The sequence below is a fragment of the Phodopus roborovskii genome, unplaced genomic scaffold (genome assembly GCF_943737965.1).
Source record: "Phodopus roborovskii unplaced genomic scaffold, PHOROB, whole genome shotgun sequence".
Taxonomy (NCBI): Eukaryota; Metazoa; Chordata; class Mammalia; order Rodentia; family Cricetidae; genus Phodopus; species Phodopus roborovskii.
Window position 1 is genome coordinate 34,073,437 of NW_026126416.1, and position 66,442 is coordinate 34,139,878.

Here is a 66,442-nt window from a genome sequence, read left to right on the forward strand (position 1 = left end):
CCAGTATTTTATTATTTTTGCATCAATGTTCATGAGGGAGGTTGCTCTACAATTTTCTATCTTGTGTCTTTGTGTGGTTTGGATATTAGGGTAACTGTAGCCTCCTAAAAAGTTTGTCAATGTTACTTCTGTTTCTATTGTGTGGAGTAACTTGAGTAGTATTGGTATTACCTCTTCTTTGAAGTTCTGATAGAATTCTGGGCTAAAACCATCTGGCCCTGGGCTCTTTTGGGTTGGAAGACTTTTGATTACTGTTTCCATTTTCATAGGGGTTATAGGTGTCTTTAATTTATCTAGTCTTGATTTAATTTTGGTATGTGGAACTTATCCAATAAATTGTCCCTTTCCTTTAAGTTTTTCAATGTTGTGGAGTGCAGGTTTTTGAAGTATGACCTGTTGATTCATTGGATTCCTCAGTGCCTGTTGTTATGTTTCCCTTTCCAATTTTTGCTTTTGTTAATATGGATAATCTCTCTCAGCCTTTTGGCTAATTTGGATAAAGATTTGTCTATTTTGTTGACTATCTCGAAGCACCAACTCTTGGTCTTATTCTTTGTATAGTTTTGTTTCTATTTTGTTGATTTCAGCTCTCAATTTGATTATTTCCTTCTGGGTGAGTTTGCTTCTTTTTGTTCTAGAGCTTCAGTTGTTTTGTTAATTTGCTAGTGTGGGGTTTTCCCAGTTTCTTTATGTAGCCATTTAGTGCTATGAAATTTCCTCTTCCCACTGCTTTCATTGTGTCCTATAAATTTGGGTATGTTAGGCAGTCATTTTCATTGAATTTTAGGAAGTCTTTATTTCTTCCTTGACCCAGCGGTGATTCAGTGGAGCATTGTTCAATTTCTATGAGTTTATGGGCTTCCAGCAATTAGCATTGTTGTTGAATTCTAACTTTAAGCCATCATGATCTGATAAGATACAGGGAGATATTCCTTTTTTTGTTGATGTTTGCTTTGCTACTGAGTATGTGGAGAATTCTATAAAAGGATTCATGAGGTGCTGAGAAGATAAATTCTTTTAGATTTGGGTGACATGTTCTATAGATGTCTATTAAACCCACTTGAGTCATAACATGTTCCTTTGTTTCTCTATTAAGTTTCTGACAGACCTGTTCAGTGGTGAGAGTGGTGTGCTGAAATACTATTACTGTGTGGAGCTTGATGTGTGAGGTAGGCTTTAGTAACGTTTCTTTTATTTGTTCAAAATTGAGACTTCATCTTAATGAAATTTTCCTGTGACGAATATGAAATGCCCTTCATCTCTTTTGACTAATTTTAGTTTGAAGTCTATTTAGTTAGATATTTAGGATAGCTAAACCAGCTTGTTTCTTAAGTCCATTTGATTGGAAAAATCTTTTTCCAACCCTTTACTCTATAGAGTAATGGCTGTCTTTGAGGTTGATATGTGTTTCTTATATGTATCAGAAGGATGGATTCTATTTTTGTATGCAATTTGTTATCCTGTGTCTCTCATTTTTTTTTTTTTTTAAACAGGTTCATCTTTTGGACATTTTAACAAGAGGCTTAGTCAAAAAGACCAAAGCCTACCTATGTCATCATCAGATTCCTCAGATTCTTCTTTTTGCTCCCACTTTTTTCTCCTCAGCTGGGGCAGCAGCAGTAGAGGGGGCAGGACCACTGGCTGGCGCAGCTCCAGCTGCTGGAGTAGGTCCACCAGCCCCTACCCTTTGCAGACCAGTAAACCATTGTTGACATTGGCCAAGGCCTTTGCAAACAGGCCAGAAAGACTCAACATTGACACCAGGTGAAGAATGAGGGCAGAGTAGATATAGGCGAGCTCAGAGACCGAGGCCATGTTATGGACTGCTGGCACAGTGCTAACGGCCAGATGAAGTGAGGGCCTTACTCCAACTTGGCCTTAGCTTCCTTGGAAGGACTGAGCACTTTGGCAGCAGTTGAGGAAAGGCCCTATGCCTTTTAATAAGCAAATTGAGTCCATTGATCTTAATGGGTAATAATGACCAGTGATTGCTAGTCAGTTACTGTTTTTTTATTGTTGTTTTGTTTTTGACTTTTTGATGGTATTGTGTGTGTTTCCCTTCTTTTGGATTTTCAGGTTGGTATTATCTATTGTTTGTGTTCTAACTTCCTTGTATGGCTAACTTCCTAGGGTTGGAGTTTTCCCATCTAGTACTTTCAGTAGGGCTGGATTTGTGGATAAGTATTTTTTAAATCTGATTTTGTCATCGAATATCTTGTTCTGTCCATTTAAAGTGAAAGCTTTGCTCAGTATAATTGTCTGGGCTGGCCAGCATCTGTGGTCTCTAAGTGCTGTATAACACCTGACCAGGACCTTCTGGCTTTCATTGTTTCCATGGAGAAGTCAGGCAGAAGCATGCTTGCCTTTATGTGTTACATGGCTGAGGTTCCAATGGTCAGATAGTTTCTGCAGGCCTGGTGTAATGCGCCTGGTGTAACTCGCTGGCCCTCTCCTGGCACCGGTGGCTGTGCTCATGCTCTTCTGGTCCTAGCTGCCTGGCCTTCCTTGCTCAAGCTCTGCCAGTCCTGGTGGCCTGGCTAGCTGTGTTCACAATCTTCTGGTCCCATTGTCCTGACCTGTCTTGCTCATGCTCTTCTGGTCCTGGATGTCTGGTCCTCTGCACTCCCATTGTCCCATTCCCAGGGGTCTCACTGTTTTTGTTTTCAGAGACAGTCTCATGTAGCCCAAACTTGCTATCTAGCCAAGGATGACCTTGAACTATGTGTGTGTGTGTGTGTGTGTGTGTGTGTGTGTGTGTGTGTGTGTGTGTGTGCCTTAAGCATGCCCATTGCTCATGGAAGCCAGAAGAGGGCCAAGGATATCCTAGATCCTATAGACAGTTGTGAGCCACCATGTGGGTGCTGGGAACTAACTCTGCAAAAGCAGCAAGGACTTGCAGCCGAGCCATTTCTCTAGTCCCACAACAAAACACTTCTCTTTTTGTCTTTTTTTTTTTTTTTTTTTTTTTTTTTTTGAGACAGGGTTTCTCTGTGTAGCTTTGGAGCCCGGAACTAGCTCTGTAGACCAAGCTGGTCTCTAACTCATAGAGATACCCCTGCCTCTGCCTCCCAAGTGCTGGCATTAAAGGTGTATACCACCGACGCCCAGTGACAAAATACTCTTAATACAGATAGTAATTATAAAGGATTTAAAGTAATCAATGCACTTTAATAATGAAAAAATCCTTGAAGAAGAAATAAAAGAGAAACAGAGGAAATATAAAAATTGCCAAAATTCTAAACAGAGGAAAACACAAAAACCTACATAAATACAATTATATACTCCAAAGGCAGATACCATCATTAAAATCTAAAGCATTCTTGGAGCAGGTTTTCAAGTTTAGAAAACATATAAATAAAATAAAACCTCTTAGACATATAGGGAAAAAATAATTCCAGTCAGAAGGATAAATTAAATTGTATGGGAAACAGATAATACTGGTAACTTTACAAGCTTTTTTTAATGGATCTCTAACACTTAGTTAAGTCAAAAGAGTTCTGCATTGACTTTTGAAACATAAAAGACCATGATCTTTTGATGCATAGCTCAGAAGTAAAAACTATCAAAAAAGTAAGATAACATTTGAGGAACCAAAAGTAATTTACCCTAATATAAAAAGTAAAAATTTACAACAAATAGACTTGAACATAGTTTAGAATTAAATATAAAAGAAAGAAAAGTTAGCATGATTGTGATTTGACTAGTATCTGGGGAAAACTCTTTTCACATTTGTCTACATCAGAGACAATACTATCCATTTACTAAATAATTTATATATTGCTTTTACATATGAAAAAAGTGGTTTTATGGGTGCTGGAGAAATGGCTCAGTGGTTAAGAGCACTGGCTGCTCTTCTAGAGGCCCTGAGTTCAATTCCCAGCACCCACATGGTGGGTCATAAATGTCTATAAGGGATCCAATGCCATCTTCTGGTGTGCAGACAATAGATCCATATACATAAATTATTATAAGTCAATAAATCTTAAAAAAAAATAAAAAGTGGTTTTAGGAAGCAATAGTTTTTTTATGATTGTGAGAAACTAGTGTTGCAATGTGATGCTGTTTTAAATGTCACTATTTAATAAAAAAAGATTAAAATTCTAGCTGTAAAGGCGTATTATCTCTTTACTACATATATCATATTTCACAAATACAAAAACATTCAAATATTTACATAATATGTCAAAATGAATGAATTTTTCTTGGGAGAAGAAGAAAACATTAATAGGCACTGTAGAAAAAAATATCAAGACTCTCAAGAAAAGATGGTAATCATTGCAATAGTTGAGTGCTTCTGCTTTTTCTTAATAGCATTTCTGAAATGAAGAAAGAGGATGAGTAGTTTGTAGATGGAGACATTCTATTGTTTTTATTGAGATAAATCTCACTGTGTTAATCATACTGGTTTTGAAGTCATGAGATCAAGTCATCCTCCTGTTACAGTATTCCGTTCCACTCTGTATGTTCTACTCTAGACATAGATGCTAGGCAAAAGTCATAAAAATGCAGAAGCTCTAAATAGGAGAAAATGGCTAATCTCTGTGTCAGTAGTCCTACCTCCTCGGAAAAGTTACTCCTTAAAGCTTATAGTAAGGGAAATATCACACTTTTAAGAATTGTTTTTGTGGCATTAACCCTAGGGCTTCATGCACACAAGTTAAGTGCTCCATCAGTGAGTTACATTATAGCAAATTTTCCAGATGTCTAATCACTTAACCTTTAGTATAAAGATAAGCAAGTTGATACCTGGTATTTGAGATCTCACCATTTTTGGCTAAGTATTTTAAAACTAATGATACAAATTAACTGTGATGTTATCAGGAGGCATTCTGCTAGTTTTATATGATGTTAAGACATAGGATAAACAGCAATGGTTACCCTAATGTATCATTTAAGTACTTCATCTGTTTTTCCAACCAGGTCTCATAGGCAGCCCAGGCTGGCCTTGACCTTGTGATCTTATCTCACCCAAGTCCTTTGATTACAAGAGTGCACCTCTATGCCTGGGTAAACGCATTTCTTCCTCAGTTGTTACAGCTGTAATCTCTGGGTCTTATGGTAAAAGTTTCAGTCCTTAAGTACATCTTGGTAAATTTGCTTGACTACATTCTTCAGGTAGTTGTCCTCTAAAGGTACTTTAGATATAATTGCAGCAATTTCATCATGGCTAGAAAGGACAAAAAGGTATTAATTACTTTTCCTGAAAAGCTTACACCTGTCTCAGATTCAGGGGTATTCATATCCTTGGTTACTACCTCTTAAGCTCCTAAGAAGCACAAATTAATATTTCTTGAAACTGTATTCTAAAATAAGACAGAAAAACAAATTCTGAATATAATTATAAAGTATCTTGACCTGGTTGCTTTTTTTGTTGTTGTTTGCCAACAATGCTAGAGATTAAACATAGGCTCTTGTATATGCTAGGCAAGCATTCTACTGTGGGGTTTAAAAAAAAATTTTTTTTAATTTAGATTCATTTATATGTATTTTATGTATATGGGTGTTTTATATGCACATTTGCACACCAGAAGAGGAAATTATATCCCATCAGACTACAGTCAAAGACAGTTGTGTCCACCATGTGGATGCTGAAAATTGAACCCAGGACCTCTGGAAGAACAGCCAGTGCTCTTAGCCCCTACCACTGGGTTTTATCTCCAAACTCCCTAATTGCTTTTAAAATAAGATTTATTTTATTTTTAATCATGTGTATAGGAATGGCACATGCAAAGATTGGTGCTAGAGCAGTGCATTAGGTCCCCTGGAGCTAGAATTACAAGTGGTTGTAGGCTGTCCTATGTCATTGTTAGGAAATAAACCTAGGACTTCTGGAAGAACAGTAAGCATTCTTAACTACTGAGCCATCTCTCCAGGTCCTGTTTTTCCTACCCCACAATGTTTTTGTGTTTGTGCATGTATGCACATGTGTATATGTGTGTGTGTAGACCAAATTTAGACAAAATGTGTCTTCCTTAGTTGTTCTCCAACTTATTTTTTGAGATGGGACTTTCACTGATTGGCTAGACTGCATTGCTAGTGACTCTCAGGTTCCTGCTGCGAATACCCTGAGAACAGGGGTTATGTATGTGTACCACTGTACCCTGCTTTTACATGTGTGCTAGGTTGGAAGACAGGTCTTTATTCTAGTGTGGCAGGCTCTTTACCAACTGAGTATCTCCCTAGTCTCCAAGTTAATTTCTTTAGCTATAAAACTCTAAACTTTTGTTGTTTGCTTATGAATTTAAGGAGGACAGCTTCTAACATGCTACTTCTGATCCTGCTACCTCTTCCTCTAAGGTTGGTGGGATTACAGGTGTGCAGCACTAGTATATTCAATTTACATGGTGCTGAGAATGTAACCCAGGCCTTGGTGCATGTTACCAAACTAAGTTATACCTCCAGTTCTAAAATGTTAACTTCTTGATTCCTGTCTTACTGAGAAGTGTTGAGAAACTGAAGCCATTATAAAAAACTAGACTGGATTCCAACATCCACTGATGACAATAGTAGTATCACTCACTTTCGAAGAAAAAATACTGGATAAGGAAGTGAGAAAAAAGTGACACTTAACTCTGAATGTGTTTGCTCACACGTTAAAGGACCTTTGAAATGAAATAGGAAGTGTACCAAAGTAGCTGGAACTTCTATCGAGCTGGATATTTACTTACCCAGTGTCCCCAAGGTGATTTTGAATGGTGAATGGTAGTTGGGTCAAGGGATAATGGGCTGAGAGAGAAAAAGTTATCTCAAATTTTGCAAATGCTGCAGAACTGGAGAATAAAAGTCTCAATCTATAAAAGACAAGATACACAATTAAAAATATAAAACAAAATAGATGAAATTATGAACATATTTGTCTTTTATACTTCCATATGAAATTTAGGTGGCTGTTATTTCTTGCCCTTATCAAATAGAAAGGAAGGTAAAACATCTGGAACAAGATATTATTAAAAAAGATAATAGTTACTTCCTAATTGACAGTAATGAAATACATTAAGAGTGTGAGTGTGTGTGTAAGACTCGGGGAGGGAAAGAGAAAGGAAAGAGAGAGATTGTACAAGTATGCAAATGAACAGTATGTGTGGAGATCAACATCATGGGTACTGATCCTCAAGTATCTTCCACCTTTTGTGTGAGACAGGGTCTCTCAATATTCGAGAATGTCAACACAAAGGCTAGGCCAGTTGACTCAAGATTCTAAGGATCCATTTCTCTTTGCCTTCAATTTTTCCACTGCTAGGATTACAAGTGCAGGCTGTGACACTAGGGTTTTTTTTTTTTTTTTTTTTTTCCCTTTTTTCCTTCCTTCCTTCCTTCCTTCCTCCCTCCCTTCCTTTCTTTTCTTGTCTGAGACAGGGTCTCTTTATATAACCCTGGCAGTCCTGGAACTTGCTATGTAGACAAGGTTGGTCTTGAATTCAGAGATCCTCCCAACTCTGTCTCCATAGTTCTGGGATTATAGACATGTATCACCATGCCTGGCTCATACTGGACTTTTTAAAGCAAGCGTTCAGAGAATCTCAACTCAGGTCTTCACACTTACAAGTAATTCTTGGCACACTCTGGAGGTTAAGGCAGGAGGATGACAATACTTTTGAGGTCAGTTTGGGTTACAATGTGAGCTGTTTCAGGAAGAGAGTGATGACACCTTGATAAAGGTGTTCCCTGCTCTTTCAAAGGAATGAAGTTAAGTTCTCAGCATTACATCAGGTGATTCATAGCTGCCTGTAACTTCAGCTCCAGGGGATTCAATGCCTTCTTCTAGCCTTTTCTGGCACTTAAACACATGTGTATACATTTATAAACAGACAAATACATGCAAATGTAAAATAGAAAAAAAAAAAACCAAAGTGAGATGGTGCATACCTATAATCCCAGCATTTGAAAGGCAGAGGTAGAAGGATCACTACAACCTGGACAGAGTGGACAACATCTCAAAGCATTAATTCTTGATTACTATTATTGCTTGAAACATATCCTTTTATATTCATATGTTGAAATACTAACTTTGATTATATCAAATGTGACCATACTTAGAAATCAGGTCATTGAAAATTTAATGAGTTAAGATGAGGTTCTACTGCAGCAGAGTGGTCCTTTGTCTGGTATGACTGGCATGCTTATTAAAAGGGAAATTTAAACATAGACATAATGAAAGAATACCATGTGAGTTTAGGTTCCCAAACAGTCAGTAAACTATCACAAATTAAGAGAAAGGCATGGAAGAGTCATTCACAGCTCTTAGACCACCATCCCTACTAATACTGATCCCAGACTTGTAGTCACCAGAACATTAAAGTGATTAACTTTCTATTTAAGTCCTCAACTTATAACACTTTATCAGCTACAGAAAACTGAATATACTCACTCAGCATTATTTACGTTTATATCCATTAGGCTATAATTTGGCCCCCATCTCTTTAAAAATTCAATCTCCTCTCCAAGAAGTCTGCAATGGTTCACTACCAGTGACAGTTCTTGAAGCATCTAGGAAAAAAAAAAAAAAAAAAAGAACAAAAAATTAACTCTGTGTGTGTGTGTTTGCGTGCATGTGTGTGTGTGTATATATATGAAAACATCATTCTGAAACACATTATTCTGGGATTTAGGGATATAGCTCAGTTAGGAGGAGTTCAGGCCTAGTGGCTGGAGACATGGCTCAGAAGTTAAGATTTTCAGAGGACTTGGGTTTGAATCCTAGCACCCACAAAATGGCGAACAATCATCTGTAACTCCTGTTTGAGAAGAATTTGATGCCTTTTTCTGGCCTTGTCATACAATGCACACATGTACTCACAGATATATATGCAGGCAAAATATCTATAAACATGAAATACAAAATAAATCTAATCATCTAATCAGGTGGTGGTGATGTATCCCTTTAATTCCAGCACTGGGGATACAGAGGGAGGCAAATTTCTGGGTTTGAGGCCAGCCTGGTCTACAGTGAGAGAGAGAGAGAGAGAGAGAGAGAGAGAGAGAGAGAGAGAGAGAGAGAGAGAGAGAGAGAGAGAGAGAGAGAGAGAGATAAGAAATTCATGGTTATCCTTTGCTAAGCTACTGAGAGACTGTCTCAAAACAAAACCAAATAGCAACAACACCCACATTATTTTGAATGTGAACTAAAAATATTAATTACAAAAACTACTAGGCTGTGATGGCATATGCCTTTAATCCCAGCAGAGGCAGACAGATCTCTGAGTTTGAGGGCAGCCAGGTCTACAAATTGAGTTCCAGGACAAGAGCTACAAACAAAAACAAAACAAAATAACTTTTCAATGTTTAATAATACCAAAAATATCGAACAATTACATACATTTAAAATATCAGGGTACTATTATGTTTGTAGAATTTGAATTCTGCTGTTTGGAATACATAGTGTAAGATTCCTTTAAACACTCTATCAGACTTTACCTGGGGTACCTGATGTTGTGTTGTGCACTTCTCCTTCCAGGACTCCTGTTCCTCTATGTACTGAAAAATAAGTTTATGAACTAAAACGGAGGAAGGAGGAGCTTTATCTTCTGAAGAAGGAAAAAGAAAAGGGTATTATTTTATTCATGTATTTTAATAAGGTATATTACATAAACTAGAAATACTTTCAAACTAATAACTGCACAAGACTTTTTTCTTTTTCCTTCCTTCCGTTTTTTCTTTTTCTTTTTTTAAAATCCACACAGGGTCTCTCTCTGTGTAGCTCTGGCTGTCCTGAAACTTGCTTTATAGATCAAGCTGGCCTCAAACTCACAGAGGTCTGCCTGCCTCTGCCTCCCGAGTGCTGGGATTAAAAGGCATGTGCTGCCACCACCAGCTATTTTTCATTTTCAAATAAGTCTATAAGAGATTTAGTTACATAAGATATTCTATAAAGCTTTAAGCTTAAACATATAGAACAGTGCTTGGTAAAAGCATGAATTTAAATGGAACATATTTCTGAGTTCAAATCTAGGTTTTCTTTACTAAGTAATTGTAAGCATAACATTTAATTTTTCTGATCTGTAGTTCCCTTACTGATAAAACACAGAAAATACTATCTACTTAAAGCACTGATACAAGTAAGAAATGTGCCTGGCACAGAGTAAATACCTATAATGCTAATTTCACAAATAGAAATAACTATTATTAATCATTGTTCAATATCTAATAATAATAAAATAATTCCTTTTAAAATCTACTCAATATTTAGAATGCTATACAAGCAGTTTTGTGTCTAAAATACATTTTAAGGACAAATTATTATACCTATACGTTACCAACAAAATTGGAGGCTTAAATGTTTTGATCTTACCATCTAACAGAGATTGAAAATTGAGCTCATTAATCTTCCTGTAAGCCTTGTCCAAGAAAGGGCAACCATCTAAGGAGAATCAGAAAAAGAGATTTTTCTTTATCTCCTCTATCATTTCATTGGGATCTTACATAGCTTCAAAGTCTTATGTAGCCAATGCTAACTCTGAATTTTTGATTCTCTTTTGTCCATTTATCTATTGAATTATAGGTACTTATCATACCTACTTTATGCAGTGCTAGGGATTGAACCAAAGGCCTTGAGTATACCAGGGCAAGTGCTTAACCACTGAGCTAAATATATCCCCAGGCTAGTTCTTCATTTTTAAGCACAAAAATTAAATCAATTAAGACTAACAGCAATTCAAATAAATTCTCACACAGAGACATAGACACAAACACATACACATTCACACACATACACAGATAGAGTAGGGAGGGGAAGAACATTATTTGGATAGAGAGAATTTTGTCATCTAACTTAGCAGCAGCTATATTTTCATTCTTATTGTTTGTTTTTGTCATCTAAGACAGGATCCTGCCCCAGCCATGCTAACATGCTCAGCTTTTTCACACTAGGATAGCAGTAGAGTATATATAAAGTTGGCACGCGGAGTCCCTGGGTCAAGCCCTGGGGAAGCAAACTTCCCCAAACTATTATCACTAAAGTAACCGACCCTTCTAAGACTCTCACAGTATTACCATTTTGTCAGTAATTATTATAATTGAATACATGTATTTGTCTTTAGTGAATGCAGCCATGTATTTCTCGAAGAGGATTATTTTAGTTTTGCTACTTACCTACTAGTTCTCCAAAGGTGATGGTAAGTTCTATTGTGTCATAAACAAAGGTAAATACAGCTTGATCATCACTCCACTCAATGACATCCCACTCAGAAAAACTAGAAAAGGATAAACATGAAAAACAAGTAAATCTATCATTTCCTTCTTCCTTCCAGTGCTGGGGATCAATACAGGAAATTACTAGCCCAAATGAAAGATTTCTAACACCATTCAAATAGTATCGATAGCAGCTACTGTTTTTGTTCCTCACTGAATTGGAAAATAATATTTCAATTTAAATAATTTGAATGGCCAAGTGGGGGGTGGTTTACACATCATTTTCAATTCTAGCCCTTGGGAGGCTAAGACAAGACAGATTGCCTTGAGTTTTAGCTCAGCCTGTGTTATACAGTGAGGTATCTCAAAATACAAAACAAGCACTCACTTGGCAACATACATACTAAAATAAGAAGAATATAGGCAAGATTGGTCTGACCATTGTGCAAAGATAATACAAAAATTTGTGTAACATTCCACATATACACATGGAGACTGACCACCAATGAAGACATTTTGAGGAAAAACAACATAAAACAAAACCCAGAGAAATGATGATTGTACAATCTTGTATTTTGTTGGCTGTTTACTTTTTTTTTTAAGTTCTTGCTGTGTGTCCCTGTGGTCCCTAGTACTTGCTATATAGATGAGGCTGATCAAGAACTTACAGTAGTACTCCTGCCTCTGCCTTCCACATGCTGGGATTACAGGTATGTTTAACCATACTTGATTCAATCTGATATATCTGAAAGAAATCAGAACTCAATCTTGAGTCATATATTGGGGGGAAGGGGGCCTATTTTTTATGTGTATATGTATGTGTCTGAGTATATTATGAGTATCACATAAATGCAGGAAGCTGCTGAGGTCAGAGGACTGGGACTGGAGTTACAGGTAGTTGAGAGCTGTCGTATGGATACTGGGAAGTGAACTAGGTCTTCTGCAAGAGTAGTCAGTGTTCTTAACCACCAACTAGCTCTTCAGCCTCAAAAAATAGTTAAAGATATTTTAAACTCAATCTATGGCCCTAAATGTTTTGAAATACACTGACTTTCTTTTTAAAGGCTACAGCATACTACAGGTCAGTGGTTCTCAACCTATGGGTCTTGACCCTTTCACAGGGGTTGCCTACAACCATTGGATATTTACATTTTGAGTCTTAACAGTAGCAAAATTACAATTATGAAGTAGCAACACAATATTTTATGGTTGGGGGGTCACCAAGACATGAGGCACTGTATTAAAGGGTCATCACATTAGGAAGGTTGGGAACCCATGCTATAGGTTTTTAAAGCCCATAGCAATTGCTGGGCGTTGGAGTGTGAGTGTTCTTGAGAAGCTGAAGCACAAAGACTGCTTGGACCCAGGAATTCTAGCCAGATTTGGCAACATAGGGAAAGCCCAACTCAAAATATTAAAAACCCTCCAAAAATCTATAGCAGCATATAAGGCACAGGATAGAACAGAAACTGGGTAACACTTGCTTTTTCTTACCTTATTTGATCCAGTAATTCTTCAGTTTTATTTGTTTGTTCTTTTATAAACTCTATCTGAGCAAGGGTCTGTGTTTTCTGTGCCTCTACTTCTAAGAGCTTTCTGCAAATAAAATCAAGTATTCACAGAAAAACAAAGTATTTGTTAGTGATCTCAAAATAGTAAAAAATGTTTAGAGGATGACTCAGTTAATAATAAAAGTTTCCTTGTGAAAGCTAAGGATCCAAGTTTGGATCCCTGATACCCAATGAAAGCCAAGCAAGGTTGTGTATGTCTGTAACCTTAAGTGTTGGAGGCTCAGAGAATGACGGATGCTGATGTTAGCTAGTGAGCCAGTATAACCAATTTTGAGCTCTGGGTTCAAGGAGAGGCTTTGTTTTAAAAGCTAAGGTAGAGGCTTGATATGGTGGTTCACATCTTTTATCCCAGCATTCAGATGGCAGAAACAGGCAGATCTTTATGGGTTCAAAATCTGTCTTATCTACATAGTAATTTCCAAATCTGCCAGAGTTACATAGTGAGACCCAGTCTTTACAAAAAAAAAAAAAAAAAAAGTAAGGTGGAGAGAAACAAAGAGGTACCTGATGTTACCCTCTGGCTTCCACATACATGCAGGTACACATGTACACATATACACTACAAATATATAAACTATATATTATCTGTCTTATGATGAAGAGTTATAAGCTAGATAGCTGTCAATGAAATATTTTTTAAAAAACATTAATATAGGTCTACTTAGAAAAGGTATATATTGGAGCTGGAGAGATGGCTCAGAGGTTAAGAGCACTGGCTGCTCTTCCAGAGGTCCTGAGTTCCATTCCCAGCAACCACATGGTGGCTCACAGCCATCCTTAATGAGATCTGGTGCCACCTTCTGGCATGCAGACATACATGGAGGCAGAATGTTGTTTACATAATAAATAAAATGTTAAGAAATCCATGGAGAGATTATTTTTTTAAAAAAAGATAAGGTATATATCATTGTCTCTCAATTTCGGATCAAAGAAGATATCTTTGGGATTCCATGTTTTTAAAACATAATTATCAAACTTTTATTTTCATTATAAAAATAAATGCAATATGTAGATGTATAAAAATGTTCATCTTGAAATATATAACCTTTATGCATTTTTGATTATTAAGTTAAATGTATCTAACAATTTGGAAAGTATTTTTCTAAGATTTTTATTTATTTTTTTATGTACATTGGGTTTTTAACTGACCTTGTGAACTGTCGTGTGGGTGCTGGGAATTGAACCCAGGTCCTTTAGAAAAGCAGCCAGTGCTCATAACCGCTGAGCCATCTCTCTAATCTGAAAGTCTTTATCTTCAACATTTTAAAAAGATTTACTAGTTTTAAGTACACATGTATGTACCTGCGTGAGTTTATATGCACCATCACATGTGTGCAGGAGCCCAAGGAGACCAGAAAAACACATCAGAACCCCTGGAACTGGAGTTACAGGTAGTTCTCAGATTCCATGTGGGTGCTGAGAATTCAACCAGGGGCCTCTGGAAGAGCAATTAGTGTACTTAACTGCTAAGCCATCTCTTTAGCCCCTTAGAATGTATTTTTAATTTTCTTTTATTATGGGTGTGTGTGTGTGTGTGTGTGTGTGTGTGTGTGTGTGTGTGTGTGTGTCTGTCTGAGATAGGATCACTATGTAGCTTTGGCTAGGGCTAGCCTGAAGCCCCCCATGTAGACCAGGCAGGCCTAAAATGCACACAGATTAAATCACAAGTCACCACAGATGGGAACTTATTTTTTTTTTTTAATATTTAACTGTCAGCTGACCTTTGGAGTTCCTCCTCTTCAGCTTTCAGCTGTTCCAGTTCTATGAAAACAAAACAAGCAGAAAGTTGCCACAAAAATCATTTACTTTACTAGAAATTCTGACCTAATCTCATTTAACATGTAAACGAACACAAAATTCTTTCTTCACTGGACTTATCTTCGTTTTTTGAGGCAGTCTCTGAGTGTTGGGATACAGGTATATATCACTAAACCCACTGGATTTACCTCTCCTATCTAAGTCAGTTACCTTTCTCTGCATCTTTCATTTCAGAATCCCATTCTTCCATAGGGTCATCTTTCTCTTCATTCTCCAAATTCCTAGTTTCTACAGAAACATCAAACATGAAAGAAACTCCAATTAAAAGCAATACATTAAATATGGGGGATAAAAGAGTAGATGGCTCAAAATGAAGTATTGGGAATATTTACAAATATTCATCATCCTGTGCTAATAAAGACCTGAACTATAATTTTGTAGACTTCTGGTATCAGGTAAGTGAACTCTGAACTAATGGCATCTGATTTGTACTTAAAAAAAAAAAAAAAAAAGATTGTGTGTGTGTGTGTGTGTGTGTGTGTGTGTGTGTGATGTAAGCACTTGAATTCAGAAGAAAATTTTGGGAGTCAGATCTGTCCTCCCTTCATGGGTTTCAAAGACCAGAAACTTTTGGACTTTCTCTAGAAGGGTTTTGCAGACATTGTTCAGGTAAGCCATAATCTTGTGACCTTCCTGCCAAAGACTCCTAAGTAGCTAGGATTACAGGTGTGTCACCATGCCCAGTTCCAAGTAGCATAAAAAAATTTTTTTTTCTTTTTTGAACAGGGTCTCCTGGAGCCCAGGTAGGCCTCACTGAGTAAATTGATGATGACTCTTGATCCATCTGTAACTTCTAATTACTGGGATTAGAGGCATGTGTTACTATACCAACTCTAAGCTTAAACTTTACCAACAATTAACACCCTCCCCCCCCCTTTTTTTTTTCTTGAGATAGGGTTTAATTAGGCTTGGAACTTATTATATGGACTCTAACTCAGACTTTATAGTGCTTGCAGATGTATACCATAAGAACCAGCTTGCATGTATTTTTCATCTAATCAAACCCTTATACCACCATTAGTGCTTAATATACACATCACTGGTTCACTAGTGATGAAAATAAACAGAACTCCTTATAAGGCTATCCTATGTCTAGCCCTAATAAAAAAAAAAATCTAGCTTTGTTTTAGATCACATTCCGTTTTGTTCTCTATTCTAATCTGGCTCTACCTTCAAACCCATTTAGTTGGTATATTTTCCACATAAGAGTTTTCTGCACATATTCTGAATAGTTTATCGTGTGTTCTCTGTGTCTAGGGGAGGGGTGGCGCATGCCCACACAAGTGTGCAGGGGCATCTGTGGTTTGTTTTTTAGTCTTTTTTGGTGTAGGGTTTCTCTGTGTAGCTCTGGCTATCCTGAAACTTGAGATGTAGACCAGGTTGGCCTTGAGTTCAGAGATTCGCCTGCCTCTGCATCCTTAGTGCTGGGATTAAAGGTGTGTACTACCATGCCTGGCCTGTAGGGTGTTTTTGGGTTTTTGGAGACAGATAGTTTTGACTTCTGGTGAATTAGGTGTTTTATTAAAAATTCACTCTGTAGCTTGGGTTGACCTCACACTCACAGCAGTCCTTCTGATAGGATTAGAGGTGTGTGTGATTTATGCCTGGATTCTCTTATATTTTACTTTTTATACTCCTATTCATCTTTCAGATTTTAACTGAAAAGTCTCTTCTATACAGGGAAGGCTGCTTTGATCTCTTAATCTTAGGTCAGATTTCTATTGAAGTATCACATCACCTTTAACATTTTCTACTATAAAATTACTTTTTGGGGTGAAGGTGTTTTTGGTTTCTTGAGGAAAGGTCTTATATTACATAGGTAGCCTCAGACTCCATTTCCTATAGGCTGAAATGCTAAGTGTGTAATACCACACTCAGTTTGTCTACAGTTGCTTCTGGATTAAAAATTCCATATGAAGCTGGGCATGGTAGTACATGTACTGGGGAAGTGAAAGAGGATCAGGAGTTTAAGTCCACTCTCAACTACTTACTTAGAGGTCATTCTAAAAGAGATGATATCTTGTCTGTGTAAGAAAAAAAATTGGTCCACAAGGGCACAAATTATTTTTTTGTTTGTTTGTTTTCTAGTGTGCTTTTATTACTGAGTGAAACACACTCAGCAGATAAAGTAAAACCAAGCAAATTGGCTAGTGAGTAATGAAAGAAGAAAAGGGTAGACATTTATTGCTACCTAACAACCCCAACTGTTGGGTTTTTCTCCTGTTTTTTGTTTGTTTGTTTGGTGGTTTTTCGGGATAGGGTTTCTCTGTGTACCTGTCCTGGAACTTGCTCTGTAGACCAGGATAGCCTGGGATTAAAGGCTTCCCTGCCAGTTCTTAACTGCCGAGTCATCTCTCTCGTCCCTCTCTCTCCACTTGTTTAATGGATCTCATACTATTGGGGCAAGTCTGGAACTCAACAATGTAAATCATGCCAGCCTTGCAGTCAAGGTAATCTTCTTGCCTTTGCCTCCCAAATGCTTTGATTACAGGTGTTGAGACACCAATCTTTTCGTTTTTGTTTTTGACACAGGATCTCATGTACCTCAGCGTGGCCTTGAACTTATTGGTAGCTGAGGAAGACATTGAACTTTTGTTCTTTTAGGCTCAACTTTTGGAGTGCTGAGATCACAGGCATACATGTACATTCACACCTGACTTCATGGGTTGGTGTTGGGAATGGAAACACTTAACACCAACTAAACTACTTCCCTAGCCCTGTTTTAAGGATCACAGCTTGGTAAACAAGTTGAATGGAAATGGAGACATTAAATATATGATAGAAAGAGAAATCAGTAATGTAAGATTCCTGAGAAGACATAATAGAAATTAAGTTTATTTATTTATTTAAGAGCCAGAATCTTGCTATGTAGTGCTGGCTAGCTCAGGCTGGCCTCATTTGTAATTAATTCTTCTGCCTCAGTCTCTGGAGTACTGGCATTATAGAGTATGCAAAATCAGTTTAGATGGAAAGATGGGCCTCAGGGAAAAGAAACGAAGGATGAAAGAATGAATAAACAGATTAAAGGTCTGATTTCTTTGATATTAGAAAGTTTGGAAGTTTTAGTCTGATGACCTCTGATTTCTTTTATTGTGAAATAGAAACTAATGAGCAGAGGTAAGTAACTTTAAAACTACTATATATATTCATATATTCATTTTCAATTAAATGCAGGACACATGTATTATACACTTTCACTGTGCAATCATACTGCTAGAGACTTAAAGAACATGGAAAAAAAACATGCCTCCATGGAATTTACAAATTTTTAAAATTTTATTTTATGTGTATGTCTGTGTGTGTGTGTAGACACAGGTGTGCATGTGCTTGTACATATATGTGTGCGCCTGTGATGCCAGAAAAGGGTGGTGGATCCCTTGAACTAGACTTACAGGCAGCCATCATAACCTGACCTGGGTGCCGATGGGTTAGTTTGAGTAAGAGAAAACAACACAGGAGCTAAAAGGAAAATCTGTGAACAGAATCAGAGACAGGTGGTATAATGTCATACAGGTTAAGTCTTCTGACTTCCATATTGTCCTCTATGGCACATGCACCCCCAAAAACACACAAAAGTGAATAGGGGTTGTAGAAATGGCTCAGCAGTTAAGAGCACTGACTGATCTTCCAAAGGACGAGGTGGGTACTAGGACTTGTTGTGAGCTGTAATGTGGGTGCTAGGAATCACAAGTCCAAATCAGGGAGGGTCTGGCACCTTCTTCTGGCCTCCATGGTCACTGTATGTACACAGTGCACATGCAGGCAAAATACCCATACACTTAAAATAAAAATAAATATATCTCAAAAAATAAAGAACCTCAAAATTATACACATTCGGAAACAATGAAACAAGTGTGATTAGAAAACAAACAAAAAAACCACAGTATACTGGACAGAGGTGCCCACGTGTAACTCCAGCACTCAGGAGGCAAGGAAGGAGGATCACAAGAGTAGCTTAGGGGAATTCCAGCCCAGTCTGGGCTACACAGAAAGACTGTCCCCAGAATAAGCAAAAACCTACAAGATTATGGTATAGATTTAAGAGCTTTGAAAACTGACTTAATTTCTTGGGCAGCTCTTCCTTACCGTATTTTGGATGATTATAGTAAACAAGGTTTTATTACCTTTATTTTGTGTGAGGGATATGTACTATAGCATGGCCTATAGAGATCAGAGGAAAACTGTGAGAATAAGTTCTCTTCTTCCACCACATAGGTCCTAGAAAATCAAACTCAGGCATCTCATTAGCCCAAAAAAGGGGTTTAAATTTACCCCAATTTAAGAACTGAAAATGCTAAAATAGCCAAGTAAGACCTAATTTTATACCTTATAGAAGCATTTACAGAAAATCACCCTTTAACTTTGTGTAGTTCCAGGGGTTGAGCCTAGGGCATGATAGGCAAACATTCTATCACTGAGATCTATTCCCACCTGAGGAAAGCATCAAATACTTTACCTATTTCCACTTCAGTGAGACAATTACTGATCTTCTTAAGTATGTTGTCCATCTCATTTACTTTTAACTGAAGTTTCTTCTCCTCATTCTAAACAAAGATTATAAAGCTTAATAATAGTTCAATTATTATAATAATTTATCTTTATAATATTCAATTATTGTCACAATCATAAGTGGCAACACAGGAACTGAACATGTGGGTCACATGATCTACTACTGGTTTTTATTCCTATCTATTTTTGTCCACTTTTTATTTAACAACAAGGTCTTGCTAAATTGTCCAGGCTGGCCTTGGCCTTGAACTTGTGATATCCCTGCCTTAGACTTTCAAGTAGCTGGGATTACAGGCCTATGTCACTACACTGGCATGCACAGGCAAATCTTAAAATTAAGGTCAAGCTAGGTGTTGGTGGCGCAAGCCTTTAATCCCAGCACTCGGGAAACAGAGGCAGGCGGATCTCTGTGAGTTCAAGGCCAGCCTGGTTTACAGAGTGTGTTCCAGGACAGGTTCCAAAGCAATACAAAGAAACCCTGTCTCGAAACAAACAAAAAAACAAACAAACAAACAAAAATAATTAAGATCAAGACTTTTAGTTTGGACTTAATTTTTTTAAAATTTAATTTTAAAAAGTAAATGAGTTAATTCTTTATTTCTTTTCATTATAGCATTTCTTTTGTATATGTGTGTTTCATGACTATGGATATTACTATTTATTGCTTAAAAGGATTTTCTTTTCTGTGATCAGATAGATATAGGAAACACTGGTCAAACAGAATTACAGCCTTTTTACTGTGATTTTTGTTTGTTTTTGTTGTTGTTGTTGAAACAGGTTCTTGCTATGTGGTACAGAATTTATGGTAATATTCCTGCCTCAATTTCCTATAGGTATGTTGACCAGACACAACTATATTTTTTTTATCCCACTTATTTTTCATGAGTGCTCAGCATGCATACCTGCACGACAGAAGAGGAAGTCAGATCCTATTACAGATGGTTGTGAGCCACCATGTGATTGCTAGGAATTGAACTCAAGGGCCTCTGGAAGAGCAGTTATCTTTCCAGGCCCCCCCCCTTTTTAAAATTTTTATTTCTGTAAAAGAAGATACTATATACAACGTTTCTATACTTATTTGCTAGTAAAACATTTTATAAAGCAGAGCTACCTTGCTTGCTTGCTCTTGTACAGATCACTGGCAGGAACATCCCACTCCTGTCTTTCAAATGGGAAATTGGACAAACGCTAATAAGCAAATTCTACCACTGAACTACATTCTCAGCCCTACATAGAGCTTTTTTAAACAGAAAAGGATAAACACATATACATGCAATTGATTATAAATATAAGGAAGATAGTACTGCCATATGTATGAATGGGGAAGACAAAATCACAAATAGTTTATTTCAAAATAAGTATGGATGACAAGACATAGCCCATATTAGTAACTATATTTCATTTTACTTATAATGCCAAAGTTTGAAGCTTTTGATTAATAGAATCTCACTTTTTATAAACAAGCTTTTATAGCAACCCTCATTTATGTCACTTAAGAAGCATTCTTCATATTTTACACTATAAGTTGTTATATATTAATTATCTTGAATTACCTCAGCTGAATGCACCAATTTGTTATACAGAGCCACTTTTCCTTGATGAGTGAAGACTTTTGTCATCTTGGTATAACGTGATTTCATTTTGTTCAGGTAAATCCCATAGGTCTTTAGCTGTATGAGAGAGTTAAAGAATACATTGTACTAAAAAACAAGATAATTAAGGTCTGGGAAGGCAGGTTAGATTGCCTGTCCTAGTTTTTGACTAATCTAGATTCTGATTCCTAAAGCAAGAATTTTCCATGTGCAAATTTAAATCCCTGGCGGATCTGGAACTCATTATAACAGACCACATTGGTTTTAAACATGTGTTCTTCTAGCCTCTGTCTCTAAAGTGCTGGGATTATAGGTTGTGCAATCACACCTAACTTCTGAATATCTATTTAAGAATATAATCAAAGATCTCAGTTTTGGTTGTTGCCTTTAATTCACTTATTCATTTTACAGACTAGAAAAAGACTGGCTCTTAATTAACAAAACATTATATATTAGTGTACATGTAAAATGGACTAATAAATAGCTAATAAATGAAAGAAAATCTTCATTTAAATCTAAGAGAAATCCCTATAAAAAGGAGGGAATATCATATGTATTTTGCATGCTAAATTAATCATTATACATTGAAAAGATTGTATCTAACAGTTACTTGGTAGTAATGAGATAAGGCTACAGTGGCACACTACATCTAAAACTAAATTAAAGAACTCCATACCATAATAACAGTCTTATTTCCTTCCTTCCTTCCTTCTTTTCTTTTCTTTTTTTGAGACAGGGTTTCTCTGTGTAGCCGGGGCTATCCTGGAACTAGCTATGTAGTCCAGGTTGGTCCTGAACTCAGAGATCCACCTGCCTCTGCCTCCCGAGTGCTGGGATTAAAGGCATGTCAAGCTAAGTAACAGTTTCTCATCTTGAAATGCATCAATATTTATTTAGAAAAATGACATTAAAATACCTCTTCATCAGAGTAGTCTTTCATTTTTTCCCACAAGTTCTTGTTTACATCAGTTAATAGCTTATCTTGGTTCAATGCAGATACCTTTAATCTAAAATAAACAAAAAGGTTAATAAAGGATTTAAAATTCTGCTTGAAAAAGCCAGCTTAAACATTCAGCCAAATTTAATTATTTATATTTTTTTCCTACATAAAAGGGGAATTCGGTAAGGAAACACGTCCAGCACAGTTCTTCAACACTTAAAAAGAACAGCATTTAGTTAAGAGTATCACAATGAAGCTGGGGAGTGAAGAGAATCAGAGTGGGGCAGGGATGGACTGGAAGATGACGCAGGAGGCCCTGGTACCCTCAGGCGACAGAGGAGGCTGAGTTGCTGGAGGTACTGAATCCTTGAATGAGCAGACATGATTCTGAGTGTTAGGACAAGTCTAGGCAGTCTCTGGGACTGAGACCTGCAGCCTTTCTCCCCACCCTGTTAGATCAGGCCAGGGGTCCCAAACTCTAGACCTCCCACCCTGGAAGGTGGGAATTTTTTGGGAATGTCTGGCTCCTGGTTCTGCATAGCCTACAATGAATAAAGAAAACTCAGCTCTAATATACCTTCCTTATGAAAATCTGCCCTGACAACCTCCTGGATGACACCTTCCTACTACCATCTGCCTCCACTTCCCCTCCCAAATGCTGGGGTTACAGTCATGTACCATAACACCCAGTTTACAAACTCAAAAAGAGTAAAGCAGGGTGTGATAGTTCATGCCTTTAATCCCAGCACTAGGGAGGCAGAGGCAGGCAAATCTCTGAGTGCAAGGCCAGACTAGTCTACAGAGTGAGTCCCAGGACAGCCAGAGCTACACAGAGAAACCCTGTCTTGAAAAAATTGTTTATCTTTTTGTTCATCATGATATGAAACACTTTATATAACTTATGCAAGGCTATACAATACTGTAGACAGAACTGGGTTTCCATTCATATCATACTGCCAATTAATTCTATCTATTTTCCCATGCTATTATTCTAATTGAAATACCACACAGACCATTTGTTTATTATAACCCTCCATATACAATCACAAGGGGGAAAAAGCTTTCTTACTCTTCAATCTTTTGGCGAAGAACCTCACAATCTTCTTTGTAAATCTGTATCTTGGGTCCATAAACATACTGTCTCAACATCAGATCTTCTGGGGTAGGTGATGTATTTATAGTAAACTTAAATAACGAAAGGAAGGAAGGAAGGAAGGGAGGAAGGAAGGAAGGAAGAAAAAAAAAAAAGAAAACTGATTAATCAATCAGAACTGGTACATTTTTCTTTAAAAATTTAAAATAGAGCCTTACTAAGTTTAGGCTGGCCTGAAACTTGTGATCTTCTTGCTGAATTACATACTAATGACACCATGTCTGGAAGAATCAGATGTTGATTTTTGTTCTTTTCCTTTTTTTTTTTTTTTTTTTTTTTTTTTTTTTTTTTTTTCCTTTTTTTTAATGCACAGTGTCCTGACTGCAGGCCAGAAGAGGGCACAAATATCTCATTACAGATGGTTGTGAGCCACCTTGTAGTTGCTGGGAATTGAAGTATGGAACGCTGGAAGAGAAGTCAGTGCTCTTAACCTTCAAGGCATCTCTGCAGCTCACTCCATTTTTTAAAATTTTATCTTTTTTTTTTTTTCTGTACCAATCCCAGTTCCCCCTTCCCCTTGCTACCCCACCCCACATCTTTTTTTTTTTTTTTTTTTTTTTTTTTAAGAGAGGGTCTCATATAACCTAGGCTAGACTAGACTGGAACTCATTACACAGCTGAGGATCATAGTGAACTCCTTCCTGATCCTCCCAAGTCCTAAAATCACAAAAGTGAGTGCACCAATATCTGGCCAAAATTGGCATTTTGAGGATAAAACCACAAACACAAACAGATTCAAGTTTTAGAATGACTTTGGTTCTTTTGTTTGTTTGTTTGAGACAGGTTTCTCTGTGTAGTCTTGGCTGTCCTAGTACTTTCTCTGTAGACCAGTCAGCCTCAAGCTCAGAGATCCGCCTGCCTCTGCTTCCTGAGAGATGGGTTTAAAAGTGTATGCCACCATCTCCTGGCTATAGGCTATTTTTAAAAGTTATACAAACAGGGCTGGGTATATAGCTCAGTGTAGGTTATCTGAGGTTCTGGGTTCAACCTCCAGTACTGTCTGTGTGTGTGTGGGGGGGGGGAATCCTACAAAGAAACTTTAAGTGCTATATGAAGTTTGCATAGTAAGTTACAAGTTCAGACCTGAATTCAAATCTCTAACTTCAAAGTCCAGTTTTCCCCAGGTGTTCGGGTGAGCTACGGGTATCAACTGAAAGTGGTTTTAAAATGATTACATCCAGACAGTGGTGGCGCATGCCTTTAATCCCAGCATTTGGGAGGCAGAGGCAGGCAAATCTCTGTAACAGGCCAACCTGGTCTTCAAAGAGAGTTCCAGGACAGTCTCCAAACATATAGAGAAACCCTGTCTCAAAAAACCAATAACGAAATAAATAAATAAATAAATGAATGAATGAATGAATGAATGAATGAATGAGATGGCAAGGTGGCTGTGATAATGTCCTATGACTTCTAAGCACCACACGTATGTACACATACACATAATAAATAAATGTAATTTAAAAAAAAAAAAAAGAAAATCAACACCTAAAAATTAAGCTTAACAGACTAGAGCAAATCATGGATGTATAGGTGAGCCAGCTCTGAGGTTGTGAGCATGGGAGAGCTGTCCCCATTACTAATCTGTCATGTGGTGGCATAGGCAGGGGAGAGATGCCTTCCCTCACCTCCTCAGCCTACTCCTGCCCCTGTCCATCAACCGCTGAGGCAGGTAAGAGCGTTGTCTCTGCCCCTCATAAGCTACAGCAGGAAAGCGGCCCCTACACCACGACTGGGCACTACAATAGAGCTGGTCCTGAAGGTATAGGTGTGGGAGAACTGACCCTGGGAACATAAAAGCTAGAGAAATGGGCATGCCCCTTACTCATCTCTGCAACTAGCTGAAGAAATAAACCTAACCACCCTGGTGGTTAGGACAAGGGATAGCTGGTGGGCTGACTAATACTCCAACTATCCAGGCCCAGAACCAGGGTATGAGATGGCCCACCTCAAAACCCACCCCATCTGTGATCGGCTAGAGCACCTGAAGGGACCTGTCCTGCAAACTCAAAGCTACAGGATCTCCAAGCAACAATAGGATAACCAAGAGGAGTTCCAGTGAGGATCTAGCATCGATAGCATAGCAAAAACCAGAGGCCTCGAACCAGACCAATGAACACTTGCAAATAAATATATATGGATACAGGGTTTACTATGTGGCTCACTGTGTCACACTATAGCTTCCATAATGAGACTGACTTTTGCTTTGGTTATCTGAAATTTTATTTTATTTCATTGGAGGGTGTATTGCAAGGACAGAGGATTGAATAAAAATGCATGATGTGAAAGACACAAAGAATAAAGAAAGCTTTAAAAACTTAAGCTTACAAGGAACTACTATATTTAAAATAGAAAGGAAAAAAAAATTCAAGGTAGTGGCTCATGCCTACAATACCAGCATTTGGGAGACTGAGACAATAAGAGTCTTTTCTTTGTGAATTCAAAACCATCGTCTGCTACATAGTAAATGCTATGTAGCTCAAACTAAGTTAAGACTTTATATCAATCAATCAACCTACCCACCCACTCAGCCAAGAACAAAACCAGTTTGTTATATTTTAGAGCCCTAGTTTAAAGACAAATGAATTTAATCCTGTTTGGAAAAATCTAAATCAGCTTTTTATGTAATTACTTATGAAAACACTAAATAACACGCCATCATTTATAAGCAGCACAGGACAGAATTAGTTATTTTGCCACTCTTAAACTTTGGACTTAACTATTAATAGGTAGAAGAGAATGTTTACTATGAAAGCCTGAAGAATCTGTTTAATCCCCAGGACCTGAGTGTGTATACTTTGTTTTCATCTATGTATGTGCATCAATCATGCCCAGTGCCCTAGTTGGCCAAAGAGGGTGTCAAATCCCCTGGGAGTGGAGTTACACAGTTGTGAGTGCTGGGACTCAAACCTGGGCCCTCTGCAACAGCAGATGTTAATTTTAACCACTGCTCCATCTCCTTAGGCCTCACAGCTTTTCATTTCTGAGACAAGGTCTAATGTAGAGACCTTGGGCCTCTACATTTCCTATAGCTAGGAAGATTGAATGCAGTTCTTGGTCACCTACCTCTGACCAGGATCTGAGCTTTAGGTTTGGCCCTCAAAGATGAGAAGCAGGTGGAGCAAGTCAGCAAAGCTGAGACAAAGATCCTAGCCATACCACTTAGCAGTTTAAAGGGTCAAAAGAAGCTAAAAATTATGCAGTAAAGACAGGTCCAGACAGAAAAAAACCTCTATACAGGTTACAGTGTGTTTAAAACTGTGTAGGTGGCTGGGTGGTGCTGGTATACACCTTTCATCCCAGCAATTGGGAGGCAGAGGTAGGTAGATCTGTGTGAGCTGGGGACCAGCAGCCTTCAAAGCTACACAGAGAAACCATATCTCAAAAAACGGAAAAAAAAAAAAAAAAAAAAATGTAAGCTTAAGAAGGAAAAAGGTATAGACAATCAGACAGAAAAAAGTAAATAGCCTAAAAATAATAGTAAAATCTTTAAAGGAAGAATAATTTAAAAAAAAAGAAAAGAAGCCACATAATGATGGAAAAATACACAGGGAGTGATCCAGTATGTTGTGTTAATTTTGAATTTTTTTAATGTTATGAGCAAACAATAGCTGCTGACAGACACAAGACTATAAAAAGGACTGCTAAATTGAAACAACCTAGACATTTTAGGGAGATCTTAACTTTAAAAAAGAAGTAAAAAAATATGTTCTGCTGGGAAAGAGGTTATGCTTTTGTTTTCACAGGACACACATAAGGCTTTAATCGGTTTGATCAGGGGAGGCGTCCAGAATCTAGACAGATGATATATATCAACAAAGGTTACAGGTGGTCTTTCCAGGACTTGGCCATTATTTCAATTTTTTCAGTGACCCCCTAAAGATGCCTTCAGCCACAGAAAACAGGAAGCAGGCTAGAGAAGATGATGCCCACATTCCCAAAGGTGGGGTGGTTATTTGGTAGATTATAGATGTTATCATTTAGGGAATATAGGATAAAAAGACAACTATTAATCTCAGATATTTTGTATTGGTATGAATTTTGGTATATTGCTACAAGATTTAAGTTATGTTTGCCACACTGTATATATGCTTCTACTCAGGTTTGGGGTATTGTGCTTATGCAGCTCATTTAAAAATACAATGTACAATTAAGAAATGAGTTTAGGGAGTGGGAGAGATGGCTCAGGTGAGAAGCACTGGCTGCTCTTCAGAGGTCCTGGGTTCAATTCCCAGGAACTACATGGTGGCCCACAACCATCTACAATGTGATCTAGTGCCATCTTCTGGCATTCAGGCATACATGAAGAGCACACTATATGCATAATAAATCTTTTTTTAAAAAAAGAAATGAGGTTAGTAGTTAATCTATAATAATTAAAATTGCAGTCACATTAGGTATGTTTTCAAGGTTAAACAAGTATATTTTAGACAGATGATTTTCAAACACTCCAAAGACCTACAGAACATGGCATTTAAGATGTTTAATAACCTAAGGTTTTTCATAACAATGAGACACATCTGCTCCTGGCAGCACCAATTTACTTCAGAAAAGAATGATGGCCACCAAAGAAACTCCATATGTAGTTTGCTTTCAATGTGCCAAGGCTAGCCATTTGGGCAAGAGACTGCTCTTGTCTTCACTGATGACAGTATGCTATACAAACTGGACAAGTGAGACGTAGAAAAATGACTATTGAACAGTGAAAGAGGTAAGACAGTCCTTTGAGATTCCTGATTCAAAGAGTCTGCATGGTAATTCTGTAGAACAGAAAAAAATGAATGATAAACTTTACCAAAACAAAACCTGACAATCCTTCAAATTTCTTGCTGAAAAATCTGTCAGATAGTCTCAGCCTGTAGGCCGGAAGATGGATACCCCAATATTTCAGAAGAACTTTGGTGACTGTTCAGGCAGCCAGATGTCTCTTTTGTTAAGTAATATTACATCCTACTGAGGTCTTTGATGGAACTAAAGACTAGATAGAGTGATAGTTTTTCTTAATTATGATAGAAAGTAAATTAAGTATAAAACTTTGGAGTCACTAAGATGGGATGGATAATGGAGTATTTTCTCTGAATTTGCTAAATACAAATAGACTGAATATTGTAAATGTAATTCTTACTTACCTGTTTTTGTTGTATATAGTTTCACTATGTTAAAGTTTAAAACTTTCACTTTTATTTAAACAAAAAGGGAAATACTGGGGGCAAGAGAGGTGGCTCAGAGGTTAAGAGCACTGGCTGCTCTTCCAGAGGTTCTGAGTTCAATTCCCAGCAACCATATGGTGGCTCACAAGCATCTGTAATGAGATCTGGTACCCTCTTCTGGCATAAAGGTGTACATGCAGACATAACACTCACACATAAAATAAATTTTTTTTTTAAAAAAGGGAAATGTAAAATATTATTTTAATTGTGTAAAAGTATGTTACATTTGTTTTTGCTGCTTTTGTTAACGAGGCAAAGATGTGTTACATTTGTTTGATTAAATAAAATTAACCTGGGGTCAGAAGGCTGAGTCATCAACTAGCTGATAGGAAGTGATAGGAAGGAACTAATACGGAGGGTTCTCCAATGGGGGCTGAACAGAAGGATGTTCTCTTTTTTCCCCCAAGACAAGCAGAGAGAAGGTTAGTTATTTGCTATTCACTTTCTCTGGCCTAGTAGGATTTCATTTCAACCTTTGAATCCTGATAAAGATTTAGATAATGTTTCCTTAGTAGCCTCAAAGTGCCTGAGGGAACAGAATTTCCTCCTGGCTTTAGCTCATATGGCCAATCCAGTGCTAGTAGCTGCAGAGTTGTAATTGCTGGTTGGGATAGCCACTGTATTGAATGAAAAACAACAGGATCTGATGTTCTCTTCTGGCCTCCTTGGGCATTATACACACATGATCCATAGAACATGCAGACAAAACATCAATACATATAAAATAAAAATAAATTTAAAAAAAGTAAAGCAGTGTCAATGGATAAAAGGTTCATGGACCAAGAAACAGTGGAGAGCTATTACTGTACTCAATGGGTAGATTAATTTTTGCATCTTGAACTTGGGAATGTATGTACAAGCTACTTTTTTTGTTTTATTAATTTTGATTAAGTGTCCAAATTATATATAATTGACACTTGGATTCTTCAGGCCTAGGAGTTATTCAATCTAATCATACTTTATGAGTTAGAGTACTTTAGCTTGAACCACTCCACAAACATGCATAGGTCATGGAAGGCTATTAAAACACGCTCTGCCAATGAAGTCAACACCTCTGCTCCCACCAAATACATGTTTCCTACTTCTACTCTAAAAAGACTCACAGTCATCCAAGTCCTGGGCTAGATGCCCACAGCTACAAACCTCATTTCCCATGATTTATATATACTCTCATTTCTTTTGATCTCTCTTTACTTTAAGATTTTTCAAGTGTCTTTTCATCTTGAGCACAGCTTAGCTCTATAGATACCAAGAGTTGAAGATCTTGTTAGTTATACCACCGAAGGGAAAAAAAAAACTTCATGGATGTCAAACTGGGAGTGTTGTCAAACTGGATAATAATTTGAGATATCATGTCCAAAGGCAGCACTGGCGTATTTTACAGCAGTTGGTATTATAACAAGTACATCAATTCGAGGAAAGGGAGCATTACCAGGGAATATAGACACAGGTTGTTAAGGCTTTGCAGCCAGGTAGGCAGGCAGGCCTCTACCAACCGAGCTACATCCCCAGCTCTGGGTGTTGTCTTTTAATAAACGCTTGCTCTAGTTCAACTTAATTATTTTTTAAGTATGTTGTATTTTAACTGAGATTAATACTTTGCCAAGAAATTGCACTTACTTTGGCTGGGAGATTGCTCTGCCTGGGTTTCTGTATTAAGATGTGGACATGAAGAAGTATGAAGAACTCCTTTATTGTAATTTGTCCATCCTTGAGTTTCTAAAAGAAAAAAGAAAAAAAGGACTTTATATGAACACTCAAAGTACTCAAAGTAAATTCACTTTGACTCTAACTAAACGATTCATTTCTAAACAGCTTAACCTACTGAATTATGGAAATAGCCAAACATTAGTAAACTTTTCTTAAGTTGATTTTTATACAAGATTACTACTGCTATTGTTATTAAACAAGATATCCCTCTAGCTCAAATTTGCTATGCAGATCAGTAGTGCCTGGAATTCACAATCTTAGTCTCTCTAGTGCTAGAATTTTCATTCTCTGTGGACGATCACTCCCAGTCTAACATTTTTAACATTATTTAATATAATTTTCAAGCTGGGCAGTAGTGGTGCATGCCTTTAATTCCAGCACTTTGGAGGCAGAGGCAGGTGGATCTCAATGAGTTCAATGCCAGCCTGGTAAACAAAGCCGAGTTCCAGGACAGCCAGAGCTGTTTCACAGAGAAACCTTGTCTTGAAAAACATTTTGTTTCAAAACACAATTTGTTCCTTAATATTAACTTCTGCTTACTAAGGTCTAGGAACATGATCCCTCCAAAACTCACATTAATTACCATGGTCATATGTTAATAGTATGTGACAGTAGAGGATAGGGTCATAATGTTAGGGCCTCCAGGAATGCATAATTGGCTTTATAAGAAGAAAACTGACTCAACCCAGAAAGCCTGCTCTATTGCCATGAGACACTAAGTCACCTGGAGATTCTGCAGAATCTCTCCAGTCTGGTAGTATCACTATATACTGAGCTTGTGCCAATGCTATGCTTCACAAAGCCTAAAGAACCAAAGTTGGTCTGTATAAACTACCCAATTTGTGGTATTCAGTTATAGCAAGAGAGCACAGACTAAGATAATATTTCATATAATTACTATGTTGAATCCTTAACAAAGAAAACTAGCCTTGAGGTTGGAGAGATGACTCAAGGGTTAAGAGCACTGGCTGCTCTTCAATTCCCAGTACCCACAAGGTAGCTCATTAATGTCTGTAACTCCTATACCAGGGGATCCAATACCCTCACAGATATATATTCAAGCAAAACACCAATGCACAGAAAATACAAATAATTTGTTTCTTTTTTGAGATAGGGTCTCTCTGTGTAGCTCTAGCTGTCCTGGAACTGTCTCTGTAGATCAGGCTGGCTCTGAAATCACAGATATCCACCTACCTCTGTGTCCCAAGTACTGGGATTAAAGATGTGTGCTTCCACTGCCCAGCTAACAAATTAATTTTTTAAAAAGAAAACTAGCCTTTTCAATATTTGAAATACTTTATAATTACAAAAAAAAAAAAATTCTAGGGCTGGAGATATAACATGGGCTGGATTCCCAGTACCATATAAAATTGAGCATGTGGCCTACCTCTGTAATCCTAACACTCTGAAGGTAGAGGCAAGAGTATTAAAAATCTAAGCTCACTTTCAGATACATATCAAGTTTAAGCCCAGCTAAGATACATGGGAGCTACTTCAAAAAACAAAACAACTAAGCCAGGTGTGGTGGCACTCATGTGTATTTCTAGCACTTGGAAGGTGGAAGAGGAAGACCAGTTCAAAGGCCAGCACTAGTTACATAGAGTTTAAGGCTAGCATCAAATGTCTCCAAAAAACAATAAACAAAACAAAAATACAAACCAACAATAAAGGGGTATATTAATAGTGAGAAATAGCTGGGTGGTGGCACATGTCTTTCAGGTGGATTTCTGTGAGTTAAGAGGCCAGCCTGGTCTGTCTATATAGCTAATTCCAGGACAACTAAGGCCAAGCAGAGAAACCCTGACTTGGAAAAGAAAAAAACAACAGTGAGAAATAGCCAACTATAGTGGTACATGTTTTTAACCCCATCACTTTGCAGTCTGGTCTACATGGCAAGTTTAAAGCCAGCAAGGACTACATAGTGTCAACATAAAGAAACAAAACAAAAACCAAAGAGTGGCCTTGGGATATCTCAGTATGTGAGGACACTCAACACCAAGTCTGAGAACCTGAGTTCAATCCCTGAGACCCACATGATGGAGAGACAAATTTCTGCAAGTTGTCTTCAGGCTGCCACATGTGTACTATGGCATACATACACTCACACACATACACTTTAAATAAATGTAAAAATAATTAAAGTCAGAAATGCTTTAACATACCTCTCTCAAACTCTCTTCACAGATACTGTCACTGAGAAACTGCGATTCCATTTGGCTATTGCGTTGTGCTAGAAGCAAAGCAAACTTTATGTAATAAACAAGTCAAAGCTAAACTATAAGGCTTGGAATAGTGGTGTACACCTTCAATCCCAACACTGGATAAAGAGAAGCAGGTAGATCACTGTGTGTTTAAGACTAATTGTATGCAGTCAAAGCTACATAGTGAGACCAAAAACAAACCTAAACTAAAATGTAAATTTAATTATTGTGGCGGTTTGAATAGGTATGTGCCCCATAGACTCATGTGTTTGAATGCTTGGCCCATAGGAAGTGGCACTATTAGAAGGTGTAGCCTTGTTGAAGGAAGTCTGTCACTGTGGAGGCTGGCTGGCTTTGAGATCTCAATATATTCTTAAAACCATGCACTTCCTGTTGCCTGCAGACTCTAGACTCTTATCCCCTTTTCTAGCACCATGTCTGCCTGCATGCCACAATGTCCTGCCATGACCTTAATGGGCTAAACTTCTGAAAATGCAAGTCACCCCAATTATTTGTTTTTCTTTATAAGAGTTGCCCTGGTCATGGTGTTTTTTCAAAGCATTAAAAACCGAAACTAAGACAGTTATCTTTCAGATTTATGTGCTATTCATGATCATGATGCTTCTTCTATCTACTAGGATGTTTCTAGGGAACTATTCACTTAGTAAGACAAAATATCTGTAATACAGTTTTAAGGTTCCATTCAATGTTTCCCCACTAATTAGAAGCTTTTGGAGGAAATGAACTATTCCTCTGCAGTATAACACTTCCTATTTCATTAAAAATTTTAAAAAATCAAATGTAAGTGAAATACTACTTTACTTATCAACTATAACCCTGAAAGGATTGATATAGCATTCAAATATTTTCTAAACTGAAATATACTTATCAACCAATGATTCAAATAACTGTTATTATTTAGCCTTCATAAAGATCTTACTGCTAACCAAGTGGTGGAGGTGGTGGTGGCGGCGAACACCGTTAATCCCAGCACTCAGGAGGCAGAAGCAGGCAGATCTGAGTTCAAGGCCAGCCTGGTGTACATAGTGAGATCCGTAACTTGGGGTCGGGGTGGGGGATTGGGGGGGAGGGGCTTACTGCTGATGTCCAGAGAGATTCCATCAGCCTTGATTGAATCCTGATCACTGCTGCAACTAGATGGGGTCCTGCTCAGGCTTTTTATCAATACACTGTTGACATTTTTATTGATATCCCCTTCAGAATGATGACCAAAATTCTGAAATTAAGAAAGAAACATCAGCATTGGGGCAAGAGAAATGGCTTAGTAGTAAAGGCACTTGCTTTGTAAGTCTAGTAACCTGAGTTACATTCCCAGAACCCATGTAAAGGAAAAAGAAGGTAACTGACACCATAAATTATCCCATGATATCCACATGCAGGTTGTGGCATGTTCCTCCTTCCACATTATGTATGTGCACAAGTGTGTGTTCATATATATGTACTACATTTTACATACATACTTAAAAATATCAGCATAACTTTATGAGCTTAGAATTTAGAGACTAAGTGTTGAACAACAAAAATACTATCTCTAACAAAATGTATCTATATAATTCTTATACACTAACTTAGAATATCAGACAATTTTGGCCTTTAACGGTAATTTATATGCTATACAGTATAAATAAACTATTTCTTAGACATATCACAGTTATAGAAAGATACCATCAGCTACCAAATGTCAAAATTTCCAATTATTTAGCTGCAAGTCACCAATAGGGAAGCTTTATCAGAAGAGGAAACTAGAGCAAGCATGAGGGCTGGAGTTCAGATCTCCAGAGTCCACATAAAAAGCTGGGCCCAGGGGCATGAAACTGTTATCCCAGAACAGGAAGACAAAGAAGGGGGGAGCTAGAGATCAGCAGACCCCTGGGGATAGCTGAACTGCGGAAAGCTCCAAGTTCAGTGTGAGAATTGGTCTCAGAATAAGGTAGAGAATGATATAGGAAGATATCTAACATCAACTTCTTGCCTATACACACACACTTATACATACCATACTCACAGGTACACATGCCCGTACAAACATGTATTCCCCAATACACAAAAGAAATGCAATACACATGTTAGCCTGTGAGTATGCATTTCTGGTCCCTAACTCTTTAAGATTCATTTAGTTGAAATCAAATAAATCATATAGACCTGCTTTAATCATTTAAATTAAGCATGGTTGTTTTAATCCCAGTACTCAGAAGGTAGACAAGTCTGACTCTGAATTCAAAGTGAGTCTGTTCTATATAGCAAATTCCACACCAGCCAGTACTACATGAGACCATGTCTTATAAACAAACAGAAGACACCCCAAAATATTTTATTTAGCTTCAAATATCACTTTCACATCCTTCCCTCTTTCTTTTTAAAACAGGATCTTGCTGTGTTGCTTAGCCTATTCTCAAAATTTACCACTGTCTCCATCAATACATGTTTTCTGAAGACAAAAAATGCCTAAATGCTAGACTGAAAGTCTTACTGTGAAAGATTTTTGTTGGTACATGCTCTCACAAGTACTGCTAGCACCTCCAACAGTATCTAAGGCAGGCAGGCAGGCAGGCCTAGGAATGCAGTTCAGTTATTGAAGACTGCATTAAGTTCCAGCACCGCGTAAACTGGGTACAGTGGTGCACATATGTAATCAGCCATTACAGAGGTAGTGTCAGAAAATCAAAAGTTCAAGGGCATCTTCACTAAGTTGCATTTCAGGCCACTCTGGGTTACATAAGATTCTCTCATAAAATTGAAGTATCTAGGGGCTGGGGCAATGGCTCAGAGGTTATGAACATTCACTGCTCTCGCAGAGGAGTGGGTTCAGTTCCCAGCATCTACATGGAGTCTCATAATCACCTGTAACTCCAGCTCCAGGAGGATCTGATGCCCTCTTCAGGTTTCTGAAGACTTCAAGCATGCACTTAATATACATATATGTATAAAGATAAAACACCCATATACATAAAATAAAATAATCTTTAAAAAAAAAAAAAAGAAGCAACTGCTGGGTGGTGGTGGTGCACGCTTTTTATCCCAGCACTTGGGATGCAGAGGTAAGTGGATCTCTGAGTTACAGGACAACTAAGGCTGAGAGAAACGCTGTCTCAAAAAACCATTAAAAAGCAGAAGCAACTTAGTAGTGTATAGTAAATACCAAATTTGAACAAAGTACAAATTTTCATAAAATGTAGTCAGATTTAAGTGTTATATTACTATTATTAGTTCTCATACCTTTGGCTATTTCTCACCTCACCTCAGAGCCACTGAAATTATCTTCTGTGCCTATTTATATTGGTTTTGCTTTTGTTTTGTTTAAACCTTATGTCTTCCAAGTTACTTGAACTCAGCCCACGCTGGCTTTAAATTCATGCTCCTTCCACTTCAATCTCCTAAGTGCTGGAATGTAAGGCAGGTGCTATCATACCTAGCTACTTATGTGGTTCTTTTCCTAAAGATTTTCATTTTTAATTATGTACATGTGTTTATGTCTGTGTGGGCATATACACAAACAAATGCAGGTACCAAAAATATAACAAAAGTAGTTGCTTTTAAACACTGAGCCAACTCTCTAGTCCCCTTATGTGTTTTTTTTAAATAAAAGATTTATTCATTTTTATGTGTATTTGTGTTTTCCCTGCATGTATGTCTGGAATGGAGCTAAAGTCAGTTGCCAGTCACCATGTGGTTGCTGGGAATTTAAACCTGGTTCTCTGGAAGAGCAACCAGTACCCTTAAACCTCAAGTCATCTCTCCAGCCCTAGCCACTTAAGTGGTTCTTAATAAGAGTTTACAAATCTCAGAGCATTTCTAATGTTTATTTTCCCACCTATAAAACTGGATTTGAATGACAAGTTTTGTTCTTCCAAGTTAGTCAAATGAGGGTTTTTTGTTCTTTTAAATGGTCTTTCAATAAATTATTAACCTTGACTTAAGATATTCTTTCAGCCACTAGAGAAAACCTTGTCAAGCTTTTCCTTTTGTAGTTTGTGACAGTGCCATGTCAGAGGAGCAGTGGGTGGCAACTGAACTTCAGGTGTCAGCCCAACAGGAGGAAAACCCCTGATGTGTGAATCTCAGCTAGGCAGCCTCCAGAACATCTTTTGTTCCTGCTGTGCCTTTACATGTTTGCTGTTCCGATCTTTCTTGGGTATCTGGCATGGTGTGAATTGGAGTGGGGAGATCCCCACTGCCTATAATGTGGTGTTTATCTCATAGAAATATCCCATTCTACAGGACATTTTTATCTGTGAACTATTATAAAGAGGATTTCTTCCTAAACTGTACTGTCTAACTGATAATAATTATATTGGTTTAAAAAGAATGTTGATGATTAAAAAAATATAAATAAGGAACTGTCACATACTTAGAACACATATGAGTTTCTACTGAGGAGCCATACAGACTGTGTCTTAGGTTAATGATTAAGAAAAACAACTTGAGTCCCAGTACCCCAGCTAGTTAAAATTCTTTTAATCTTAATTTTGGAAAATGTGTTCACAGGTTTCAGAGTACATCATAGCTGAAACAAAGCTTTGAAAATATCTTAAAGTTAGACTAAGATGTTTTGTTAAATAGCTTTGAGGTAAAAAAAAATCCAACAAGATAATCTAAAGGCACACAGTTAATCAGGCAGTGGTGGTGCATGTCTTTAATCCCAGCACCTAGGAGTTTGAGGCCAGCCTGGTCTACAGAGCTAGTTCCAGGATAGCCTCCAAAGCTACAAAGAAACCCTGTCTCAAGAAAAAGAAAAGGCACATAGTTGAGTGAAGAACTCTTTAAGGTCAGGGAACAAGAAAAAAAGCAGCCCAATTATCATTAGGCATGCCTTTCTTGATCAAAAGTGATGATTAATTCCTTATACTCATTTCTGCCATCAATCTCCTGATATTAAAAAAAAAAAAAAAAAAAAAAAAAAAGGTGAGTGGGTATATATCCTAAAGATTTAAAATAGTGCTGACTGATTCTTTTCCATATATAAAAGTTTAGATTTGTGATTCCTTTAAGATTCTTTCTAAAACTACCTTTCAAGAAAAGTAATAAAGTAATTGGTCCTTTCTTTGTAACAGCAAAATGCAGCCAGCAGTAACAGAATATCTTCCTTGCTTACACAGTGTGATCTATAACAAGATGCTTAGGTATGAATGTATGTAGGTTCTCTGGATAATTTGATTTTCACCTATAACACATAAAATGCTTAATCATGTATAGAAAACATGATGCCTTTTACTTGTATTCACTGTATTCATAAACTTGGAAAACAGAATATAACCACACTGAAAGATTTTGCTGGGGTGTATTAGCTGTAAGGGAGAAAATACAGATAAGAGTTAAAATGAGTTAGAAAGAAAACATCAAGAATGAGAGAATAAGGAAGAATAAAGATAGAAGGAAAACATCAAGCATGAGAGAAATAAGAGTTAGAAGGAAAACATCAAGAGAGACAGAAGGACATTTCTGGATAGAGAGAAGAGAATACAGAATATAGGATCAGAATACAAAAGAATAAAGAAAAGGTCTGAAGGAAGCCATCAAGAGAGTATGAGTGTTTTTCCCTTAACTCCCTCAGATAAAAAAGTCATAGTGGACTCCCTTTAAGTCCTATACTGCTGGAGGCTGCCCCTCCAGGCAGCGATAAGTATGAATAGTGGAAATGCTTTGTATTCCTCAGATATTTATAAAATGGAAGATTCTTTTCAAGGAGGCATATGCCTACAATCCCAGCACTTAGAGGATAAAGCCAGTGTGAACTACATAGACATTATCTTAAAAAATTAATCTGTATGAGCCTGGCATGGTAATGCACGCCTTTAATTCCAGCACTCAGGAGGTAGAAGCAGGTAATTTCTGTGAGATCAAGACCAGCCTGGTCTACAGAGTAACTGAGTTCCAGCACTATACACAGAAAAACCCTGTCTCAAAAAACAAAAGAGAAAAAAAAAATGTGTTTGATAACTCAGTAAGAACAGCACTTACCATGCAAGTTTGATGACTTGAACTTGAACACTAGAACCCATATCAAGATAGGAGAGAAGCAACTCCACAAAGTTGTCTTACCTTCATATGTGTGCTGTGCTCCATCATACTCATGCATACATAAATAAGACACACAGAGGGGGGAGAATTTTCAAACTATATATAGCCCTCCCAAGAGATTCTTATATACAAAGCAATACTGACAAATCTACAGCAAAAGTGACTGAATAGAATGGTCGTGGCACATGCCTCCCAGCACTCGGGAGGCAGAGGCAGGTGGATCACTGTGAGTTTGAGGCCAGCCTGATCTACAGAGTTTCAGAACAGGCTCCAAAACTACAGAGAAACCCCATTTCGATAAACAAGAAACAAAATAAACAAACAAACAAAAAACAAAAAGTGACTGAATATTCAGATATATGTAAGTTTGATGTGGTATTACAGAGTACATCTGTAATTTCAGCACTTGAAAGGTAGAGGCAAGAGGAATGCAAGTTTGAGGCTATTCTGGGTAATAAAGTAAGATGCTACCTCAAAAAGTCAAGGCACAGTTCTAACCCTGGATAATATTTGTACAACTTTTTTTTTTCTTTTTGAAACAGTGTTTCTCTGTGTCTCTAAACTCACAGAGATCTGCATGCCTCTGCCTCATGACTGTGATTAAAGGTGTGTACCACAACCTCTAGGCTTATTTATATATAATTTAATTCCATTTTTTTGTGGGTATTTGCCTCCACAAATTATTTTTTTGAGATAGGTCTTGTTCTATAGCCCAGGCTGGCCTCTAAGTCACAGCAATCATCTGTCTCAACCTTCAGAGTGATGGGATTACTGAGATAGGTAACCACATCATTATCTTAAATCCTTTTACCAATTGACCCCTGAAAATTATATACAGAAATATTTCTCTAATATATAGTACGTAGAAATGGTTTCTACTTGCTTAGAAACTTCAAATTCAAAAACATTCATAAGTTTTAAAATATATACAGCTGAATATGGTATTACGTACCTATAATCCTAACGGTTAGAAAGTTACAGCAGGGGCTGGAGAGATGGCTAAGCAGATAAGAGAATGGTCTGCTCTTTCAGAGGACCTGGGTTCAATTCCCAGGATGCACTTGGTGGCTCACAACTACAACTCCAGTTACAGGCGATCTGACACACTCACACAGACATACATACAGACAAAACCCCAAAGTACATTAAGTAAATCTTGAAGGAGGGATGGAAGGATGGAAAGAAAGAAGTTACAGCAGCATAACTCTAGAGCATTACAGCAGCATGACTCTAGAGCATCTATCTCAAAAGCAAAGATACAAAATTCAACATTTTTTGGTTCCAGACAACTTACCTCCTGATCTTCTGTATTATCATATGTTCTGATTTTTTTTCCATTTGTAACATTATCATCTTCTTGAACCCACGTTCTTTTTTGGGAACTGGAAGCTTCTATCCTGTTTTCAGATGGTAAACTCTCTTTACAATATATGTCAATCTGAGCCTGTTCTTCCATGTCTAGGCTAATAGAATCGGAGGAAAGAATCTCACCAGGATATACAGGGAGATTTTCCTCACTTATATACTGAGATGGACTCAAATTCAGTCTGGCTGCAACACATCCAATGTCTGAATCTTTTCTAGATACTGGCTGAATTTCTAAATTATCTAAGTCAGTTGCATCTGCTGGAATCTGCTCTAGGTCATCAACACCAGCAATATTACAACTTCTCTTGTTTGGTAATTTGGGCAAAAAGATTCCCAATGAACATCTTCTTGTTTTGTCTTTGACAACTGCCTTTAGTGGTATAGTAGTTTCAGTTCCATTATGAAGATTTTTACTTTCTTCATCTCTACCATCATTGGAAACTAGGTTATACATTCCTGTAGCTTGAACTATACTTATGTTACTATGTGCATCATTTCCTACTTCAACGGACTGTTCTGCGGGAGGTAATATATGAATAGTCTGAAAGTCTAAAACCTCAGTTTTTCTATTCAAATTGCTCAGACTTGGATTGACACCACTAAAACATGAAACATTAGATGAAACTATAGAGTCTGGTGCTTCTTGAATACAGGTATCACCTTCAGGACTGTTCAAGCTTTTTGTTCTTGCCATTCCCGATTTAGTAGATTCCTGAAGTACTTTCTCTTTGGCTTGACAATCAATGAAAACAGTATGGGACTTGGTAACATCCAGATCACCAAAATTATCTACAAACATTACAGTTTTGTCTGTAGGTAGAGTAGTTATCTCATCTGCTGGGTCAGTTTTACATTCTGAAACAGTGGTTTGACTTCTAGAGATCTCCATGTCCTCTGGCCTGTCTGAAGACAAAACTGGTTTAGAAGTTCCTGACGATGGCACAAAACTGAAATCCTCTCCATCTTTCAGGTTAATTTCATTACTTATTTCCACCGCAGAACTCTGAGTGGTATCTCTATGATTTTTATCATTCTCTAGAAACATAATGGTGTTGTTTTTAAGCCTGAGGCTTTTTCTTCTCTGAGTTTTGCCTGACAGAAGTTCATTCAGAAATCCAGGTTTTTGTACATCATTGGCATTTTTCCAAATGACTAATTTAGAGTCATCATTAGTGTCTTCTCTAGGCTCACTATTAGACACTTCCTCCAGTACTATTACCTGGCTGCCTTCTGTTGGATGGTTGCTTTCACTATTTTTTGAAATGGAAACAATCTCTTCATTAGGAGTAGGCATCCCTTTTGGCTTTTGTAGGTGTTCCTTCTTGAATAATTCAAAGTCAAATCTGTCTGGAAGCACACCTTTCACCTCTGCTTGATAGTCAATGAAAACAGTGTGAGACTTTGTCATTTCTAATTCCTCATGACCTATGGACATCACAGTCTTATCCAGGTGGCCAGGAGTTATTTCATCTGGTGAAACAATTTTACATTCTAAAGCAGTTGTGTGACTTCTAGTGATTTCCATTTCATCCTGTCCACATGCATACATAAGGGTTTGAGAAGTTCCTGCCATAGGTACTAAATGAGAATCATGTTTATCTAATAACGATCGATTGTCTATTTTCACCGTATAACTCCTGGTGATATCCATATCATTCTCATGACCCTCTAAAAATAAAATAGTTTTATCAATGTTTAGTCCACCAGCACTTTTTCTTCCAGTTTCAATATCTTGCTTTTCCTTCAGAAATTCAGGCATCTGTATACTTCTGTCCTTTAACATGCCCAAATCATTAGTTATTACTCTAGTTTTTTCTATAGGAATGTTCACATCTATTTGTCTGTTTACTGTTGTGAGCTGACTGTTTCTGTGTTCTGAATTAGTTTTACTTTGTTCTTGTACTTCAGGACCAAACCCAATTACAATGGTGTGGCTCTTGGTTAGATCCATAATTTGTTCCTCCTCTGAAGAAATTATCGTCTTATTATTAAAACAGTCAGGTGTGGAATCATCTAAGTTTTTCCTCTGTGGCTCTAAAGGTTTATAATTCTGGTCCTGTACTGTATGTCCTAGCATGACTTGTTTATCCTGTACTGTAACAGAAGAGGTTATATTATGGTTTGTTGATATGTCCTGGTTATAATCAACTGATGGAGGAGATGTTCTATCAAGACAAGGTGAAATCTTCAAAATTGGATGTTTTTCTTTGCATTGGCTATCAGTTAAGATGTTTCTGGATATACTGCTTGTTTGCTGGAAAGGTTGGGTAAGACTTTTAGCCATTTTTCCCCACTCATCTGAAGGGCCTTTGCTGTGAGAGTAAGATTTAGTGACATTCTTTGAGGCTAAGGCAAAACTTGTAGGAATAGCTTGACTTCTTAACTTACTTGTGTGACTTTCAGTCAAATCCATATCTTCAGCTGCTAAGAGTTCAATTCTTCTGTCAGCCAGTGAAACAGACAAAGTATTTGTCAGACTATGTTGTAAACTTTCCTTAGATACTTGAGGAACTACAATATAATTTACATTCTCTTTTTCATCTTCTGACATATGATTTTGGAGCATCATTTCTTTTTCAAATACTGGTATAGTTGCAATTTCTTTTTTAATGTTTTCTTCATCTTGTTTGAATATCTCATTATCTATTATAACTGTGTGACTCTTGGTTATGTCCATGCTATCCTCTTCTAAAAAAATAGTTTTTTCTATGAGTGCACTAGCATCTGGACTGGTACATACTTTAGTATAATTACCATCAGGCTTCAGCAAATGTTTTTCTTCTTTTATACTTGATAGACACTTAGTCAGTTCCATCGCATCATTGCTATTAGAATATAAAATTGTCTTATAACTTTGAGTACCTGGACTAGAACATATAGATTCTGAGGTTTTAGCCAATGTGCTGGCGCCTTGATTCAAAGTCTGTGTGACTATATGAGTGTCTGACTCCAAATTATGACTTTTGGTAATATGAATTTTATTGTCCTGGTTTGGAAAAAAATCTTGTACAGCAGCATTTAGCTTATCCTTATGGACTGTTTTCTTCTCTGGAGCTTTAGTTTCATCAATTGTTGTAACATTTATCATGACATTTTGAGTTTCAGTTTCTCTTTCAGATAAATTAGTTTCTGAAGGCAAAACATGTATTGTTGAGTTAGCTGTCAACTCCATACACTCGTTGCCATAAATTATAGTATCTCCTTGAAATCCTAAGTTGTCCTCCCTGGATGGAGGAATCCAAGTCTGAATATAGGCTGTATGACTCTGTGTCAAATTCATCCCATCATCTCTAAAGATTTTAGTCCTATTACTACTATTTTCATCTGCATTAAGAGATACATGCATTTGATGTGTAGAAGAGGCACTGTTTGATTCTTTGGAATAAATAGGTATCTCAGAATTTTCCTTATCAAGGGAAGTACTGTATTTTCCCGTTTTCAATCTTTTTATGAAATTGTCAGAATTTATTTTTTCTGAGAAAGTATTTTGACTTATGGAAATTATGGGGCATTCTAATTCTTTTTTAATTCTTGAATTCTCAGCATGACGCTTTAAATTCTCCAGAAAGGATGTAGTATCTATCTTTGTGAAGTTTTCACTTTTGGTACAATCTGAGAGGCCTTTAGTAATCATCACAGTGTGACTTGCTGTCAGGTCCATTTGGTTTTCATCTGAAAAGATGACTGTCTGGTCACTTGCATGTTTCCTTTCATGGTTGTATTCTATAACTGAAAACTATAATGAAAGAAATATAGAAAAAATAAGACCAAATTAAGTTTTTTTGGTAATTTATTATTTTATTTTATGTGTATGGGTAGTCTGCCTGCATATTTGCCTATGCACCACTCACATACCCAGTGCTCATAGAGGCCAGAACTTGTCACATTCCCAGGAGTTGAAGCTACATATGGTTGTGAGTTCTCATATATGGGTGCTGGGAATCAAGGTTATCTGCAAGAGCAACCAGTGATCTTATCAACTGAGCCATTTCTCAAACTCCAAAAATGTCAGTTTTGAAAAGGGTACTTTAAAACATATACTATATAAACACAATTAGTAATGGTTTCTAACTATATTAGTTACTTAAATCAGTGGAGTAGTATATTATATGTAATTTGTTATTACTTTTTTTCCCCTCTAAGGCTAGGGATATAGTTCAATTGGAGGAGTGCTTGTTTACCATGCATAAAGTCTTCTGATCAATCCCCAGCACAGCATAGAACAGATATATTTATTAATCCACACTTATAATCCTAGTACTCAGAAGGCACAAGCAGGAGGATCAGAAGGTCAAGGTAGCTGGGCACAGTGGTGCATGCCTTTCATCTCAGCACTCTGGGAGGCTGAGGTAGGGGGTCTCTGTGAGTTTGAGACAGCCCAGTCTAGATAATGATCTCCAGGACAGCCAATGCTATACAATATAGTAAGACCTATTCTCAAACATCAATAACAAAAAAGTGCAAGGTCTTCTTGGTTACATAGTTAAGGGTAAGGCCAGACTGGGTTGAAAACCCTGTCTCAAACATAATTTTTTTTTTTGGGAGGGAAGGTGCTAAAGTCTCTCAGTAAATTACTTTTTGGCAGTTTAGACAAAATTAAAATTCAAAATTAATCACATGCCTTCCACACTAACTAAAAAATAAAAAGTATTGAATATATGAAATGTAACTACATCTGTAGATTTTTGGGGTGGGAAAGATGACTCAGCAGTTAGGAGCATTTTCCACTCTTTTAGGGGACCAAGATTCCAGCACCTGCAATGCAGCTAGCAACTGTCTCTAACTCTACTTCCAGTAGATCTGGTGTCCTCTTCTGGATTCTTTGGGCAGTAGGCATGCACAGGGTACACATACATACATGAAGGGAAACATTCAGACAAAATATTTAAGAAATGAGAAATATAATCTCTGAAGAGTTTACTCTTCAATTGGACATAAATTCATCTGTCTATCTACACATAATATATACACACACCTTCTGTGTGTATGATGTTGGTTATTGAATATAAACCCTTGCACATGCTAGACAAGCTACCACTGAACAGAAACCAAAAACAAAGTAAAACCTATATTTCTTTTTTTTTTTTTAAAGATTTATTTATTATGTATACAGTATTCTGTACGCATGTGTGTCTGCATTCCAGCAGAGGGCACCAGATGGCTGTGAGCCACCAGGTGGTTGCTGGGAATTGAACTCAGGACCTCTGGAAGAACAGTCAGTGCTCTTAACCTCTGAGCCATCTCTCCAGCCCGTAAAACCTGTATTTCAATGAAATTCTGAGGTATTTCATTTGCTCATTAAAATCTGAGAGGTCTTGGTATTATTCAAATTGGAGCTAATTGTCATCAATTAATTGGAAATATAAGTTTTATAGGCTATGATAATTTACTCTGGTAAATTATTTTAGAATTATACTTTATCATTAATTTTTCTGTTGTTTAACTGTGAGATTAAATTAAATACATGATCTCATACCTCCTTTTGTTGCATCTGGGTCTGAATAGGAGCACAAAGTAATGTGTTCATACCTATAGAGCAAACAGAAAAGAATTATAATAAGAAAAACATATTGCAGGAGTCTGATTTTCTTTTTTAGTTAAATGTATTTTTACTAGTGGCCTGGTTGCTTGGTTGTCAACTTGACAAAAACTACATAAACTAGAGTTATCTGTGAAGAGAAATCTCAGTTGAGAAAATGCAAGTTATAAGGCATTTCCTTAATAATGACTCCTATGGAAAGGCCCAGCTCACTGTGGAAGATGCATTCCTGACCAGGTATTTCTGCTTTGTATAAGAAAGCAGTTTGTGCAAGCCACATTGAACAAACAAGTAAGCAGCATTCCCCTATAGTCTCTGCTTTATTTCTGCCTCCCTGTTGTTCCTGTCTTGAAATCCTACCCTGACTTCCTATCATAATGGATTACAATTGTAAATAAAAATAAACCCTTTCCTCACCAAATTGTTTCTGGTCATGGTGCTTAACAAAGCAATACAACTCTTACAAAGAGAACTAGTTACTAATCTCTTCATAAGGACTTATGATTAAACATCTTTAAGATTTGAACTTATATTTTCCTCCCCCATTCTCCTTTTCCAATGCTGAAGATCAAATCCAGGACTTCATACTCAGCAAGCAAGCATTCCATTACTGGGTTATTCTGTGGCCCCTAAAAGCCTTTTTTTGATGACAGAGAATTATGTAATTTTATTTTATCTACCTTTTCCGTTTTTTGAGGCAGTGTCTATGTAGCTTTGGCTGACCTATAACTTACTCTGTGGACCAAACTGGCCTCATACTCAGAGATCCACCTACCTCCTCTGCCTTTCAAATGCTAGAATAAAAGGTGTGTTAGCAATATGACACAAGGGAGACCTTAGGGATCCTACAGTGGGCAAGGGACAAACAGCAGGTTAGAACTACAGACAGAACTTATGTGGAAAGTTTATTGGGGGAAGATAAAGGACTTAAGGATAGAGAAAAGAGAAAAAGAGAGAAAGAAAGGTAAGGAAAGACAGAGAGAGTGACAGAAAGAGCTGCCTCCTCAGAAAAAAAGGTAGAAAAGAGAATGGAAGTAGGCAGATCTTGCCTCTTAAAGGGAACCTGCGTACAGAGCCAGGGTACTGCCTGCCATTCGTGAAGGGGTAGGCACTCTTTGCCAGGTCCCCAAGGGGCAGGAGCAGGTGTGCCTGGATTACAACAGTGTGTACCATCACACTCGGCATTATTTTTTATAGTTTTGTCTCATGTATTCCAAGTTAGACTTGAACTTACTATGTAACCTTGAAGTTCTGATCCTCCTGCCTCCACCTCCAAGGTGCTAGGATTACAAGTGTACACCATATCTGTTTGTTTATTAATTTTTTAAAGATTTCTTTATTTTGTGTATAAATGCTTAACCTGCATCAAAGAATCTAGGTGAAGCAAAGGTTTATGATTAAGGAGAAGTATTTTGGTCATACTCACCAGTAATTGTACAATAATTATCCTCTGAATTCTTATTTCTTTAAAAAAAAAAAGAAGAGGAAGAATTATATCTCAAGTAATTATGAAGAATCACACAATTCAAGGAGCAAGGAAAATAGTTGGGAATAGTGTATATGCCTTTAATCACAGCACTTGGGAAGAAGAGGCAGGCAAACTCTTGTGAGTTCAAGGCCAGCCTGGTGTACATAGTGAGTTCCAGGGCAAAGCTATACACGGTCTCAAAACAAAAATTAAAAGACTAAGGAATATAAAAAAGGTTTTCATAGGGTAACTAGCAGAAAATTAGAACCCCTTAGTTGAATAGTCTTAATAGTATGAACACCATAAAACCATGCTTTAATATATGCTGTTCTCTTTCTTGTTTTGTTTTGGCTTTTGGGGGGAACAGGGTCTATAAAGTCATGGTGGTCCTGGAACTTACGATGTGGACCACACTGACCTTAAACTCACAGATATCCCACCTGCTCTGCCTCTTGAGTGCTGGGAGTAAAGGCATGCTTCCTTTTCTTGCATTCTTTTCCTTTCTTTCTTTCTTTCTTTCTTTCTTTCTTTCTTTCTCTCTCTTTCTTCCTTTGTTCCCTTTCTTTTTTTCTTTCTGTTTTATAAATATATGCTCTGCATATATACCTAGATGCCAGAAGAGGACATTAGATCCTATTATAGATGGTTGTAAGTCCCATGTGGTTGCTGGGAATTGAAGTCAGGACCTCTGGAAGAGCAGCCAGTGCTCTTAATTGCTGAGCTATCTCTCCAGTCCCCAAAGACATGTTTTCCTATTTTTGTTAAGACCTGTAAATAAATTCATTTTCTAAAATTTTACCACTAAAAAAAAAAAAGAAAAAAGAAAAAAAACCCAAAAGCTGACTATATACACTATTAAATAATCAAATTTATGTTGTTTTTCATTTAAGATAAGGATCAGCATGTAAAGATCACTTGTGCAAGAACACTCAAAATAACTGTCTCAGAGAAATGGATCATCCAAAGGAGAAAAAAATTATTATTTATTTTTTTGTTCTTTGTAACATGAATAATCAAAACCCAGAGAGAGATATTGGAGTTAAAGCTCTTCTACCAAGGCTTGAACCATATAGGGGTGATCCTGTCTGCCTTTGTCTCCAGGTGCCTGTCCTCTCTGGCTAACTAGTGACTTAGGTGTGTGTGGCTACTCTTCAAGCAAACTTTATTTGTTAGATTACAAACAAAATATCACTATATTTCTCATTTTTTTATCAAAAATAAAGAAAGCTGTAACTAATTAAGTACAATAACTACATACAATATATACAGGTAATAAGTATATCAGCAAAATCTAGTTCATTTGCATTTGACAAATTTGGAGAAAATATTCCATTATCTATCCTATCTTGGTGAGTTCAAAGTCTTGTATCTAATTTACTCTCTATAATAACTTGCATTACCATCCAAAACTATCTTTTGATATCTCTAAACCTTATACACTTTATACCTCTTTAGTGTGTTTCTTTTCTGCTTCTAGTAAACAAATAAAACTACCTAGTCTTCAACTCCCTCGGAGACCAGAGAAGGAAATAATATTAACTGAGTAAGCAGGAAGTACGAGCAAGCAACTTCCAAAAAATTTGAGAAATGACAAAAACAGCTATTGGGGTATCCATTGTCAGCCTATAGGTCTAGAATATTTGAAAGACTTTTCTATGAAGCAAGATTTCTGAAGGACTGTCCTGCCTTGTCTTGGCAAGGTTCAGCAGTCAATCTCTTTTGTGTCCTGCTTGTCCAAAATGGACAGCACACTGTCAGCAGCCAAGGCAAGATGTGGTGATATTTTGTTTATGATATAACAAATAAAGCTTGCCAGAAACTAAATACAAATATGCATCTTCTGAGAAGGATCTCTTCTTTGTTCACATTAAAACAAAGTTATTTTCAGAGATACTTCATGATGTATAGTTAGAAATATATGTATAAACATATGCATTGAATATATTCACAAGTAAATATAAACACATATGTACATATTGTTCTAGTTGAGCAATTACATGGAAATGTATAATTTAATCAGTTCCTTTATGCCATCATAAAGGATCTTTATGCCATCTTTACAGTCTTTCACATTTTTTGCTATTGTAATAAAAGCTTTGGTGAAGAATCTTACAGTCATCATTTAAAACATTTATAAGTAGATTTGTGAAATAAATTCGTATACATAAAAGTTATACTAGGTAATAATTTAAGAATGTATATGAAAATGGAGTTTATCACCACTACTAAAACTATATTGTACACTTATTTTTCAGATATAGCAGTACATATACTAAATTCTAGTTACTATTTTGAATTAATGAAAAGTATTTGACAGAAAGGATGCGAAAATAAAAATATTTAAATATTTTCATTTAATAGGAATAAATAACCATTTAAGCACTTGAGTGCATGCCCCTTACTTACTGTAGAGTCAGCACATTTTTTCTTGCTTCTGTCTCTAAAATTAAAAAAAATTAAAGTTGTACAAAGATGCTTGATCAAGTATTTAAAAAGTTATATAAGGATGTTAACAGCAAAATTTTAAAAAGAACTTACTTGTAGTTGGAAGGTTTTCTCTGTCTCGTGCAGTCCCACTGAACCAATTTTTCTCCTACCCTCCAGTCTCTGCAGCCACTTATTAAATAATCACTGAGGCTTAATATTAAATATAATTGTTTGACAAATGGCTCAGACATATTATTGACTAGCTCTCACAATTAAATTTACACATTTCTATTATTTTATATTTTGCCACAAAGCTTGTGGCTTGTTACCTTACATCTTGCTTCCCCAGTGGCTACATGGCGTCTCTGAACCCACCTTCTTTCTCTGCAGTAACTCTGTTTGGATCTCCTCCTGCCTGGCTCTATAGTGCCTAGTCATTGGCCAAAAGAGCTTTATTCATCAACCAATAAAAGCAACATATAATCACAGCATACAGAAGGACATCCCATATCACTACTATTTAGTCTTTCTGTTTCCCTGACTAAAGGTATACTTCATTTCTTTTTTTCCCTCTTTTTGTTTTTGAGGTCAACTTGCTATAGTTTAAGGTGGTGTTGAACTTAATTCTTCAGCATCAGCCCTAGGAATGCTGGGATTACAGACGGGGGTCCCCACATTTGGCTAAGAATATACTTTATGTGTTTCATATATATGTACGTGTGTGTGTGTGTGTGTGTGTGTGTGTGTGTTTGTGTGTGTGTGTATTCACATGGGGGTACACAGATATAGATGCACATATATGGGCATGTATGTGTAAGCCAGAGGTCAATGCTGTGTGATATCCTCTGTCACTTTCCACTTTACTTTTTGAAACTGTTTCTTTCACTTAACCTGAAACTTACTGATTTGATCAATACTTTGCCAATGAATTTCAGGGATCCTCCTGTCTTAGCCTCCTCAGTGCTGAAATTAAAGGCAGATTATATTTTGAATGACAGATGTTCTCCATATTCTTGGACATTTGAGTAACTGATCCCCAGTTGGTAGCAATGTTTGATAGGTTTATGAAGTACGGCTTGCTAGAGGAAATATGTCTCTATTGGCAGGCTTTCCTTGAGTAAAAAAGGCTCATCAACTGTCAGTTTTATTTCTCTCTTTCATGTTCAAAGTTCAAGATGTAAGCTCTCAGGTCACTTTTCCTACTACTATACCTGTTACTTTCCAGACACTATAGACTCTCATCACTCCTGAACCATAACCCCAAATAAACTATTTCTTCTATAAACTACCTTGGTCATGATGCTTTATTCCAACAATAGAAAAGTAACTTATATAAGGTATGTACTACCACACCTGGCTTCCTGCACCATCTATAACTACCTAACTTATAAGTGGGTACTAAAGATCCAAACTCAGGTTCCTTATGCAGCTATGGCAATCTTCTTACCAACAAAGCTACTTCCCTATCCCTAAGTATACATTATTTAAATAGTAAGATAGGGCTGGCAAAATGACTCAGCAGGTGAAGGTATTTGCTGTCAAGTAGGACCCAAATTCAATCTCAAAGGGCCATGTGGAAGAAAGTGAACAGAAACTTGACTGTCTCTTGACCTCCTCACATCTTATGATGCATGCATGCCTCACTCACACACACACTTGGGTGCATGCACAAGGATAGATGAGAAGTTACGAGTATGTGCACAGAAAAATTTTAACAAAAACAGATCACCAAAGACTGCAATTACATACATATTTACCTGCAATTTCTGAATTTTTCTCTGTTTTCATAAGAGACTCTGTCTGGAATACTCTAGAAGGAAAAAAAAAAAGAAAGAAAACAATTATTACTATAGTTTTATTATCAACTTGTGAAGTACTTTTGATTAATGTGCAAATTTGCTTTTCACTTTAAAAATGGTAAAATTCTGTAATTATATGTATAACAATGATTATAAATAATAATTAATATTATTATTTATCTATTTATTTTTGAAGTGGGCTTTCACTATGTAGCACTAACTAGCGTAGCCTGTAACTCCCTATATAGAACAGGCTAAGCCTGGGCAAGGCGGAAAACACCCTTAATCCCAACCAACACTAAGGAGACAAAGGCATGGGATCTCTGAGTTCCAGGCCAGGCTGGTCTACAGAGTTCTAAGACAGCCAGGGCTACACAGAGAAGAAACCCTGTCTCCCCAAAAAACATTAAACAAAAACAAACAAACAAAAACAAAAACTGGTTAGCCTTGGACACAAAGAGATCTACCTGCCTCTGCCTCCTACTGGCCATATGTAGCTAAGCACTTTTAATTCCAAAGTTGATGGGGGTGGTTCTGAAGCCAGTGGATCTCCATTAGTTGCCTGATCTACATTATGAGCTCCAGCAGAGTCAAGTTACATGGTGAGATCCTGTCTCAAAAAACCCAAAATTAAAAAAAGGTCTATGTCTAGTAAATCTGAAAATCAAAAGAATAAAAACATTATAATACCAACAAGATAGATCTAGAAATAAACTACAATCTAATTCTACAAGCAATAATGTACTATACTCAGGGGATCCAGCATCCTCTTCAGGCCTCTGGAGGAGCAGCTACCTCAGGTTCTAGCAACCATGACATTCTGTATTCCCTCAATCCATAAACCAAAACAAATTCTAGAATGCTGTTCAAACTCTTTATTTAAAAGATACTCCCAATAGCACTTAGCCAGCAATGTAGTGCCTCTACCAATGAACTGACACCTCCTATCTTCGAAGTTTGCATTTAAATAGCCTTTTGTAAATATTCTCACTGCCACCCAACCCTACCCCCATTTTCAAAACTTGTTGGGGTTTAGTTTTTGTCTTTTTGAAATGAGATTTTGCTGAACTGTCTATATTAATTTTACACTGTAGTCTCAAGTAAATCTATCTCTGTGCGCCAAGTAGCTAGAATTTCTCCATTTTTACTAATAAAAATTTTCTCCTTGACTCAACTTTCGTGAACACCCATTTGCTTTACTTTGGCTTGCGTTCCCATTGTAATATTCTGCTATATCCAATAAACGTTTGTTTTACTTCGTTTTTCTTGAAAACAGAGTCTTAGGCTAGCTTCCAAATCCTGATCCTCCTGTCTCCATATACCCAGTACTGGAATTATAGACCTGCACAACACACTCAACGCAAATAATCTTTTGTTTTGTTTTGGTTTTTTGTTTTGTTTTTCAAGACATGGCTTCTCTGTGTGGTTGTCCTGTAACTCACTTTGTAGACCAGGCTGGCCTTAAACTCAGAAATCAACCTGCCTCTGCCTCCTAGGTGCTGAGATAAAATGCAATATAAATAATATTTTAAAATATAAATAACCTTAATCATTTGATAATCTCCATTTGTTACCTAGGTAACTTGTATGTTACATATCCAAGAAAACAATGCATATAACTAGCATAGTAACTATCACACTAAATATTACTAGTGGCTTTTTTTTTATTTATTGTTTTTTGAAATAGGACCTTTGAACTCACTACTCAGGCAAGACTGGCCTTAAACTTGGAATGACCTTGGCTTTAGACTCCTAAGGGCTGGAATTACAGACATTTAGCACCATACCTGGTTTAGTAGTGGCAATTGATAATAAATCAAATGATATATTTAAACCCACTTCTTTCAATGTTTTTTTACATTTACTTATTTTATGTGAGTAAGTAATGTGTGCACATGCACAAATGTTGGTAAGTATATACCATAGCATCCATGGTAGGGTCATGTAGATCCCAGGTACTCAAGGTCTGCCAAGGATATAAAGTAAGCTCAAAATAAGCCAGGGCTACTTAGTGAGGCTCCATCTTTTTGCTTTGTTTTTGTTTTTCAAGACAGGTTTCTCTGTGTAGCCCTGGATGTACTGACCACAATGGCCTCAAACTCACAGATTTCTGCCTGCATCCTCCTCCCAAGTGCTGGGATTAAAGGCCTGCACCACTGCTGACTCCATCTTAAAAAAACAAAACAAACAACAACAACAAAAAAAAACACTGTTAACAAAAAAATATGGACTTTAAAAAGTTTGCAGAGCCGGGCGTTGGTGGCCCACGCCTTTGATCCCAGAACTCGGGAGGCAGAGGCAGCGAGATCTCTGTGAGTTGAAGACCAGCCTGGTCTACAAGAGCTAGTTCCAGGACAGGCTCCAAAGCCACAAAGGCAGGGGATTGGGGGGGGGGGGAGTTTGGAAAAAGATAAGGAATGAGAAAAAATGCAGGTCAAACCCCAGAACTTTAAGGTTTCTAAACATGAAACAATATGGCCTCTTCCTAAAATGTTTAGATTAATCTAGCTACTTCACAAAAGGTTAATATGAGGCAGTCTAAGGTAAACCAAAAAAAAAAAAAAAAAAAAAAGAAAAAGAAAAAATTTCAGCACTTGCAATATAACCTCTACTCCACAAGAATTTCTCACAAATAGCTAGGTTTAGAACATTTCAATCCATTCAATGTTGAGTAAAAAAAACAATCTAGAGTTATATATGGTATCTCACAGTAGAAGGGTGGAGTCATAGCTGTGTGGTGCATGCCTTTGATCCCAGCATTCAGAGTCAGAGGCAGGTAGATCTCTGTAGTCTACAGAGTGAGTTCTCAAAAAAAAAAAAAAAAAAGAAAAAAAAAAAAAGAAAAAGGTGGAGTTCAGGAGTTCAAGGACAGCCTAGTCTATAAAAACAACACCAAAAGAGTAGAAGGAAGTTTCACAAAAAGAACCACAAGAGTAAAAGAAGCATAATGCAGTAATAAAAAGATAAATATTCCCAATGGGCAGCCTCACTCTAGAGGCAGTGACAGGAGGATCTTTGTGAGTTCAAGGCCAGCCTGGACAGAGGAAGTTCCAGAGATAAGCTCCAAAGCTACACAGAGAAACCCTGTTTTGAAAAGCCAAAAGAAGGGGGGGGTGGAGAAGAAAAATAATAGCCAGAACTATGCACCAAAGCATTAATTCGTTATGCATTTCACAATATAAAGCAATTACTTCTATGAAAGAATACAAAGAAAAACATACTAGAAACAAAAGAGTTAAGACAGCAAAAATGAAACTTACGAAACAGAAGAAAAAAATAAAACCATACAATTAAGATACAACTGGGAAAAAGTACAATTAATCTGCAAAGGCATTAAGTTTATCTCATATTTCTAATTTTTAAACTCATTTTTTATGGTCTGTGTTTTGCCCGCAGGTATGTTCATGTACCACATGTGTGCCTGGTACCCATGGAGGCAAAGAGAGGTCATCAGCTCTCCTAGAACAGGAGCTATAAACAACTCTGAGCAGCTATATAGGTGCTAGACATGGGATCTGAATTTTCTGGAAGGAAAACCCAAGCTCTTAACTTTGGAGCTATCACTCCAACCTTGATATTTCCAATTTTTTAAAAATACATTTTTAAAATTTTATTTTTCTTTTTGTGTGCATTGGTGTTTTGTCTGTATGTATGTCTGTGTGAGGGTATAGATCCTCTAGAACTGGAGTTGCAGACAGTTGTGTGCTGCCATGTGGGTGCTGGGAATTGAACCCGGGGTTATGAGCAATGAGTGCTCTTAACTGCTGAGCCATCTCTCCAGCCCCAATATTTCTAATCCAATTTCTTCCTCTTATCTCGTTGGCTAGAACCTCTAGTACAATGTTAACCAGTGGCAGTAATAGTAGTTATTGTTGCTTTGTTACTGATTTTAAGGAATTATTCTGCTTCTCTTATAAAGATAATGCTGAACAACAATCTTTAAAATAACAATTTTGGCCAGGTGGTCTACAAGAGTGATCCTGATCTACAGAGTAAGTTCCAGGATAGTCAGGGCTACACAGAAAAAAAAAAAAAAAAATTGTATCCACACATTCACTCACATCATATATACACAACATCCTCACTAATAACAAGAAATACATGTAAAATTTTTTATTTTATGTTTATGGATATTTGTGCACCACATGCAGGCCATACCCACAAACGCAAGCAAGAAGAGCTCAATTCCCTGGAACTGGGAGTTATAGACAGTTGTGAGCTGCCATGTGAGTGTTAGGAATCAAACTCAGGTCCTTTGGAAGAGCAGCCTGTGCCCTTAACTGTTGAGTCATCTCTCCAGCCCCCTAAATACATTTTTGTTAAGAATTAAAAAAAGTATACCAGCAAGATGTGTCAGCAGATAAAAGTACTTGATATGCAAGCTAAAAATCTGAGTTCAATCCCCACTCACAGCAGGAGAGAACTGAAATGCCAAAAGTTATCTCCTGACCTCTATACACATGCCAGGGCATGCATTAATTTGCACTCACACATACATATATACACACACTAATAAAAATTTTAAGTAAAAGGTACTTTTCAATATAAAATAATTCTCTGGTGCTGAGAAGATAACTCAGTTAGTAAAGTGCTTGCTGTATAAACATGATGACCTGAGTTTGGAGTCCTAGCATACAATAATAAATCTCCCACAGCGGGAGTGGTAGAGAGATGAGGATCCCTGGGACTCATTAGTCAGCCAGTTTAGCTGAGTCAAAGAGTTCTATGTTCAGGGAAAGACAGTTGGTCTCAAAAAGTAAGGTGAAGAGGAAGATACCTGAAATGACCTCCAGCTTTCCCACATGCCTGTACACACACACACACACACACACACACACACACACACACACACACACAAAATAACTATTCTTCCATGTTTATTTAAGCAAAAAAAGATTACCCAAATGAACCACCAACATATTTGACACAAAGAAAAGCATTACCTATAACATTTTACTTAATTTTCCTTTAAACTTACTTTATAGTATCTGCAAAGCTGACTCGACGAGAACTTTTTCTAGTTTTTGGAGCATTAAATTCCTAAGAGAAAAGATTATAGGACACAATCTTTAGTAAAAATCACTGTGATTAATGACATAAGATTCCTCCAAACAGTCCAATATAGATGCACTTAATGAACATAAATACGATTTTACATATACTTTACTGAGGGAGGGTAGTTCTAAGGATTGAACCTGTGGCCTCATGTAAATCTGGTCTTTTGTTATTGCTTTGTTTTGAGACAAGATCTCAATATGTAATCCATATTGATGGGAGATGTCATTCTGCAAATATGTTTCTCTTATTGGTTAATTAATAAAGCACTGTTGGCCAATAGGAAAGCAAGATAGGTGACAAGGAGAATTCTGAGAGATGTAGTAAAAGAATCAAGATGTAGGACATGAGAGAAGAAATCAGGACCCTCTCTCCCTTAAGACCATGTAGAAACACTTAGATTAATAGAAATGGGTTAATAAGACAGAGCTAGGCAATACAAAATGCTAGTAACAGGCCAATGGCTTTATAACTACTACAGTGTCTCTGTGTGTTATTTGGGGCTGACACAGCTGTGGGACCAGGCTGGTGAGAAAATTGCTCATAACACTATGTTGATCTCAAAGTCACAATCCCTATGTTTCAGCTTTCTGACTGCTAGGATTAGAGGTCTATACCACCACTCCTAGCTTGAGTGTGATTTTCACAGTAATAGTTAAAAAACAAACATCATTATTGCTTTTGGATTATTTGCTAAAATCAAGTATAAAATAACTACTAACACAAATAAGACATAAAGAGAAAGACTGGACACAAAACAGGAGCTATGTGGCCAACTATACCTTATCACAATGTTCTTCTAAAATTACAAACAAACAGCTTTGTATCTTTGTAGCTATGACTAGCCTGGAACTCTCTATGTAGACCAGGCAGTCCTAGACCTCAGAAATCAGTGTGCCTCTGTGGTCCAGGTGCTAGGATTAAAAGCATGAAGCACCAGGCCCATCTAAAACACTGTTTTAACTGTAGTAAAATACAGGTAAATTACTATCTTTTGTGATTATTATAATTATTTTAGACATGGTGTCCTGTAGACCAGATTGCATTCAAATTTGCTATGTAGCCCATCCAAGAATGAAACTGAGACTTCATCTTCCCAGTACTAAAATTATAGGCCTGTGCCATCATACTGAGCTAGAACATAATTTATCATCTTAATCATTCTGCCTTAACAGGTACTTACATTTTTTAGTTAGTGGTAAAAACCAAATTAAAGCCAGGCAGTGGTGACACACACCTTTAATCCCAACACTCAGGAGACAGAGGCAGGCAGATCTCTGTGAGTTTTTGGCCAGCCTGGTCTACAAAGCAAGTCAGGGCTATTATACAGAGAAACCCTGTTTCAAAAAGAAAAAAAATTAATTTACCATGTTTATGTTTTTTTGTTTGTTTTATTGAGACAGGGTTTCACTGTGTAGTCTTAGGTGTCCTAGAACTTGCTCTTGTAGACCAGGGTGACCTCGAACTCAAGAGATTCGCCTGCCTCTGCCTCTCAAGTGGCCCTCATCTGGCCCTCTACCATTCACTAAAAAATTGATGTGTATATGTGTGCCCAAGTAGTTTATGTGCATCACATACATACAGGGGTCACAGAAGTCAGAAAAGGGTGTCAGATCCTCTAGAACTGAAGTTACAGATAGTATAAGCCACCCAACTAGATTTCTCTGTATAATCAGTCCTGGCAGTCCTCGAACTCACTTTGTAGACTGGCCTGGCCTTGAGCTCACAGAGATCTGCCTGCCTCTGCCTCCCAAGTGCTGGGATTAAAGGCGTGTACCACCACGGCCCAGCTCATGGTAACACTTTTTAAGTGTACCATTCAATAGTGTTAAAAACACCTTGCTGTGCAACCACTCTCTAGATCTTCATCTTATAAAATTAAAACTATACTTATTGGAACTAGAGAGATGGCTTAGTGGTTAAGAGCACATACAGCTCTTACAGAGAAAGAACAGTTCATCTTCCATGTTAGAAGGTTCACAACCATCTGTAACTCCAGCTTAGGTGTAGGGACATGGATCTGATGCCTCTGTGACCTCCAGGGACACTTGCACTCAAGGGAACATAAGACACAGACATGTGAAATTAAAACAAACAAATAACATACACATTTAGAGCCTCCCTCCAAATTCTTGTCAACCAGCATTCTATTTGGTTTATAACAATTTGACTAAATTTCATGTAAATGATAACAAGTAAAATTTGTCTTTTTGATGTTTGATATTTTTTTTTAGCTCTTCAAGATTCTTGCATGTTGGAGTATATGTCAGGCTTTTAATAATGAATTTCATTGTATATAAATATCATATTTTGTTTATTTAGACAAAATGGATAGACACTTAGATTTTCCCTACTTCTTGACTACTGTGAATAATTGTGAATAATGTTGCTGTGACATTCTCTTGTTTTTTTTTTTTTTGGTAATCTGTGTAGTCTTGGATGTCCTGGATAGATATCCTGGATAGAATTTGCTCTGTAGACCATGTTGGCCTCAAACCCAGGTATCTGCCTGCTGTGCTTCCAGAAAACTGCTGCCAGATGGCTTGGCCACTACATATTTCTTCAATGGGACTAGAGAGATGACTCAGTAGTTAAGAATATGTACAGCTTGTACAGAGAATTCAGGCATGGTTCCCAGCACCCAAATTGGGCAGTTCACAACTCCAGCTCCAGGGAATCTGACTGTCTCTTCTGGTTTCTGTGGGCTCTAGACACACACAAGGAATATATACTGATATGCAGGCATTCACATATAAACATAAATTAGGAACGAATCTTAAAAACAACCAATAGCATGCCATCTATATTAAGCAGTCTCTATAGTCAAAGGTCTAATCAGACACAGCAGGCATGACAGACAGTAAAGTGCTTGCCATATAAGTGAGAGGACTAGATTTCCAATCCCTAACACAATGTAAAAACTTAAACAAGTAGGCTACAGAGATGTCTCAACATGTAAAGACATATAGTATGTCAAGGCCAGCCTGGTCTACAAAGCAAGTTCTAGGACAGCCAGAGCTAAACAGTGAAACCCTGTCTCAAAAAACAATAAACCTATGTCAAGATAAGGAATCAAAATACCATTCTCTAATTTTAATCCCAGCAGAGGTTAAATTATTATCAACAAATAATAGTTTTAAAAATATAAATGCCACTGGGTGGTGGTGGCACACACTTCTAATGCCAGCACTTGGAGGCAGAGGCAGGCGGCAAGCGGATCTCTGTGAGTTTGATACCAGCCTGGTCTACAAAGAAAGTTCCAGGACAGCCAGGGCTGTTACACAGAGAAACCCTGTCTCAAAAAATAAATAAATAAATAAATAAATAAATAAATAAATAAATAAAATTAAAATAAATAAATGCCAGATTACTCGGGAATTTGGATTTTTTTTTTTTTTTTTTTTTTTTTTTTGGTTGGTTTATTGTTTTTTGAGACAGGGTTTCACTGTTTAGCTCTGGCTGTCCTAGAACTTGCTTTGTAGACCAGGCTGGCCTTGAACTCAGAGTCTCTGTCTCCTGAGTGCTAGGATTAAAGGTATGCACCACCACTTGTACATATTTAAATCAGAATCTTCATGTAGCTAATAAAATTCATGATGATCACTGAAGCCATGATGATATATGTCTATAATTCTAGCGCTTGGGAAGCTCAAGCAGGAGAATTACCACAAGTTGAGGGTCACTCTGGGCTATATAAGTGAAACCTAATCTAAACAAAACCACTGAAATTGCAAAGCATCTGTGCTAGAGACTTACCTGAACTGTTTCATTTCCACATTTGAGGTCCTGAAGAGGACTCCTTGGGGGTTTCAAAATCTAGAGACAATAATTAGAATTAGTCAAGTGTTGGGGACCATCACCATCCTCACAACCTCAGGACTCTCTGAGATAGAAAATTACTACCCCTTCAAGAAATAAACAGAATGTTCAGCAGAACATTCCAAGGTACAGGCTTGTGATTTCATAGCCAGTTAAAGAATAGCTCAGGGCTATCTCTCCTGCTTCAGTTTAACAGCCAGCTAAAGAATAGCTAACCAGCTCAGGGCTATCTTTCCTGCTGCAATTTACAGCCAATTACAGGTTAGCTAAACAATTTTGGGCAGTCCTTCTACTGACCTTCTCACTTTGCCTACGTTCCAGTGCCCATTACCTGGCTATGTGCAAACCCTGCTCACATCCTGCGCACAGTCCTATATAAGCCTCCCCCAAGAAAATAAAATTTGTCAGCTTGATCAGAATACTGTCTTGCTGTCCTCCTTTGTATCCCCTGCTCCCCCATTCCCTCCTAGGTGTTTCCTGGTTCGTCATTGACTACCCAGCAGGTCAGGGCAGTCAAGAAAATCTAATGAAGCTCCTAGTCAATTTAGGTTATATGAGTAGAAAGCTAAATTCTCCACTAAAATTCCTCAAAGTCATATTGTTCAGTGATATGTGCATGATTTAATAATATGCCTTCTCCTGGCCCATTCTCCCAAATTCTTTTGCACAAAATCATCTCAAGTGGTCTAGTTAAAGCTCCGCACTAACTCAAGGGAACTGAGATCATCTAACTGTCTGAAATTTCTTTGTTCATAATGTTCAGTTCAGGAATGAGGGCATGCCTAATAGGATAATCCCACTAACACAATTCAGTCCCAAGTCTTGTTTTCCTATCTTGAGGAAATACACAAAACTTTTCACATAGAAGTTAAACATGAAAATAAGGAGAGCTAGATATATCACAGCAGTCAAGAGATAATCATATCAAATAAATTATACCTACTAGCAAAAACTAACCAAAATCAGAAGAAAAGAGAAAAACCTACCAGAGTTATGCTAGAATTTCTTATGGGTAAGTTTTACATAACCCTATACAATTGAACTTTTTCAGTTTCATAATATAACATGAATTTAACATATAAATCAACTTGGGTGAACTTGTGGCTTATAATAGTTTAAATGTCAGATTCAATATATATTTTTAGAGAGAAAAATATACATTTTAAGCATTTATAATAATGAACTATAATTTATATGGAATAAATTTATTAAATAAACACATTTGAAAATATAATGATGTAGGAATATGCTAATAAAAGTTTATTACAATATTTAAAAGTGCAAAAAAAATGAACTTTAGCATATTTACTGAATTGTATAACCAAACCATTTGAGTATTTATCCAGAAAGCAACAAGAAGCTAGTTGGAATGCCCAGGTAAAGCCACAATCAAAATCACTGTAGTTAGATCCATTAAAAAGTAACAGCTATTAATTTAAATAAAAATATTTCTTACTGAAGAATGACGTCTTCTAACAGGCTTCTGTATATTGTCACTAAAAAAAAGAAAAGGAAAAATTATGTATATGTAGATTAACAACTGAATTTCTAAAAGCTATCATCATTTCATCCCTTATGTGTTAAAGTATAAGACTTCAATGTTTTATCGCCATGAATTTGAAACTAGCCTGGTCTACAAAGCGTTCCAGGACAGCCAGGGCTGTTACACAGAGAAACACTGTGGGGTAGGGGAAGTTAGGGGAAAAAAAGCTTTTTTTCTCTGGGTGGTGGCACTCGCCTTTAATTCCAGTACTCAGGAGGCAGAGGCAGGCAGATCTCTGTAAGTTTGAGGCCAGCCTGTTCTACAGAGTGAATTCCAGGACAGCCAGGGCTGTTACACAGAAAAGCCCTGTCTCAAAAAACAAAACAAACAAAATTCCTGTAAATAATAATCAGTACCACATAATTTATCATGTCTACAGAGGCAAAATTATTAAACGCTCTGTAAGTCACCAAATACTAACTGTGGTTACTATGGTGTGATTCTTTTGACTGAGTTTTGAAACTACCAAATGCCTCTTGGCTAAATAGGTACTTGTGAGGTGTAAGAAAAATGAAGACAGTATAGAGACTCACATGAACTACAGAATTACATATTCTACTAGCTAGATGTTCCAGAGAAGAATATGAATTTTGTTGCCGCATTTGGTTTTTAAAGAAAAACTGAAAATCTAATTATTGTATGAAATCTTGAGGTTTTTTACAATTTGGGCAACTAACTGAAAAATTAAGTTTTGTGCATAAGTTAAAAATTAGAGCCGGGTGGTTGTGATTTTAATCTCAGGAGGCAGAGGCAGATTTATCTGTGAGTTCCAGAACAGTTTAGTCTGTAGAGCAAGTTCCAGGACAGCCAGGGCTAAAGAAAAACTCTGTCTCAAAAACAAAACAAAACAAAAAAAAAAAAAAAAAAAAACCCAAAAAACATCCTTTCTGGCGTCCAAGATGTCGAAGCGAGGACGTGGTGGGTCCTCCGGAGAGAAATTCCGGAATTCCCTGGATCATCCAGTAGGAGCTGTGATCAACTGTGCAGACAATACAGGTGCCAAAAGTTTGTATATCATCTCTGTGAAGGGAGCCAAGTGACTCCTGAACAGATTTTCTGCTGCTCGCGTGGGTGACATGGTGATGGCCACAGTTAAGAAAGGCAAATCAGAAATAAGGAAAAAGTTCCATCCAGCAGTGGAAATTCAACAACGGAAAGTCGTATCAAAGAAAAGATGGGGTGTTTTTTTTATTTTGAAGACAATGCAGGGGCCATAGCAAACAATAAAGACTAGATGAAAGGTTCTGCTATCAGAAGTCCAGTTGCAAAGGAATGTGCAGACTTGTGGCCCAGGATTGCATCCAATGCAAGCAGCATTGCATGATTCTCCAGTATATTTGTAAAATATATTCATTAAAAAGTCTTTGCTAAAAAGAAAAAAAAAAAAAAAAGGACAGGTGTGGTGGGCACATGCCTTTAATTGTAGTACTCCAAAGGTAGAGGCAAGTAAATCTCTGAGTTTTGGCTAGCCTGGTGGGGTTTCAGGCCAGGCAAGGACTGCAAACAGATCACTAGTTGATGATGCTAATTTTAGAGAAATCATTTCAGCTCCTAAGGCCTTAATGAAATGAAAGGTGGTATTCAAGTCCTTTAAGTCCTCAGTTCTTACTCTAAGTAAACTTGGCTCTCACTTTCTTTTACTTGAAACAAAATAGAAAACAATTTCAGACAGACATCACTGATAGTTTTTAACTAGTTTGAAAGTAATCTTTTTGTAATTGAAAACATTTCAGCAGTACTGAATGAACTTACTTCTCTTCATTAGCCTCTGAAGACATCCCATCCATTTCCGAAAACTTTTTTTCTGGAAAAAAAAAAAAAAAAAAAAAAAAAAAAAAGCATAGTATTAACGAGAAAGATGAGAAAAAGCATAATCTTGATTGGGAGCATTGATGAGAATTTCCAGTTATTTTGTAAAGACCAAAAAATAAGAAGCAAAAACCACATTATGAGCTCTAAAACATAAGGGATTTGGGACAATTTAAGTTCCATGCTATATCATCCCCATCTCTCTCTCTCTTCTTTTGTGTCTGTGGCAAGGGAGAAAACAGGGGCTTTGCCTCTACTTTGCATTTGATGACTCTATTCTCCCAGCAGGACTTTCTGGGAGGTTCTTTTTAGGTTCAAGCTTTTGTTTAGGTTGGCCTAGAATTATAGCCCAGTGCTGGTATTCCAGGAGTAGTTGCCACATACACCCTTTTTTTTGTTTATTCATTCTTTTCATGTTTGCATGCTTGCATGTGTGTATGTGTATAATAAAGAAGAGGATGGCAGGTGTCTTCCTCTCTTACTTGGATAAGGCTGCACTGAACCAGAAGCTCACCATTTGAGTTAGGAATGGCTGTCATATGGCTCCAGGATCTGCCTGTCTCCATCACTATATATATATATATATATATATATATATATATATATATATATATATGCGCCATTCCTCTTCCTTCTCTGCTTTCCAACAAAACGAAACAAACAAAAAAACCACCCAAGATAAAATCTGTAGACTAACTGTGCATATGGACTTTCCAATAAAAATCTGGTCTATTTTGCATAATAATTAAATAATATATAATACTTGCATTGCATAATAATTCAACCCCTAAATGGAAGTTGACTAAATACCTAAAATAGCGAATTTATCTTTTAAAAATTTGAACTATGCTGGGTATCCTATAATCCCAACACTCAAGAATAGAGGCAAAAGGGATTATTCTAAGTAGTTGGATTAAAGGTATGTGCCAACCACACATAATTTTTAACACATACACAGTATTTAATTTTTTACTTAACTGCCCAAATTTTAAAAAAAAATCTCAAGATTTCATACAATAATTAGATTTTCAGTTTTTCCTAAAAAAAGGGTGGCAAGACAACTTACATTCCCTAAATTGCCTGGTAGCCTTAAACTTACTCTGTACCAGGCTTGTCTTGAACGTTTGAACCTGTCTCAGTCTATTGAGTAACCTCAATTGCAGGAAAGCACCACTACACCAAGCAATATTAGCATTTTACATACTATAGTTGACTATTCAAATTGGAATTCTACTCAATGAATAGTTACCCTGGAAAGAATAGGAAATAGGAAATTGAGGGCCTCTGAGAAAGCTCAGCATGTAAAGGCACTTGTCACTAACTTGACTACCTGAGATCAATCCCTGTAAGACACATGATAGAAGGAAAGAAACAGAACTGACTCCCATTAAGTTAGTCTCTGACCTCCACATGTGTGCAGTGTGTAATGAACACATAATACACAAGATAAATAAATACATGTAAAATTTTTCACTGAATACATTAATTAGAACCGTACTTCCAGGTAAGAAAAGATATCATCTCAGGTTTATGTTTAGGGAACAGTGAGTCACAATAAGTCTGAATTTAATTCTGAAATAATTATGTGGGTTTGTTTTTGTTGTTTATTTGCTATTGTTTTGTTTTGTTTCCGAAACAGGGTTTCTCTGTGTAGCCTTTGACTGTCACTCTGGCTTTGAAGTCATAGAGATCTGACTGCATCTGCCTCCTGAGTGCTGAGATTAAAGGCTATTTTTGGTTTTTAAGATAGTCTCACTGTAGTCCTACCTGGCCTGGAACTCACTATAAGGACCATGCTGGCCTCAACCTCATGGGTTTCTTTCTGCCTCTGCCTCCTGAGTGCTTAGATAAAGACAAGGACCAACACAACCGCCTTGGCTGCTTTTAAATATATACATGTGATTTTTATTACACACACACACACACACACACACACACACACACACACACACACGAGTGTTTTGTTTGCATGTATATATCCTTGCACGACCTTTGTATCTAATGTCTGTGGAGGGCAGACAAGAAAACTGAATCCAGGGGCTGGAGAGATGGTTCTGTGATTAAGAGCACTGCCGTTTTTCCAGAGGACCTGGGTTCAATGGCAGCTCACAACTATCTGTAACTCCCCTTTTAGGGGATCCAACACCCTCACACAGACATTTGTGCAGGCAAAACATCGATGCACATAAAATATAAATAAATAAATTATATATTAAAAAACTGAATGTCTCAGAACTAGACTTATGGATGATTTTGAGCTGTCATTTAAGTACCAGAAATTGAATCCAGAGGTCCTTCCTTCTTAAAGAACAGCCAATGATCTTAACTACTGAATGATCTCTTCAGCTCATAAATGTATGTATTTAAAAGCAATTTCCTACTTAAAATATTTCAATTGCTTGTTATTGTATTGACAATCTTCATTGGGACGTTGCCTCAAGACTTCAGTATCCCTTATTATCTCCTGATTTTGGTAGCCACACTAGCTGTTCTATTCCTATGCAGAGATCTTTCCCAAATTAGTGTATTTATAAGTGCTATTCTCTTGGCAAGACAGTTTTCTTGGTAGCACTATGTATATCTTCTCTGGGAATTATGACATAATTTAAATTTCTACTACATAAATTGTCTCTATCAATTCCCAAACTTACCTTCGCCACAGCAGAAAATTATGAAAATAGGGTGGTGTGTCTTCAATTTGTTGCTATAGTCTAGCAGTGCTTTTAAATGGAAGGAGCTCAATAACTACATGCTGAATGAGTACACTTCACAAGTAAACATGTGACTGCTAACTAGTACATTCTTCTCTTTTGTAGCAGCAGTGGTTCTAAAACTGGGTCATTTCGGGGTCGAAAGGCCTTTCACAGGGGTGGCATACCAAATACTTACTTTACGATTTACATTACAATTTTTTACATTATGATTCATAACTAGCAAAATTACAGGGTTTTCCTGTGTAACCCTGGTTATCCTACATCTAGCTCTGAAGGCTGGCCTCTGACCTGCCTCTGCCTCCTGAGTGCTGGAATTAAAGGTGTGGACCAACTTGCTCAGCTGCAACCAAAATAGTTTATGGCTGGGGGGGGGGGGTCACCATATCTTGAGAAACTGTATTAAAGGGCCACAGCATCAGAAAGGTTGAGAACCACTGTTCTATATGAATAGTTTCAAGTTCTGTATTCAAAACAGACAAAAATACTAGGAAATAATAACCTAAGGTAACATAAACACTGTTGTTAGGAAGTCTTTGAAAATCATTCTTCTCCAACTTGTGGACTAGTTAGAATTTAACTGATGAGATTTAAACTTACTGGAACTTGAAAAATCAAAGGTAGAGGCGGGGGCAGACTGACTGGACATCTGTCATTCTATTAAATGTGTATTTTATTATATAGCCTATATGTTACACCTTTAATAGAAACAGGTCAATCCCCTAGACTATTCCAGTAAGCCTTACTTATAAAATGCTTTGTGATTATAGTCATACTAATTATTGAGACTGGTTCCAAAACTGTTCATTTGGCATTTAGGGATATACTTATAAAAGTGTTTAGATACTATTTGTTTTTTAAACAGCCATTCTTGAAATCTAGCAGGCACTGTGTGAACTATTAATTCAAAATAGTACCTAGCTACACTACTGTCAATTATAATATTGTATCATTGTGAAGTAAGAGTTATAGCAACTTGAAGAAAATAAACAACCACCAAACATGTGGCAGAGAACATCACAATAACCTGCATCCAG

At 37.1% G+C, this 66,442-nt stretch overlaps 1 protein-coding gene and 1 pseudogene across 1 annotated transcript; both read right to left on the reverse strand.

Annotated features, from left to right (window-relative positions):
* Positions 1–1,508: 1,508 nt before the first annotated feature.
* LOC127221233 (60S acidic ribosomal protein P1-like) lies at positions 1,509–1,815 on the reverse strand (annotated as a pseudogene).
* A 3,161-nt stretch (positions 1,816–4,976) lies between these two features.
* On the reverse strand, positions 4,977–44,768 carry Knl1 (kinetochore scaffold 1). Its single transcript, XM_051183689.1, has 18 exons — positions 44,712–44,768; positions 39,162–42,971; positions 32,927–33,065; positions 31,790–31,857; positions 29,538–29,636; positions 22,627–22,742; positions 21,534–21,624; positions 20,579–20,695; positions 18,973–19,060; positions 14,667–14,744; positions 14,420–14,459; positions 12,622–12,723; positions 11,089–11,189; positions 10,289–10,357; positions 9,415–9,524; positions 8,369–8,487; positions 6,669–6,791; positions 4,977–5,167 (listed from the first exon to the last, which is right to left on the reverse strand). The coding sequence occupies exons 1-18, from the start codon at positions 44,760–44,762 to the stop codon at positions 5,068–5,070; spliced, it is 5,421 nt and encodes a 1,806-aa protein (XP_051039646.1). The 5' UTR covers positions 44,763–44,768; the 3' UTR covers positions 4,977–5,067.
* Between the last annotated feature and the right edge of the window lie 21,674 nt (positions 44,769–66,442).

Excerpts from the sequence above, each read along its gene's own strand:
- Knl1 (XM_051183689.1), bottom strand. The coding sequence starts at position 44,762 with ATGAACACATTACTTTGTGCTCCTATTCAGACCCAGATGCAACAAAAG. Across the intron at positions 8,488-9,414 it reads CACAACATCAGGTACCCCAG|ATGCTTCAAGAACTGTCACT; the intron begins GTAAAGTCTGAT and ends TTTTTTTCCTAG. Across the intron at positions 5,168-6,668 it reads AATCACCTTGGGGACACTGG|CCATGATGAAATTGCTGCAA; the intron begins GTAAGTAAATAT and ends TGTCCTTTCTAG.